A 66,361-nucleotide genomic window follows, 5' to 3' on the forward strand; every position below is an offset into this window, starting at 1 on the left:
CTGCAGGCCCCCAGCAGGGCAGCTCCAGTCCAGTAGGGCAAAGGGCAGTGGTTTAGCAACTGCTCCATCACAATACATAAAAAGCAGCCAAGGCTATAATGAAATGCCACAGCTTAAACACTCAACAGACAAAGCAGCCTGAACTGTGAATCATGCTTAACAGTTTGTGTCTCACTAACACTTTGTATTTGCTAAAAATACATTTTCATCCTGCTACTCTGTCTTGATTTTACAAAGCAGAGTTACCCATAAATTTTAGGAATTGACTGTAACTGTGCTATTCTTAAAATCAGGAGGAAGTAGCCCCCTTTGGGTCCATTTTGGACAAATTATTTCTATTTACAAACTCAGATATGTATGTTTTTAGCAGCAAAGACTAAGTGAATTAACATGCTTCTGCTTTTGGGAGAGCTGAAATTAGCAAACATGCATTTAGCTCTGTGGAATCACAGAGATTGGTACATGCACTTGTTCCAGACTGGTTATGTAAAACAATCAGAAGTTTTAGGTTTTTCCAGGTAGGAAACTGTAGTAAGAATAAAAAAAAAATCAGGAAGAAAACCTCAAAACAAACAACTAAGCCAACATCTATGACTTCAGATCAAGACTCCTTGCCTTTTCAGAGAATATTCTTCATCAGACATATTATTTCTCATGGTTTTTGAGAAAACAAATTCCTGGCCTGGACCAAGAAGGGAATGGATGAAGTGAACCAATAGTCTCTTCTAGTCTTGAAGTGCCTTAGGGCATGAAATTAATATCTATAATTTAAGAAGTATATATAATAGCTTTTTTCTAAATTACATATTAAATATATGCCTGCATGCATATATACATATGCACACACAAAGAAATCGCTCATGGCTATATTAGAATATTTTATTTAATATAGATGTCAGAATAGAATATTTGGTTTGAAGAGACCTATGACAATCAGCTAGTCCAACTGTCTGAAGGCTAATTGACCTAAATCTGCTCAGCACATAATACCAGCTTTTCCCTTCTCCAGAAAATATATCACAGTCTGAGCAAAGAACAACGCAGCGAGATAAAGTAAAAGTGTTCGGCCTGCACAGGTGATCTTCCCTGGTAGCACTACTGAGATAACAGCCAAGAAATCCAAGATAATCAGTAGTTCATTTGTTTTATTGCTCAAGCACTTTCTCCATGGCTGCAATAGCTGCATGAGAGGCCACACCAGCAGGTTGGTCAGCCTAAGCAGCACTGGGAAGGCTGTATCCACACTGCCTGCTTATGTCATCACTGGATCATTCTTCCACCTCATTTTGCAAATCCACAAACTCCCAGGAGGCTTCTAAAGTTTAGCTTCAGACAGACTCATGCTCAGAGTCTTTCAGAAAACCAACAAGCCAGCCTGGAAGAGTGATACAAGAATAAAAGACCTCATAACACTACAGGTCTGCATTTGCCTTGCAAACCTGCCACAGATGCTCTGCACAATGAGCCAGAGGGTGAAAAACAGAATCTGTTGAACTTTCAGCTGTCTTTTACTGCCCAGTCCTTTCCTCTGGGACTTCTCAGAATTACTCACAAATGACTGACTTGCTTTGCTCTTTAGAATTTGTTAGCATCGCCAAAATAAACTAAAATTGTAAGAGGATAATTGTTTTAATTTAGATTAGCCTGGAGTTTGGCAGTCTGTCTCTGGAATTAGGTGGAGGTGGTCTCCACTTTCTAAAATACAGGAATTTACAATATTAAGTTATCCAAGAGGGCTTATTTTCCATGTCTCTTACAACTGCTCCAACCCTGGGCTGCTTCATAGCTATATTCTGCCTTGCCTATGCCTCTTAAAGCACAATACTGCTGCCAAGAGGGCTGAAGCCTGAAAGCAGCTTCACACTCTGCAGTTGGGTACCAGGCAATGATGCAGACCCAGCACCTCCACTTCATAAAGTTCCTAATCACCACTAGCCAAGGAACTGGGAAACTCAACCCCAGGTCTCCCACCCAGTGTCACATCATACAGTTACTTCAGCCATGGAGACATTATTTCTACTGTGGCTGCACCTCAACAATTCTGGCCACTCTCCACTGCTCTCCTTTCCAGCTCCCTGAACCTGACTCAGTGGAACCCTCACAGCAGCACTCACTGCCTCAGGACAGCAGCAGGGGTGTGAATAAGGCAAACCAAACCACAGGACTTTACCAGAGAGGCAAGTCCTGCATGCAGAAGGAAGACAAGGGCTCTGCTTTCTCTCTGTGGTCAATGCATTGACTGTTGAACTCAGGCCTCAAAAGAGAGAGCCATTTCTCACTAGCAAAGACATGGCAAGACTCATTAAATTCTAGCATTTTCATGCTTTTCCATTAAGAAAATGTACTTTTCAAGGCCCCTCACAATTCTATTCATCAGCAGCTCAAAAGAATGAAGTAGGAGGACCTACCCTGAAAATCCTTTTTCTGTTGGTTTTTAATCTTGTCAAAGGGGCTTCCAAAGCCCCCATTTGTTGGACTTTCATCCAGTCTCACATTTAGATGCCTTTCTATGCAGCACAGCATTGTATTTCCATATAAGATTGTTTGCTAATGCTAAAATTCTTAGGAATTTAAGTAATGGAGCATGATCTGAATAACTGTGACATGAGCTAGGCTGCTGTAGACACCACACGACACACTGTGAAAAGGCAAAAGGAGGCTCTGCAAAAATTATGGTGGAAAAAATACAACCAAAGTACATGAGCCTTACTTTCTCCTAAGTTTGGAATAAACTGCATCCTCACTAGCCCTACACACAGTCCCAAAGTAGGCTAATTCAGAAGGACATTTATGAAATGTGGATGTAAACTAGAACCATTCCTGGAGTTCCAGGGGATAAAAGCTTCTGCAGAGCCAAGAAGTGGCTTTACAATAATTGACGGCTTTAAAGCAAACCGAGGGAGAGTTATTGCAGTTGACACAGCATTGATTTTCCTTCCAGAGGCAGCAGACGGGCTGTCACAGACAAACATTTGGGAAGGGCAGTTCTGTTGAAGTTCTCGCTGTGGGCACGTTCCGCGCTCCCGGGCTCGGAGCGGCCCCTGCGGGAGCGCGGCCGCACCGCACCCGGCCCGCGGAGCGCCGGCACCGGGACAGGGCTCCCCGAGCCCAGACACCCGCTCTTCCTCCAGCACAGCACCGGGACAGGGCTCCCCGAGCCCAGACACCCGCTCTTCCTCCAGCACAGCACCGGGACAGGGCTCCCCGAGCCCAGACACCCGCTCTTCCTCCAGCACAGCACCGGGACAGGGCTCCCCGAGCCCAGACACCCGCTCTTCCTCCAGCACAGCACCGGGACAGGGCTCCCCGAGCCCCAAACAGCCGCTCCTGCTCCAGCACGGCCCCACGAGAGCCCCCTGCACCAAAGGCAGCACACAAAACAGCTGCGTCCCTCGGAGTCCTCCTTACGCTGTAAGACACAGAAGGCTTGAAGGATTTTGCTCTCTTTGGGCCAGTTATTTTGGGGTAGTCCAAAGCTATTTAAAAAGATAAAGAGTATTTAAACATCAAAAGGAAAGCACATTTTGTTGGGAATAAGTGTGAAAATTCTTTTATGGAATCAATTCTTTAAAGAGAGGGAGAACTGCTGAATCACGTTCCACAACTCCCATATACACTCTGCCATATGTACACCCCATTCTCATTTAGGGGATGCTTTTCCCCTGAGTTTGTCTCTCCTTCCTCATGTCCCTCAGGCATTTCATTTTAGCCACCATCCGTTCAAGCCAAATGAGGAAAGTCATCCAAAGCCACACAGCCTTCAGCCAGGACAGGCTGGGAAATGACTGAGCCAGGTTCAAGGAATTTCCTCACTGTAGGAGGTAAGTCCCCCACAGCAACTGCTGCCAGTCTGAAGAGCAAATATTGTCTTTATAGCAGCACAGTGTGCTGCCAGTAGACCTCTGGCCACGTCTCTGCACTATCTCCACCACGCACTATGGGTATTCCAGCCTATTATCTCTATTTTTTCCAGACTTGTTAAAGTCTTTGTTCTTTAAACTGATACCACCTGAGTGTAATTTTAACAGGTCACCTTGGTGCAATTCTCTGGTATAATTCAACAGCTGAAACTGTTTATTTAACTCTAAAATTTTCTGTAAAAAGTATTTCTTTTTAGATCTTGGAATATGACTAGATTCCCCTCTTGGAGAATGGGAAATTATGCAGACCTTGCTTCTGTGGATAAAAGGTATGGCACAATTGTGGCATCACAGTGGAAGTGTAGCCTGAAATATCTTGCTGTGCTTGAGAACACAGGAGTTAGAGTGGGAAACCTTGCTAATTAAGAGGGATAACTGCTGCACACTCACACCCCTAAACACATAACTTTGGGAGAGAAACCAAGGAGGATGGGCAGTGCTACCCAGTCTCACATTAACAGTGCAAACACAGAACTACCAGCCAGTAACTCCACAGGATAACCCAAAATGTGAGAATAGCCACAGCGAAAGAGCAAGGGAAATGGCAAATGAGTAGCTAAGTAGCCACATGGTTCATCTTCACAGAAATTATTTCTCTGTTTCACCCTTGGGAAGCCAGCATTGGCCTCACCTCCCCTTTGCCATCCCACCTGAACATCACTCAGCACTCACTGTTGGAGGGACAGCAACACAAAGTTACACTTTGAATCCAAAAATTATTCTTCTCGACCAGACAGCTGTTACAGCTGCTACTGGTCTTAGGCTGACACCAAAACTTCAGGCATCATGGAAATATTAACAAAGTGTTGACAGTACAAAATAAATATGCAAGCAGCTCAAAACTCTGAGATGAACTAACCTGTCATTAGAGGTCTTCCTTCTATTATTTACAGGGGGGACGGGGAGAGATCACCAGAAGAGGAATAATCATAAGCAAGGTAACAGATAAATTATTACTAGAAACAGAACTACTGAATTCCATTCGAGCAGCTGAGCATGTTTCACACAACTATGGAGACTTATCAGAATATAAAATCAATTCAAGACATAGAGCATGCTCCTGGCTCTTTACTGCAGCAGATGTCTGTCAATAAACAGAAATTTAACTGTGCCTCGATGGCATTTCATTATCTGGAGCTCAAGAATACTACTAAATACTTCACATTTATATAGATTAATCTATTCTCACTTACTGTCTAATATCCATCACAGTCTAATCTATGTTGGCAAGACCTCTCCATTTCCCTCACGGGATAGGTGTGTACCATCACCATGAACAGGTTTTTTCTGTATCACTGATGGCTACTCATAAAAACACTTCCAGTTTACTAAAATACAAGATGATGATATTATTACCATTATTAAAAACAAACAAACAAACAAACAAAAACCATTGATCTGGAGTTAAACACAACAGCAGTGCCTTGTGGATAAAGGAGGAATGTTCTTTTCTGTCTATTTGCAAGGCACTCTAAAGCAGCTCAGCATTCATGCTGAGTTTGGGGAAGGGAGGGTTAAAATGAAGGCCTCTCCTCTCCCCTCAGAGCACTTTAGAACAGTAGACACTCATTTCGACATAAATGTGGTACATAAAATTCTGATGTGCACGTGCTTAGTAGTGCTTTTGTAGCTTTTACATTTGAAGGAGCATTATGATAATTTAACCTGATCTCCTCAAATGTCCCCTCAAATTCAACCACTGATTACTACATTGATCAGTCACTTTTACCCTTGATTTAAGGGCTATAAACAACAGAAAATTTACCACATTCAATGACTGTCTTCTTAAGTAGTTCATTTTCCACAACATCATGAATGACAGCTTATTTTTCATCCAACATGAAGGATATGAGGAAACCACAGGACATGACTGGCTTCCAAATCATGCTGTTTAGGAACTATGTGCAAACATACAAACCCTGCTAGCTGAGTGTCTCTCCAAAGCCCTGTATCAGACCTCCAGAGCCCAGGAATTGTGCTGTTTATCCATGTGCACAAGAATTTCATATCCAGTATAGAATATGCTTTCAACAAATTTGTCCATAACACTTCTTACTCTTCAAAATTATTGACTGCAGATGTGTTTTTGAAAACATGCTTCAGGTTAGTTCATTCATGGAAACTTTGTTTCATAATATTCACTAACTCAGACTAGCTCTGGTGCTCCAAGCAGAAGCTAGAACTACTTGGTCTTCCTAGAAACAAAGTATTTAAGAAGGTTAAATTCACATTTTCAGAAGTTAAATTAGAATAAATTAAATAACACAACTATTTTTTAAGTGCTTCCATCATACTATTGTGTTCATCTTTTCAGGACATGTATGTGGTCTGGACATGTTAAGTCCCAGTAAGACCCAGAGCCAGTGAAATGATTCCTCATTAGAGGAAGAAGGAAAAAGCTCTTGTTTTCCTCAACTTGCAGTGTTACATGTGATCAAGAGATAGTGGAATGCAGAACTTTAAAACAGACAGACTATCAATTATTCCATAGTAACACATGTTCATTTCACCAGTTACATCATTCGCCCACAGAGAAATCTGCATCTAACCTGTCCAAGGCTTCTGACAGAAAGCAACACAATGAATGAGAAATAATACATACAAGTTCATTTATACTTCCTTTTTCTTAGAATTATTTGTGAAGGCAGCAGTGTTTTCTTTCCAAAGTTTTTATACCACATTTACTCTAAAACACAACAAAAACTGTTTTCATTAAGTGCATTATAGCCAAGCAACAGAGACAGACAAGGAATTTCCTGAAGAGCTGAGGAAAAATACAAATACAGCATATTGGCACGGGTCTTCTCAGTCTAAATATTTTCAATCAAAGCAGCGCTGTATGCAATTAAAAAATAAAATCAGAATAAATCTAAATATTTTAATGTCAGGCAACTTCCGTTCTAAATTTAAAAAAAAAACTGTTTAAAAATTATATGTTCTTAAAAGTCAACTGAATGGTAATAGCAAGCCATGAAGAAAAAATCACTGGAATTCAGACAATGGGATTGTTGTTCTCAGGATACACAGTTTTTGTAACTAAATGTCTTCTATCTCTTTACCAAGAAGATGTTCAAGGGTATTAAGTAATAATACCAACACTTTGTACATCAGGACACATTATAAACCTGAACTAATGAACCCATGGGACACTTCTGAGGAGTAAGCTGAGGAGTTTGTTGTGGAGTTGGGGGGTCAGAGCTGGCACAGGAAGAGGCAGCAGGTCCAGAATGTCACCTTCTCTGAAGAACTGCAGAGCAACCACAGGCATCTGCTAATCCCTCCCCCTTGCAGGATTAGTAGGGCCAATAACAGGCAAGGCAGGCTGTACTCATAATTATGGAGCTTCCTAATTTTGGTGTAATTATGGGCTGGTAGTGGTTCACTCTTAGTGCCAGCCCAAAAGCCAGCAGCACCAAAGTCTTACTGGGGTCCTGACTGCCTTTGGAGGAGGTGTAGGAACAACAGAACACAGCCTCCCTTTCAGAAAGACAAGACCAGAGTATTCAACATACAGCATTATTGATAGAAATGACACAATTATTTATTGCACTTGTGTCCAGAAAACACAACAGGAACTTGTACACCTGCAGCAGTATGTGCTACCCTATCACATAAGACATCCCCAAATGGATAAGTCAATCAGCCCAGCGTGCAACTGTGCAGCCCAAAGTAGCAATTAGCTTTTTCTTTATTCCAGTAAAACTTCAGCACTTGCTGTACCAAAGCTCTGCCCAGTGGCATTGGATTAGACCACCATGTCACAGGGCATCCTTTGCATTGCTTTAATGAAGCAGAACAAGCTCCATGCTCAACTGTGCATGCTAAAACCCCTGACCTTTTATCTCAAAGTTCCTTAAACACGTTTATTCTCCCCTCAGGTACTTTTAAACTCAGCCACAAACTTTGTGCTCAACCATGTTATGACAGCCTGCTTGATTTAAGTTATCCAAGGATATTCAGAGGTCTTAACATCCAATTCAGCTTACTCATGCAAAGACAGAACATTTACTTTGGGACAGAGTACAGGAAAAAGAAATCTCAAAAAAAAAAAACCAAACCAAAACCCAAAGAACTCTCCAATGTTTCCATTCTTCCATCATTAAACTACTTTCTTCCATGACATTATCTCCATGGGAGATGTGCCCTAGGTCTGTGTTAAAGCAAGCAACTTTGCTTTCATGGATAAGCATTGTAGTTGCCAGTTTTAGCTACAGAGAAACAGATCTAAACCAGCTTGAGAACCGACCCAGCCTCACCAAATAAACCATGAACAGATTTTAGAATGCTGCAACTCTAGACTTCTGCTTGTCCATGCAAAGCTAAACAACCACCACATCACTTACTGTAATACAGGTAGCATTACAAGTCCCTTACAGTGATCTTCTTTGGAAAAAAGGAGGAGAGAAAGACAAAGCTCTGCAAGACAGGTAATGATTGTCTTACCTGAAAAATTGTCTACACAAAAGTTCTCCAATGATATGTGGAAAAGAGCAGTAAAAAGCACAAGCAGAATATAAAACTGGAGAGACTGCCTTTCATTCTGAAAATATTCAAGTGATATTTCTGCATAGGATGGAGTCACAGATTGGCCCTGTTACAATCTACCCTTTTCACTTGCTTCCTGCCTGGTTGGTAACTTGGCCCTGAAGAGATGCAGAGGAGACTTCCTGAAAGGACTACTCAGGAAAATCGGTTATATTTGCAGACATTTGTAAAAACAATTACAAATACATCTTCAAACTTGCAAGACTTTAAGCCTGATATCTTGGGAAACTAAAAGTGGTAACTGGGAGAGTTGATAGAGTTACTGAGGAAGACTTCAGCTAGAAGGAAGTGCTGGCCTGGCACTTAGGAAAGGAAGTCCTTTGACACGAGGGACAGCAGCTCTGAAACACAACTGCCAGTGAAGCATTAACACCTCCAGCAGCCAACTTTAATGCATTAATGGTTACACTAACCCTGCCAACCTCTGAGCAGCGTTCTAAGTGATACCTCAGGGTAAAGTAAGTGGATAAAAATGATCTCAAGGAAGTTATAAATAGAAAGCATTCTTATGGAAAATGTAAATGCTGAGGAGTGATAAGTGCTCAGAAATAAATCCTGTGCCATACCATCTTGTTTGAGAGCGAAGCTCTAGAATCTGGGGCAAGGCATAAAACAACAAAGAGGCAAAATGAGATTATTAGTAACCTTTCATGGGTTTTGGCTTCCTCCCTTGTCTCTTATTTTCAAAACTTGAACATACATGATAACATTGAGAAAATCAGTTCTCTAAGGCATTCTTGCCCTATGGCCACAACTGGCAACCCAACAAGCACAGAGAGCGGTTTCAGAGATTTTATTCCATATCTCATGGCCTAAACTGTGTCTTAGTTTGCTTGTAGGATTTACTACTGCAATGGAATACAGTTTTAAAAAAAAAGGGCAAACACTGCTATTTACATAGAAAACACATCTCTATGCCCACTGAAGCACAAGCTCTTAAGAAAAGTTTTTATTGAAATTTAAGTATAATAAAAGCAGTGGTTCAGTAAATTTCAGATATTCATGGCAGCACATTTTCTTTCAGAGGTTCTTGGGTTTGCTTTATCATTTCTGACATTTCTTATAGCACATTATAAGCTTTTGCAGGGGAACAGCATTTTTACTAGAGCAGCAAATTGCACAGGCGGGAGAGGTTGATGCTAAACATTATTAAAAGATCTTCCTTCACAAAACAAGAAATGAATGCAAAAGCATAAAATCATCTGGGAGCGCAAATTCTTTAGAAAAGAATTAGAAATAAATAAGGGATAGCCTGTTTTTTAATAAGAAAGTCACCTGTGCATCTGTCTGTTAACTCTGCCTACTATACACATCTTCAATGGTCAGATGAAACACTGCACTGTGATTTAACAAGACAGTACAGGTAGTTTAGAATACTTTCCAGACTTCTGTCATTTATACGTCAAAAGACTCCAGCTGACATGGCTACAGCACAATTTTCCAAGACCATTTCCAAGGAGTTCTAAGGCCCCATAACAAAATCAAAATCAGATTTTATTTAAAATACAGACATTAATATTCACTTTTGCAACAACACTGAGATTACCACTACTCATAAATTCTGATAATGGCAGTTTCTGGAAAAGATTTGTTGCTTTGCCTCTCCAGCCCATTTGGTGACTGCTTTGATATATAAATTGTTTGCAGATCTATACACTCTGAAATTCTTCAGAGAAATATCCATCCTTCTTGTTTAAGTCTGTAACTGTCACAGGCATCTCCCAAATATCAATACATTTTCAACTTGATTTACATTGGGGTAAATTTCCACAAGGCCTGTTTTATTTTGTGTTTGTGGAGATTTTTCTGTTTCTTTTTCTGTTGTTGTCTCCCCATCTACTGCCACTTTTCAGTTTCCACAACAGTGCTGGAAACACTGTGTTTATTTCTAAGTTCTTTCATGGATCGGATGATCCATTTTAATGGCACACATCCTTTTGAATTACTGTCCTCTGCTCAATTAACACATTTGATGTTCACTTTCACTTTCCACCAAAATGCCTAGGGTATGTGAACCTCCTTCACTCTGCATGTTTTGTTTGCAGACAGCAATGAAGCTAGAAGTTTCCTCAAAATTTCAAGTTAATAAATCCCTGAGTAATCAGTTGACGTAAAGTGTCTACACTATGCCATTGGACTACCAAGGCAAGGACTGGCACTGCACAATTCAGCCTTCCAAAAAACCCAGATCCTTAGTCTTGGAAAGTCTTGTGTTTACCTAAGGCCTCTTGATAAAGCAGCCTGATCCTCTTCCTGCTGAAATCAGTGATGGAATTGCCAGTGACCTCAATAAGAACAAGGTTCCAACACCACTACCCCAAGGCTTTATTATTTCCAATTGTCTCGGTACACATCACAGGCATTAAGAAATGTGTCTCCACCTCAAAAGTAAATCCTTTGGGTGTGCAGCAGTAGATAAAACCACTTTGCACTGAGATAGCACTTTCCGTTTCAACACATTTTACAACTGATTATGCCTTTCAATCCCTCCAGTAAGATAACCACTTCATACTACAGACTAGAAAACGAGCACAGAGTTACTGTCATTTGCCCAGTGAAGCACGAGTGAAATTCCAACACCCAGCCCCTTTGGGTCCATGCCCCTCTGCTGCTGGGAAGGAAGCTCACAAGCCTCTGTAACTAATCACCATTTCTCTTTATGAGAACTGAGCTACAGCTTCATAATCCTTTGTTAATATCCACATCTGTGATCTGATTCCACAGAAGAAAAAGAGGTTATTTTACTGTTCAAGGCCCAATCTCAGTTTTTTGGACCTGCCTCACATATCAGTGTCCAAAAGCTTCTCCAAGTCAGCTGGGTAGATCTTAGGCAGTGTTTCTAATCCCACAGCACATTTCCAGACTCAAACCTTCTTTGAAATAAAGAATGAAAAGCTTGGGCAAAGCACCTGTAATCAGCATCTGAAATGTCCCTGTTACACACATACATTTCCTCAGAGCTTCTCCTGCCTTTTTGATGGCCACAAACTTTGGCTACAGTCAGCAGAAAAGCAGAATGTTTATTCTTCGGGCACAAATAGCAGCACGTCTCTGAAAACTGCCAAGTTATAGCAAGCCTGTTTCCTAGCATTCACTCCTTTTTTTGCAAGATGCATTGTTTCCACCCTTCCTGCCCTTTTCCTCTAGAAAAATATTTATTTTTTAACCTGTATTCCAAAACTTATAATAGATCTCTGCTTTGGGCTTCACTGCAAGTGTCTAGGCTGGTCCCTATGTCAGATCAACCTTATCTATGAGTACCTGTGCAGAAGAGACACTGCTGTCAAACAGCAGGAATATATGGTCTTGCTTTAAATTACCCAGTATCCTCACCTTCAGTATTTGAAAATGCAGTGTGGTTCAGGGAAGATTATATTAGCATTAACTGAGCTCACACACCTGAATTTTGCTAGTGTCCTTACAATACAGCCTCACCTGTCATATTAATAGCATTAGAATGGCTTCAGTGATAGCACCTTAAAAAGCAGAAACTGGTTTGAGCAAAGCTGACAGATGTTAACACTACAGAAGGAAAGGTAGAAGAAAACTTCCTCCAGTTGCTAATAAGAAATAATCATTGCGTGCTTTCCACTCCCCCCTCAATTCTAGCTACCAAGTTCTTGCTCTCATTAGGTACCTCAGCTGAGTCACACTTAGTGAGTTGGTTGGAAATGCCTTATCTACTCTTGCTTGTTCATTCTCAACTCCTCTTTATTTCTTGAAATGGTATTAAAATAATTGGTCCATCTGCATACTTACTCTTCTACTATTGTGGTGTACTTAAAACTCCAAATAATGACAAAAATATTACTTAAGTATCCTCCTGACATACGGAGGGAGTTCTGGAGGGTGCATTTTTGTGGTAAGAAAAGTTTGTTTTCCTTAGCTGGAAACACATGAGTTATACATTACAGTGAGGAAGATCATATTTACAATTGAATGTGCCTATTAAGATTTTCATACCCCTGGACACACAGCAGAGCCGGGGCTGCATCTGCCAAGGCAGTCAGCAGACATTGATGAAGCACACAGAACTCTGCTGCTGTCCAGAGGAAAGCTGATAGGAAACCAACAGACACAGTCACATGGGTTTGTTATATAATTTTGGTCTTTACTAAAATAGCCAAAATGCCTGGCCGTACTGAGAGAATCTCTGTGAAGGAGTTTGTGTTTACAGTGGGCTCCCAACCTGGGAACTACTGACTGTAAGACACTCCAGTTTTAGAGTTGACAAAAAACAGCGAAGAGACCATAGACCTTATCTGGTGATTAGGAAAGGCACAGGCAGACTCTAATTTCCCTTAAACAGGGTACATTTTCTCCCCAGAGCAGCAATTTGCACCTCTCCCCAGCTGTGCCCATTGCCCAGTCCTGCTCCTGCTGGCATCCCAGCTGCCAGAGCACACACCCAGCGCTGCGCTCAAGGACAGCTCTGCCCTTGCCCTGGTGCAGCCCCTGGTGTCTACCACTGCAGGAGGGCTGGAGGTGAATTGTGAAGGTTACAGGCAAGATAATATCAAAATAAATAATCTATTGGTAGCTGATTTCTAACAGCTCCCTTGTATTGCAGGCCTGAGGTAATCAACAGCTGGGCAAGGGGCCAGGCAAGACTGAGTCTCTGGAACCAAACACAGCTGAAGTTGTTGAAAGACAATATAAAGGTGGTTTTGTCTCAGCTATCTGAGACAGCCCCAGAACTCCACTGAGACTGCAGAAGGAGCCTCAAGAGTCATGGACATGTCTTATTATTTAAGGAAGTCACATCAGCTGAGGCCCTTAAACTCAGTTGGACGCTGTACTAACACACTGAGCAAATACCTCGGTGCATTGCTAGAGACTTTCAGCATTTATTTATTTTTCATATTAAGATACAGAGTGAAAACATTCTTCAGAGGCCATACTAACCATAAATTATTAAGAATTTGTTTTAATACTGACAGCTTAAAAACTGCATGGGCTGGGTCATGGAGCTTTAGAGCTGGAAGAAATCCAGCTCCTTCAAACACAGGAGCTGGAATGAACTCGGATAACATCAACAGAGACATAAAATTTAGTACACTGAACAAGTTGTTCTTTTTTCTTTTCCTTATTCCATGTAAGACTCCTGAAATTATTCTTATTATACAATGTGAAACAGAAACTATTAAAAAGAGATGGTGAATGTGAATAAATATAAATATTGGCGTGTTAATAAATTACAAAACTGTCAACAAAAATAGAGAAATCACAGTTCTTATGACAGCTGTCTATATGGATACTATCACCACAAAAGGCTTGGTTTTAGATGAAATAACATTTTATTTAAAGGGATGTTCAAAACAAAATATACTTTAATTCAAGAAAAAGATTAACATTGAGAAACAGAAGATTCTGATTACCAAAGAAAGTTTCAATATGAGGAAGAAATAAACATATACAAAAATGTTTAGGTTATGGGAAATTCTCCTGAATGCTGTGCTCAAAACCACTTTTTTATTACGTGCTTGACATTTGTCTGAATTTAATATCTGTATGTGTACCATGAAGAAAACATTTGCAGTGTGTGGTGGATGGGTATTATAAATAACTTTTCCACATCTAGCTTCTACTCATAGTAGGATCTGCAGTGGGATGAAATAAACAGAGCATAGCTTAAACTCCGCATAAACCAAAACAAAAGGCATCACAATATTTCATACAGATCATATACATATATATCAGCTTTCTGACAGCAAGCTGATCTTTATGATGTTTTACAGTGAGGTACTGAACACGTACTAGAGGCTGCATAAAGATGACTGGGGATTTATCGCCCTCTTGTGAATAGGGGAAAAGTTACAAGCTTCCTGAAGTGAACGTGCTACTGCTAAAGAATCCTGTAGTAAAAACACATATGTACAATTAATAAACAGAAATTCAGATTACTAAAAAGGTAGGTCTTCTGGTTACTTTAATAATCTATAGTAACTTTTTCATAAAAGGATAAATTTCAAAATTAAAAATAATTCTAATTCAAATCAGAACAAGCAAGGTATTTTTCTATGTAAGCAGGAAGACAGTAATCTAAATTTCACAAAATCACTGCCTAAAGCACTGACGTCAAATGCACAGACAAGCTCAAAGGTGTGTTAATCCCTGACTGCAGCCTCAAAACATCCTTCAATTTCAAACAGAGCAGGAGGATGAAAACACCTCTTTTTGCCACGCAGAAGATGAGGCCTTTTAACTGCAAAGAACAATTGTGGGTGTAAATCCAAATTTGTTTGCAGATGCCAGTGAAGTCTGCAGACAGAAGCAGGTGTGTCTTGGTCCAGCACTCCACAGCAGCTCCAGAGGAAACAGGCTAGCTCAACACTGGGAAGCCATCACACTTGTACTGAGTTATTTTTACAGAGCTTCCTCTTTGTGGTACTCCTTTTTCCCTGCTGCTCTGCACCCACTCAGGATGCCACTGCTCCTTTCCTTCTCCATCTCTGTCTACTGTCCCTCTCCTTTACCAAGAGACCACTGAAATCAGGGCAAAAGCCATAAAATGTTCAGGCAAAGTCACCACCCCTCATCTGACAAAACTCCAAGGCCGAGGAGCTGTTGGACACCAGGGCTTTCATCTCACACCTTGCCCTAGGGATGAGCAGCTACATCATCCCTTCCCTTCTTCATGCACCCCTCACTAACTAAATGCTCTAAAGGGAACCCTTCCAACCTAAACAACCCTGCAACTGCTCACTGCCACACACTTCCCTATGTCCCTCAGCAGACAGAGTGCCCACCAGTTTCCTCTCAGGCTCAGCCGAGCATGTCTCCACAGGCTTTCCTGGGCAGCCATGGGCCCTTCCTGGGTGCATGCACAGCACACCCTGTGTGTTAATATGAATTCCTTCTGGTCTTCTGTCACCACACCTACTAACAAGATGGCTCTCTCCTGTACATTTGCAACAAAGAAACCTTACCAAAACTTTCTCCTGAGATTATTATCAAGGTATGACATCAAGAAGCCAAGTGTCATTTGATCACGAGTAACAGAGGACCCTCGCCCTGAGAAGCAATAATAACACTGCCTTAGAGGAATCTGAGAGCTTCTGTTTGTTTGTGCTGCCTTCTCAAATTTAAAATAAATAAAGCCTAAATCCTATCTAAATGAAGGCATCACCGAGCCCTACTAGCACAAGTAATAACCATTTCCCTAAAAAACTATGTATTAATACCACTTAGCATAATAAATATTTAAAACGATACTGCAGTAAAGAATATAAATTCACTGATGTCTTTCCTCTTCTTAGTAGTGACTGTTAATAAACAGCTTTATAGCTACTATATTTAAATGCAATTAGTTCCATACATTTCCAGCTTAATAAGAAATAATACATATTCATTTCTGCTCATTAACAGTCCGTATATAACTCTTAGCTAATGAACATTCAATTATGTTCTCTGAATACATTGTGGGATTAATTCTCTTTTTGTTGCTCATATCAGTTCACTTCAATTCAGTTGCTGCTAATTAAAATTCTTTTGCCCCATGTAGACAAACCTGGGTTTTTTGGAGTCCCTGGAGACTTTTTTAGGAGTTCTGTTTTATCTTTATGTACAGTCAGCTCCCTAATTAATGCTTTAAATAGGGTAAACTTTTCTGAGGCTCCTGGGTTCAGTTCAAAGGAAAAAAACTCCAACCGGTAATTTTTTATCTCATTCTCACACAAATCACTGGAGTCTCTCTTTTTCTTGCAAATCTATTTTTTTCCTTTTGTTTTCAGGTGAATTCAGTAATCAGGAAAGGTGCCAGTTTGAGAGCACTGGGAGTTGGAGATGCCCCATCATCAGTTGAGAGCTTTCCTTACCCAGAGGAACAGAAGAGAAATTCTTGTCAAGGTGTCTAGTTCTGCAGCCAGCTCAGGTGAGGAAAGAGGAATCTCCAAGGGTACATACCCAATGGAATCCCTGAGATAATACCACCTCTATTTTCACTCAGCATCAGCGAGAGTCAATGCTATTTTTCCCTAAATTGTTTTCAGAGCTGGCTCAGCAATCTCTGCCTGTCTACGACCAAAAAGCCAACCAAGTCCTACCCACTCCACTGAGACTAACACCACACAAGCTGAGCATCTACTGAAGTGTCTCCCTTTGCAGAGGTCATTATCAGGTATGACTTGCTAAAGGAAGAGATTAGGTTCTTGCCTCTGATTTATTTTCCTTATGTCCATTAAGCATTGCAAAGAGAAGGGAATTCAACAGAAGAAGCCTCAGGGAATTTTCAGCATGAAGTTTTCTTCTTTGGTGCAGCATGCTAGGACTCTCTTACGTGCACTTATGGGCTGGCATGGGTAACATACTGGGGACAGCAACCTCCCTGTGACAAAAACAGCTAGGAAAAACTCTCAAATTGAACGAAGCATTTGAAAACTTACCAAGCAAACACTGTGAACCTTATGTGTATCAATATAAGGAATATAACACAAATGCAGAAAGTCTAACATTTAGGGAAGAAGGGACAGAGGCAGAGAAACAAATGTCTGTAAGAGAAAACCTCTAGGAATACCCAAGAGAAAGATTATCTTAAGGACTGTTTCAATTCTATTAAACATTAAATGAAAACTCCAAGATACATCTATCTCAGCACCTGCCTTAGAAGAAAATAAAAGGTATGTCTGGGTTTGTGTATACATGCACACCCCTGTGTGTGCCTGCTTGGATGGGTGCCTGCATGCAAGTCAGCACCTCATCCAGAGCACTGTGACATGAACAGTCCCAAACTGCTTTCCTTGCTTGAAGTTTCACTAAATCAGTGAATTCTACTGAGGGACGTGCAGCACTGGATTCCCAGGAGACTGACACTGATTGACAGAGCCCTACAGGCTTGCACACCCTATGTCATCCAGCATGCCACAGTGCCATTTAGGTGGCATGGGACTGCATGGTGCACAGGCAGGGCATAAAGACCTTTGAGAATACACAGCTTACCAGGACAACATTGGAAGACTGTCCCAGGTGGAGAAAGACAAATTTCATGTGACTTGTGTCACACTTTTTGGCTGCCCTGATTGCTGCAGAGAACATGCTCTCAGCTGGGCACAGCTGGGCACATAGAAGGTGTTAGCAGGCATTCTTCCAGGAGGAGGGCACAAACTCAACCAGCATTAGGGGACCATGGCCTAGACAGCAAGCAAGAAAGCAAGAAAGAAAGCAAGAGACAAAGAAAGCCAGAAAGCAAGACAGAAAGCAAAAAACAAGAAAAAAAGCAAGAAAGCAAGAAATTGTTGAATTGAGAACAGAAACACATGGCAGTCTACTGCTGTCCTCATACACATTTCTCACAAGTAGCTCACATTTAGTACCACTGAATGAAATTGGAAAATCAGAATGGCACTTTGCATGAAGAAGTTTTCTAGCTAGTCCTTGAGCGGAGATGTTTTTCCTACAAGCAGTGAGCAGATGCTCCCCAACTGCTGTGTGCAGCAGTGTTACACGGCCGGGCCAGGAGATGGCAGATTTTTGTCAGACAAATGGAGCAGCAGGGAGCAGGTAAAATACGAGAAGGTTTTCAAGTTCTGTATCAAAAATGTCTTTGTAAATATGTTTTTATAAAGGTAAAACAACAGCCTTGATCAAAAGAATTAAACAGACAAATGTTAAAAAGGGAGCCTCCTTTTAGCCTCTGGTTAAAAAAAATGTTTGCAAATATTTAATATTCTGTAGTATATGCTTTTGCCTACCACAAATTTTATTATAAGAAAATAAGTTAAATATATTTTTACAAAAATGAGGAAGAGAGTAAACTGTCCCAAAGGCAGCTACAATAAGGCAGATATCTTAGTCCATTTTAGACTGTATATATACAATTTATATTAAACAGTATAAAGCTGAATACACTTTGAAAAAAAAAAAGCTCTGTCTATTTATGAGAGAGAAAAATTCCTGTCTTACACTAGGGAAATGTGTACTGGGTTTTCATGTATCACTAATATGATTCATTAGGATTGTATACAGAAGGTACACCTGCTCCAGAGCCACTCTTCTACAGTTTCTAGGCAGAATCAAGGTATAGGGTAAACTTCTCAGGAAAAACATATGCTGTCCTAGTGACCTGCAGAACTAAAGCTGTAGTTTCAACCAAGAAAAATAATTAGTAGCAAGCTAATGCTACTTAGTCCCTTGATATCCACCCTTAGCACCACATAAACCTTTTGGTAAAAGATTCCAGATATCAGCTTTGCAAGAGCTTGGTAGTGTTTTATGTTAGCAGTCCAATTGATCAAGATTCAATTTACCACAGATTCACAGAAAAAAAAGGAATTATTATTCAAAAGAGATGCTGACCCTAATTTAGCCAAAGAATTAAATATGATCGCACTTTCTCATGTCTTCTGAATGTTAAAGGTTTTTTTGCACTGTGCTTGTATTTTGCTACTTGTGATGTTAAGCCTTTCAAATGGTGCTATAGCTAATCAGCCTTAGAAGAGTAGAAAGTTTATAATCAATATTATTGTTTTTAATAAAAGTACAGGTCACCAGAAGCACTAATCTACATATGGAAAGCATCATGTCTGCAAAGCCACAGTGCAAGTCACACGATCAGGCTAGTGGCAAAAAAAAAAAAGAGAGAAAAAAAAAAAACCAACAAAAACCAGACACTATTATATAGTGATATAATAACATAATTTGTCAGACATAAATTATCCTTCCTGCCCACCCAGTTGCACTGGTCAGGCCTCCTAGCAGTAGTATTTCCTGTTTGGGTACCTCAAGAAAGATGTGGACTCACTGGAGAAAAGCCAGAGGAAGGCTTTAAGAATGCTCAGATATGTAGAAACTAGCACCTGGGAGGGAAAATCTGGAAACATTAGTCTGGTGAAAGCATAAGGGAATCATAACACTACACAAGTGTACAAAAACTAGCTGCAGAGAGGAAAGGGACCAGTTCTTGTATCCATCTGAGGGTAGATATCACCTGCAATGAGAGAGATTCTTCTCAGATACAGAAAAAAAAATCATTTCAAGACATTACCAGAGAAGTGCTGGAATGGATCAACTAGGGAAGTCATGGGCTTTGAAAAAGAGCTTGTAAAATTATCTGTCAAGAATGACGGAGGTAGAATTGATCTTTCTCCTCTGGAGTTCCCCCCAGCCTTACTTTCTGCGACAATTGTGCTGATCCAGTTCATTCACAGTTCTCAGCTTTTTCAGAGGATGATGCTGGTTTCAAGGACTGGCAACCGCTGGGAAATCCTGGAAACCAGCCAAGGGAAATCCTACACTCATCAAGCTTCCATTATAGGCAGGCTTCAGTTAGCCCAAATATATCATTATGACTACTCCTTAAGCACCTGCAGTTGCAAAACACAAATTATTATTTTATAATAATTAAGTTTTGTGAATGCTGATGGTATCTTTGTGGAAGCAGAGACGTCAAAGTGGGAACTGAAGCATGAGATGTTTATAATTAGTTTCATTACAGCAACGTGAACAGTCTGGCAACATACTGTTGTGCCAGGAAGTACCAATATTTTCACGTAAAGAAGAAACTGGAAAAGCACCATAGCAAAACGAAGTGTTTGAACCAATGTCACGCAGGAGGCCAGCAGCCTGAGCCCAGCGCTCCCTGCACAGACAGACTGGCGGCTCAGCCCCACCACTGGACCGGATCCTGTGAGAAACCAAAAGCCTGCTTCCTAAATGTGGTCAGCGTGGAACTTCCTCTGGGGTGAAACCAGGAGCAGGCAGGCAGGCCGGCAGAAGGTGCCGGAGGACGGTGTTGTACCGCACCGCCGGCCCCGCACGGCGCTCCTGGCGCACCCCTCAGGGCAGACCTGCGGGAAGGGATCCCGCGGGCATCCGGCACGCACAGGAAGGCTGCAGCGGATCTGCAGACCTCACGTGCTCAAGAACCAGAATCACTGTGCCAGCCTTAGCAGCGCTGGAAATGCACCACTGCCCTAGAAACGACCTCTGCCGCGTGCCACGACCGCGCCTGCCCCTCTCCTTCCCAGATAACGGCCCGCGTTGCTCCCAGTGCTTACGAACATCGCCCTGTGACCGCACCCGGCGAACGCGGCTCAGCTGCGGAGCCTGCAGCGCGCACGGCGCGGGGCAAGGCACGGGCGGGGCTGCGGGACACGGACCCGGCGCGGGGCAGCGCGGACAAGGAACGGGCGGGGCTGCGGGACACGGACCCGGCGCCGCCACCGCCCACCTTGGCCGCGGGCCTGCGCCGGCCGCCCGCCCTCACCTGCCCGAGGCGGGGCTCCCGCGGTGGGCAGGGCCGGCCGGAGGCGCTGGCCCCGGGCTCCGCCGCCGGCTCATGCGCAGCCGCCGGGGATGGCGGTGGCGATGGCGCCGCGGGTGTTGCCGCTGCCCAGGCAGCAGTCCTTCAACCCGCCCACCGTCCTCAACCCCTTCGTGCACCCGGGCCGCCTAAGCGCCGGCGACAAGCTGCGGGTAAGGCTGGGGAGTGGGCGGGAGAGGCCGCCGGGGCCGGGCCGCGCTGCCCCGGGCTGGGATGCGCACGGGAGCGGGGCGGGCACGGCACCCCCGGGCACGGCTCAGCCCAGGCACGGCTCTGAGCCGGCGCTCCGTGCCGCGCCCCGGGCCTCCGCGGGGCTGTCAGCGGTGAGGGCTCGGGGCCACTGATCGCTTTCGAGCCCCCTTGCCAGGGCAGAGCGCGGTGTGAGCGATCGAGGTTTAAAAGTGCCGCCGGCAGCCGGGGCTGCGGGGCCCGGCCTGCCCCGCGCCGCCCGTGCCCAGCGCCGCGCCCGCAGGGGAGCGGAGCAGCCCCGGCTCTGGTTCACTTCTACAGCTCCTGGCTTCGCCGGGAACAGGCTGCTAGTGACAATATTTCCTTCCCTTACGGCATGGTTTGCTTCCTGATCTAACCTAGAGAGCAGACTCATGGGGAAGTTGTGTAAGCGGTCAAAGACGCAAAGGGTGATCAGCATTAAAAAGTCACTGTTTTTGAAATTAAGTTCTTCAACCTTTCAGAGTCCTCAAGCTGCATGCTTGCTCAGTGCATACATAGAGGCTTACTGACTTAAAACTTGTAAGACAAGATTCAAAACAAGCTTTTAGAACTATTTTTGCAATCACTGCTGATAACACATCACTCCTAGAGAAAACAGCGGTCCTCTTTCAGTAATTAAGTACTACCCATCAGTCAGTCATGTCAGATGCCTCAGCTCTAGAGTTAAGATGTCAATTTCTCTCTGACAGGAAAAGCTAAAACAGAAGATAACTTTTTCAGTCATGCTGTTTCAGATGCTTAACTGGCTTTAGGTTGATTTTAAGCTTGGTTTGGGAAGGGGGGAGTGAATCTCTTGGCTCCATATTGCAAGGTGTACAACAAAAAATGGTACCCCATATTCCACTGGGTCACTGACTGGTGTCACTGGGTGAATTGAATCAGGCCTCTGAGCTGAGTGCTGTCCCAGTATGACTTGTGTACAAGCACACACAAGACTTACAGGATACTTATACAACTAATAAGCTTTGCTTCTTAAAAACATTCTTTAAAAATCAGCCGATGAACCAAACATGAATATACGATTGAGGACAATGAGGACATCAGTGTGTAGGTGAAATTACATTATTTTCTGCTGATGCTTATAAATATCTGAAGCTGATGTGCAACTAAATATTTTATGTTTCATATAGATCTTCATCTCATTATTAACAATGTTTGCCCTGAAGATAGCTGGGTAGAGGAAATGTGAGAAAGCTGGAAAACAATTTCAAGTCCTTTTATCCCCTGTGTTTTACTAGCAGCCTAGAACACATTTCAAGTGTATCTGGATCAGTAGCTTTAGCTTTCATGAACCCTGAAGAAACCAGTTTCTTAATGAGGTTCCAGAAATGGACAGCTTTCTGTGCTGCCTGTCCTTTCTGGAGGATGCACAGACTACTTTCAATAGCTTGCATTTTTAAGTTATTCCATAAAGCATCTGGAAGGAAAAGCACGCTTCTGGGTTAGGGCCTGGTGCTAGTGAGCTGAGGAGCACAACAGTCACAGAATTGTAAAGCAGACAAACACGCAAGAGAGAACCTTTTTTCTATTGTGGTTTGCTCCCTTCTGTTCTTTTCCCCCTATGGTCATAAGGACTGGGATACTTCCTACTGATGGCTTTGTCCTGTAAACCTCTGTTCCTCTCTTGCTCAGCACTGCCAGTCAGACCTGCTGGGAATCAAGGCCTTACCAGACAGTGTTATTATAAACTTCAGAAAAGGGAAGTCTCCCTTCTCCTTCCGTTCACATGAAGTGTAGTGTTTCTGCATTCTTGCATGTTAAGGATAGTCTTGTTATGTCTCCCTATTCTCTACTATTCCTTTAACATACACCAATACAAACATACTATTTCAAAACCCTCTTTGGGAGTCCACAGCAAGATTTCCATATGTTGGTGACCTTACATGTAAAGGCTGCTGTGTGCCTGATGAATGGAGCTTGAGACAGGCTAGCTGTTTGCATTTCATTCAGCTTCAAATATAAAAACAGCCAGACTGAATAGTAAATGAGAAGATTTTGCAATTTCTTGCCAGTCCTTGTTAATAGTTTACAAGCCACCCTTTATTTGTCATTCTTTAGAATGTGCAAAGCAAGGATCAATTGGGTTGTGCTAAACATCTTCATGTGCCAAACGATTTTAAAACAGTTGTCAAATACTTCAGGTTTCCATCCTCTGACTGAAGTGGACTGCAGTTCATTGTTGAGATTTTTTCCTGGGTTTTAGTTCTTTTGTTCCTGATTGCTCACTTGCTGTCCTAACTTCTGAACTGCAAATGCAAAGCACAAATTCTAGTTAAGTCATTACTGGATCCCAATTTATTCAGAAAAGATGCTCAGTGGACTTCTGCAGTGGTAAACTATGTAATACCACAACCAGCATGCTAAAAGCAGTATTTTTGGAAGCAAGCAGCTGGACTGCCTGGCAGAGCTGTGACATCCTCTGGATGCTCATGGAACACTGTCTTGCCCTGTGTGTACTGCTGGGGGACAGTCCATCTGATCACAGCTGCAGATGTCAAAGTATTTCAGTGGGAGCTGGTCTTCATTCTGGTCCCCAGCCTGTTCTGCTGCTGCTTCTGGGATAACTTGACAGCAGCTACAGTTGAACAAAATTTTATATGGAATTCTGTGGCTTTCTGATAGACCTGCTTTTCCACTTTTAAGGTTCCTACTATCAGTGGAGGTATAATCCCATGTATTGATCAAAGATCAATCAGCTATGGGAGCAGGACCAGGACTGCCAGGACTGCTGCAGTGGCAGGATATGCAGTTGCTGCAGACACAGTAAACAGAAAGTACATGGGTGATTCAGTATGTGAGAAAAGGTTCTTTGGATGACTCAGAATAATTCTATCTTGGTGATTACTGCACAGAAGCTGGAGTGGCTCTGATCCTACTAGTCATAACTACACTTTGTATTTTTCTCTGTACGTTTTTCCTCCTATGCTTTCCCTTTTCTGGTCTACCTTGACCTTCCTCTTTTCTGTCCTTTTCTTACCCTACTCTGCAGCTGATGGAGCAGAAACCAACTCTGCCTCATTACACAGTGACCTAACCTAGAAAGCCAATAGCTTTCATCAGCAAATCAGTACCACCTGTGCATCTGCCTAAGATAGATTAACGAATTTATTAAAGTTTTTGAAGAGGGGATTGTTTTGCTTTTGCATCCTTTATCTTTCATTTTAGGTCAATACATATATATTCTTCTTTTCATGAAGGAAAACATTATTTTATGCTTATTTATGCTTTATGATTTATGCTTATGTTGCCCATTTTGGATAACTGAATGCAGCTGAAATGTTAAACTGGACTATAGACCATAGTAAAAGAGGATGCATATAGAGAAAAAAAAAAAACCAAATCTAATTTTGGGAGACAAGCAAGGAGTCTTTGTTGGTTTATCTTCCTAGCTGACTTTTTCAGATTTGCCACAACTGGCACCAGAGTGAGTAGTAGCAATAGATCTCTAGGGTCAAACCTGTCATGCTCATTTCTGTGATCTGGAACAGTCCTTTACCTGTTGTCCATAAAGTTATGGTTAAAATTCCATAGCTAAATACACAGAACTGTTAAATAAAAGAAAGAAATAATCCGACCTAAATGTTCAGATCTCTCCTGGAAACACACTGCATGGCAGTGCTTACAGAACATAAACATCAACACTGCTTATCGTGCTTATCTTAATGTACTCTGTGTATTCACTGTCATGTTTGGTCTGTTGCCACTGTGCCTGTGGTAACACAGAAGCGAGCCCTGAAGGCCCCAAATTCATCTTAATCCTCATCAGTGTCAGAGGGTTTAGAGCCAGATGGCAGAGCCTCTCCTGAATATTGACAAGGGGAGGATAAGAGGACATCACATGAAGATGGAGGGGATTTGGTGGGAGGGAAAGCACTGTGTTGGTGGAAGGAAAATAAGAAGCAAGTGACTGTATCAAAAAAATCGGATGAAATATACACTAAGGTGCTTATATTCAAATATACTACACTTGTTCCTTTTAAAAGAAAAGACGTAAATTCAAATCCACTGTGATGTTAGTAATCACAGCTCTAGGATGTTGCAAACTATTTTGTAAAGCTGACTTACAAAAGGCCTTGCTTTTCCTGTACAATAAGAAGCCATTGTTAAACAGCTGACTAGAAAGGTTGATTTTGTGAGAGGAACACTGCTGTTCAGTTGTAGATTTTCTTAAAAATCAGTAGAGCGTAAAACATAGGAAGCTCACAAGAGTAAGTTAAACTATCTTAACTCTCCTTCAGTAACTTCTCCCATATACTTGAACTGGTGGAGCTGTCAGTCTGTGACACACTCTCAGATAAGTTTTGGGGGACTTGAAGAAACAGCCCAAATACATTTTTAAAAATCACTATTACAGTTCTTTTGGGTGTGTTTTGTTTTGTGTGTAGATTTGCGCACAAACTGGTCCTCATCAGTGAGTGGCAGCAGAGCTGGATTAGTGCCAAAGGGAGTTGAACCCCTTACTTGTTTCCCAGGAGTGCTGGGTTCTGACCTGCTCACACAGCTCACCTGCCTCCCGGGCCCAGGCTTGCTCCATCTGCACAGTGGTTGTTGTACCATAAAGCCAACCTTCAGGATACAGTTTCTAACCTAATGTGCTGGGGTAAAACAATTAAGAATTTCTTCCTGCCCTGCCCTGTACCAGAGCTGCCTGTGGTACAACATGGTGCCAATACAACTGTTTCCTGGAGCTATGCATGAAAATACACAAGTTAAAGATTCCTTTGGGCAGGCTGGGGATGATGTTTGAGGATTATTTGCAATCAGGGCAACTAAAACCTTGGTTTTGTTGAAGTCCCAACTGGGGGAAATGATATTGTGTTGTGTGTGCACAGTCCCTGGAGCAGTAGCAAGGACCAGTTGCAGCAATATTGTGACTCAACACAAGATTTGTCATTTCAAAAGGCAAGAGTACAATTAGTCATCTTAAGGATCCCACTTGACTTCTACATAGGCAGCTAGTGATAGAAAGCTCTGGAGTGGAGATAATGTGTCAGCTGTGCAAACTCATCTGAGCTGGTTGTGTGCTGCAGATCAGGACCAAATATAAACTGGAGCCAGCAAACTTACTTTACTCTCTGTGCCTAGCTACATCCAAGCCAAAAACGGAAATACTCAGATATTCCAGTTCTTCCTGAAATGGGAACTCAGAAGTGAAAGTGAAATACCATTAATTACTTCCCATAAGAGCACTGGAATCATTAAAGCTTTCCTTACTAAATCACAAAGCAATAATGGTAGTACTTTAAAACCACTGTAAAGTAACTACACAGATAGCAGAGTCATTTCTGTTGATACCATTTCTTAAGATTTTTCACCTCTTTTTTTCCAGACTGTTCTCCAGGGGATTATTTTGCTTCCCCTCCGTGCCATATGCATCACATTCATTTTACTGCTAGCTTGGCTGTCTGCGTCAATTGCAACTTTCTCTCAGCCTGGAAGAGGATTTCTGCCACTGGAAGGATGGAGAAGGTGAAAAAGTGTTCAATATTTGTGAAAGCTAAGCTTTTTTTTTTCCCTAATATCACAAAGCCAGGATCTAAAGCTTTTTTTCCCTTTCACTCCTTTTGATTAATGATGATTCCTCAATTTTACCCATTCATATGAAGCAAATTTTTAATACATGTATTTTACTAGAATACTGGACCTTTTTAAATAGGTAAATTTTCAGTTGTCTTGAGGCAAAAAAAAAAAATTGTATAAAAACATTTATAGACTATTTCTAATCCAGGACTTATTTCAGTAATAATCCTAACAGGAATATCTGAGAAAAGAAATTCATTAAGCAAGTATTTTGTAACGTGACATAGGCTGAGCCTATGTAGCCTTTGTCATTTCTGCTATGCTATGATTCTGTGACAAAATTAGCTTTGACAGCTCCTCTCAGCTGCATTGCCCTTGAAGTGGTATTTCACAGCTGCTTCTGTGGGTTCTGGGTTTCAGTCACTCACTTCTGACCTCAAAGTACTGAAGTTCCCTTCTAGCCACGATGCACTGCAGCTGCAGGAGGAGGAGGAGGAGACACAGGAGGTGAATTCTAGCAAGACCTAAAGGTTAGGGAGAGTCCCATGAAAGGAATGTGTCCTCTCCTGTGGGAACATGTTCCAGTAAGGAAACATTGTTGTTTAATCTTACTTAAAACTGACTGTAAAAAACCAGTATCATTTACATCGATTCTTATGGAAAGGACACTAAATCTGCTAATCACTCCCTTCACAATAGTGTTATGGTACAATGCCATGAAATGTGCCATGAGAAATAGTGTACCTGGGAAGAGGCTTACACAAGGTGCTGTACACTACCTTATCTTCCATCAGGAAAATATGATCCCCTTCCCCTTTAGCCCTACATTCTGCTGGTGAGTAGCGTTGCCACCCTGTGTGGGGCCCCATTGCTGGTTAGGACTAGGAAATCTGTTAGGGGGCTTTTCTTTTGAAGTACAGAATAAAAACTGACTGTAAGCTGGACGAGATCTCTGTGTTTCTGTTTACAAGGAGGATGATCCAGACAACCCTCTCCAGCCTGACTCGTACGGCGTACTTCGTGATGGGATTCCAGGTTAAAGTGAAAGGGAAGGTAGCAAGTCTGTCAGAAGCACCAATCTTTGTTGCAGCTCCTCATTCAAGCTTTTTTGATGCCATTATTTGTGCCCTCACTGGAATGCCATCAATAGTGTCTAGAGCAGAGAATTTATCAACTCCAATATTTGGCAGTAAGTATTTATGAAAAAAAACCTAAAAGTTACAAGTCAACAACTTGGCATTGGGCCAAAAATTTTATCTCCTAAAGTGATGTAAGGGCAGACTTTTAAGGTCTATCTTCCAAAGATACTGACAAATTATTTCCAGTGAAATTCCTATGACACATTATCTTTTTGCATTGGTAAAAATGCCAAAATTATATACGATGTCATTTTGAACTTCTTTTATAGTGAAAGCATGTTTTGCAGATGCTCAGGTTGGAAACTTTCTCTTTCATTCTCCCAGTAGTAGCTCGAAAAATCTGTTCCACAGCTGTCTTTTGATAGTGTAGCCCACAAATGTGACTGGAGGTTATTTCAAAACAGACCCAAACTACAGTAGTCTGGAAAATACCATATTTATAAGATTAAACTTGCAGGCACTGTTATGGATTTTTTTAATGGGAGCAAGACCAGGAAAGAATAAAAGAGGAGTTACTCAAAAAGGAAATGCAGGGAAGGGAAAAGATCAGATGAGTCATGCTTCTATTATTTTCTCCTCCTTCTGGCACAAAAAGAATCCCCATTTGCATTATTGCTAGAATCAGCTGTAGACTTTCTGCTGGCTATACAGTAACCCAGAACTAAACACAGTAGGCAACATAGCAAAGTGTTTTTGTAGAAAAGAAATGGGCAGAGAATATATTGATTTTAGCTTAAAAGCACAGGATTGGAACAGAGAAGATAATTCTTCTCCAGGTTTCTCATCACAAAGGTCCACACATTCTAATGTAGATTTCTGATTAAATGAGGTGTTTTTTTGTGTAATTTACATTGAAACTGTGCATGCTTTGTAACAGAAAAGGGAAGGCTAAAACTACATTTTGGGTGCAGTCTGCCTAAGTTTGGCTTAAGCATGGCGCATGAGCACACCCAGTCAGGTCACTCTTTTGAATTGTGTGGAAATGCTTAGTGAAAAATAACAGCAATATTATTAGAATGTGGGTGAATCTTGCATGTTTATATCTACTGTAAAGCTCCTCAGCTGGCAGGCTGGGTATGTCTTCTGTGTCTTATTTCCCATTTTGCAGAAAGAGAATAACAATACTCTTATCAATTTAGTCTGGAAGTTGTTTGTGTGGAGTCTGTCTCCTAGTATATGAATAACATGTTTTTGCTATAAGGAAGCCTTGAACCCATGTGTCTTCTAAGCTCTAGCATAAGGCAATTTTTTTTAATCTGTTTCACAGCAATTTTAAGATCCCTTCAGCCTGTAGCAGTTTCTCGTCAAGACCCTGACTCACGGAAGAACACGGTTGCTGAGATAACTAGGCGAGCATTATCGAGAGGCCAGTGGCCACAGGTAATAAATACACCACTAACTTCTCTTCTACCATGTATTCCTATTCCCTATTCTTTGTGCATCACAATGTCACAAGTGGCCAGCTGGATAGGATTCTTAAAATGTACAGGAATGAAGTCTGCTCTCAGGTATATTATTGGGTTAAAAAGGGAAAAATCTGGTGTCCAGAAGGAGTTTTGTTGTGACAAATGGATCAGTTAAATCCAACCAGTACCAATTGCTGTTGCAAATGCAGATGCTCTTGAGTTTCTGTTTTCCCTTTTCAAGTCTTAACATGCTGCCTGCAGTGTAGCAGGTGAATTTTATTGGTATGTGTGGATCAGTATTCTGAAGTTAGATCACAGAGCTGTGCTCACACCAGGTGGAGGATGAGCAGTTGATAAGATGGGTAATCCAGACTGTCCAAGATCGGTACAAACAGTTCTTTAGCCCAAAACTTCAGTTTCTCACATAGAATATAGATAAGGTAGAGCTCAGTTCACTCTTCAAGTTACCCAAGATTTTTAATTGATCTGAACTGTGGAAGGATTTTGGCATGAAAGCAATAGTTATTGCTTCTGCAGTGTTTCCCATGGTCATTCCAAGCTGTTCTGCTTCCAGGTCCTGGATGGCTTTCCATCCAGAAAGATGGATGGATCAATTTAGAGCCTCCACTATTTTTTGAAATTTGTCAGTTAAACATGCACATGCCATTTTTTTTTTAGTACTGGGCTTACAGACTACCCAGGTGCTTATGATTTGCTAAACTGTTTTAGGTGAATGCCCTGGTAGACCTGATCTCTGCTGAAAGCAGCATGGGGAGGAAAGGGAAATGGGCTCCTGCACCAGTCCTGCACTCAGGATGAAACCTGGATATGTATCATGGCATAAATAGATTATGAGTCAAGTAATCTGGGAATCTCCAAGACTGAGTCAGCAGTACAACTGAGGGTGTCACTGGGTGATTCCTAGTCCTCTGCCCTGGCCACACTTTCTGATTACAGGATGTGTCCTGGAGGACTGGCTGTAACGTGCTGCGTGCAGTTCCCTCTGTCATACCCTTGAACAGTGTGACCCTTGGGTGTGACCTGCTGAGGCTTCTCTCACAGCTAGCCTTGACTTGTTCATTCAGACTGAAGTAGGAGCACACCTTGATCCAAACCATTGTGTGCTGGGGTGTTTTTAGAACGCTGCTTAGGATCCTGTAGTTTTATGAGAAACACAAAGCTTGTGTTCCCTAGGGGCCAGATTCAGTGTGTCACACTGCAGTTCACAGTGCACTTCATGTACTGTCTCAGACACTGATTCAGAAACTTTCTGGGTGCTGGTGTGTCTGAGTCACTGGGGTTCAGAGGCTGCTGTGGTGTGTAATGCCTTCAGAGCTCTGCCTCACAGCACATGCCTTCTCTGCCTTTTGCTCTGCTGCTCAAGCTGTGTTCTCATCACAGCTGGCATCTCACTGATAGCATCTCCACCTGTAAATGCCCAAATACCTCGTGCACTTCCTTTCAGCCCAAACTTCTATATTTACACACCCAGCAGCTCAATAAGGAACTGCTGTCAGAGGAAGAATTCTATTATTACCAACAACACTAAAATGACAAGTGAAACACTTAAAGCCTTTTGTACCATATTTCTGAACTGATAAAGGCCTTTCCCCAGAACTCCTTTCTTGGAAAGCATTGGTTTCCAAATCAAGATGGACCAGGTTAATAATATTGTGAGCATCCTTCATTAACATGTTTGTTTCCTTTGGAAACAGTAATGATATTCTTGTAATACAGTGCAACGGGTCACAGAGCTTGCATAAGGTCAGCCTGTGCATAACAGGTATGAAGGTATAATCCTTTTATGAAATATATGTGTGTGTATATATTTTTCTCTCTCTTTAAATCCAAGATACTGATTTTCCCAGAAGGCACCTGCACAAACCGATCCTGCCTGATCACATTCAAACAAGGTGAGAGATTTTGTCCTGTTGTTGGGGAAAACTATGTGCTGGTAATTTGATAGTTGTAGTAAGGACTGAACTTATGAAGATACATCATCCACAACAGCAGTGTTGTAATCCCTTACTTTAAAAGTTTCGGTGGCACTAAACCCACTCTTTTATACTAGTCAGCTTACCTCTCTGGTTTGTGGTGTTGTGTAGGATGCAAAATATCTGTGACGTATATGAGTAGTCCGTTGGGGGATTTTTCTGGGTACAGTTTTCATCTACTTTATTTACTCGGAAACTCAACTGTGATTGTTATGAGATAAATTTATGAATTTATGAATTTACATGATATTCTTTTATCTCAGCTAACAGTTGGGCTGTCTTAGATTCCTGTAAATTTTGCCATGCAAGACTTAGCAGCCAAGTTAAGTGTCTTTGCATAGCACTTAGCAAGCCAGGAGAACAAATAATTTTTGACAGAGAAACATACTTCATTGCACCACTGATCATTAGATTGTTGTGCTACCCTTCAGTAAAGAAAGGAGAGCAACATGACTGTCTTACAGTATCTTGGGTAGAAGTGTTAAAAACCATTACTCCGTGGCCAGATCCGTATCACTTGTGATGCTGAGAACACAGAGTGATTCAGGAAATGCTCAAAAGCCTTGTGAGCATCTCATCCTTTGAAATTAATGCCCGTCAATGGGGAAATAATGCACAGAAAATGAGTTTAAACAGTCCATGGATCTTAGGCAGCTTTTTCCTTGAGATGGAGCTGAACCCTTTTCTGTCACGACATCTTGCTGATTGTGCTCCTAATTCAAAAACAAATAAAAAACCAAAAACCCAACCTACAATGTACATAAACCCCAAATCAAACAACAAACAAAAACCTGAAGTAGAACACATCTCATTTTCCTTGTGTTTTTAAAAATGTCTCCTTCCAGGTACTGTTGTCTGAAATAAATCACTTATAGCTCCCAATTGCTGTATCAAGCTTAGTTGTAACAATTAGTTCTAATTTGTGGCTGCAGGTGCCTTTGTTCCACGAGTCCCTGTCCAACCTGTGTTACTCCGATACCCCAACAAGCTGGTGAGCAGAACACTCTTCTCTTACTAACTAATAATACAGAAGGCAAAAGTCTGACTTAAGTGGTACCTACAATAAATACTTTGCATTGTCACTGAAGATTATATTGTCCTGAGCTTTAGCATTGAAGAGCTCCTGGAAGCAGCCAGGCTTCCCAAGTGTCACCATGGTGTAGTTGCTATTCTGACTGTGAAAAATTACTGCTGGGTTCTTAGCTAAAGGGGGAGACAGGAAAGTGTTGCGGAGGAAGTTGGAAACTTCCTGCAGTGCCACAGAGCCTGTACTTTGAAGTCTAAAATGGACACAACTTCCCTATTAGTCATCGTTTTTTGGTTAACCTCAAGATAGCCTTACTGCAAAAGGACTTGTAAAGTTTCTGAACGGAAGCAAAGCTGAGCCATGCAGTACATCCAGCACCCCTCCTCAGGAGAGCAGCTTTGCAGATGTTCTTTTCATGCAGCATTTCTTCTGCAGCTCCACTTTACTCTGTCTGTAAGGCTGGGACCTTTTCAACTTTTTTAAAATTACCTGGTCATCCAGCAAATCCAGAAAAGACCAAACTTTCCCTTCCTAATGTTTTGTGAAGATGAAACATATGGTTGTTATTGTTATTTGCAAAGACTCCTTTGTGTAACTGTTATACAAATGAATGTCAAGTGAACCGCTCAAGGGGATTGGTATCGAATTTCACTGAGAAGATTTAAGGATCTGCCAGTACACACTGTAAAAATAATGTATAACAATAATAAACACAGAGACAGGAAAAAAAAAAGAAAAAAACAAATTATCAAAGAAAAAGCATGATAAATTATGCAGAAATGAGACATATTTATGAGAATGCCTCTCTAAAGGCTCTGGTAAGGCCCACTGACAAAGTCTTACCCATTTTTCTTTTCCCTGCTTCTGTTGTTTAGATCAGAGAGAATGATTTACAATATCTAACTAACTATAAATGTTATTCCCAATTGTTTATAGAAGTCTGCTGTGCTTATTTCCATATTTTTAAGGCAAGGAATCCTATTCGCCTTAACACCTTTATTTATTTTCACTAAAGGCCTATAAAAACATCATTCACTTTTACTAAACTTGTGCCTGTTTTAAATTGTAACTTATCTGCTTGCTAGCTTTCATCTGGTTTTGTCATACATTTCTGTGTTTTATTATTTCCTTAGGATACTGTGACCTGGACATGGCAGGGCTATTCATTGTAAGTTTCTTAATCCTACTGAAAATTATATACAGAAATTTTTCCCCTGTTGCTAAACAGTCTGCCAAACAGATTCCACTATGCCAAGACACATGTTCTTCAAGATCTGTTTTTATGGGGGGGAGATAGCTGGGGATAATGCTGTCATGCAGTAGATTTCATATCTGAATGGCTAGAGAAAGGGTTAGCAAAAGAAAGTATTATTTCCATTTCCACCACTCCTTTTATTTTCATTTTCTCCTGTTTTGCACATTACATTAGAACAAAGGAAAGTATTAAACAACTGCACTGAAAATATGTCTGGAAAATACTTTTCACTTTTCAAATATTCATTAAAATGTGCATTTTCAGAATCCATATACCACATTTTCATGTGGAATATGTAGTGTATCTAAGCACAGTAGTCCTGATTTTCTAACATTTGTAAGGCAGTTAATTTTGAAACACATCTGGACTAGCGGAGCAGATCCTAAGCACCTTTTAAGCCATCTTAAATATTTATATATATGTATTTATAATATATATAACATATATATATTATAATATATAGAAATATATATTTTTTATATATATATACTTTTTATATATATAATCCTAACATCTTCACACTTAGACAATGGACATGATGAAATGTCCATTTTGGTTTCCCAAGATTTTTTTCCTGTTTCTACTACTGCTGATACATTTATCAGCTTACTGAGATTAATGAACATTGCAAATTCAGTACATGCTACAGATTTCCTCCATGGAGGATTTATGCTGAAATATTAAAATAGAGCTGTATCTTCTGTTATGATAGATGGAGTAGGAATAGGCAAAGAAAGAAATTAAATCAGAGGTATTCCCATGGGAGGGAGGGGGCTGCCCATTCAGTCAGAATGGAGAAATGCTCTGAGCCTGGTGGCTGGATGGGGAAGGCTCAAATCAAAACCTATGAGCAGGTGAAAGGAACTGCTTAGCAAAATCATGAGGAGAGAATGGATGGGTGGAGAAGAATCCATAGATTCTTAATAAAACTAACTGGAACCAGGAGAAGAATATTCCCTGCACAAACATGGACATCACAAAATGCAAAACTGTCTCTTTGTAAAACTTCCTGGATATTGTGGCCAGTACCAAGACAGGACAGTATCAGTCTCCTCAGAAACCTCCTGACATAGTTCCTGCTTTCACTTACTACTTATCTCTTACTTTGGTGCTTTACTGGGAGGAATACTGTTAGAAAATCAACCATTAAGAGTGGACTTGTGTAGGAGATAGACAGGATCCCATAGGTTCTCTCGCCTTTTCCCTTTTCTTTTTTGTCCAAAACAAGAACAGAGAAAGACTGCTTGAAAGTTTTCTGTTATAACATTCCTGTTGTAAAGATCAAATGTGCATTTCTGCTTAAAAATCGTTGTGAAAAGAGCAAGTCTGAAGTGACTGTGCTTATCCGCTTTAGCACTTCCTTCCTCCCCCGAGCTTATCCGTTGATCCTAAAATTTGTGACTTTTTAAAAAAGCACTGATGGTCCTGACCCTACTGGCCCTTCATTAACACGTCTGTGTAAATTTTACTGTAATTTGAAAAATGACTAGTAAATACTAACAAATCCAGTTCTGCTTAAGAAAGTTACTGGTCCTATTTTGCAGCTGAGAGAATAAAAGATGAAGTAAAGCTTCTTCTCAGAATCAAAGCTCTTAAAGTTTAAAATCCAGTATCCATGGACTTCCTTAAAGAGAGGGAGACATTTTACTGGCCAAAGAGCTGTGCAGAATTGTTAATGTGCATGGGAGCAGACAACAAGTTGCCTGCCCTGTGAGCAAGCAGCAGCTATATGCAGAAGCCCTGTTGGAAAAAATGTGAAAAGTAACTTTTTGGGAAACTTCACTGCAAGGTACTTAAAAACCTTGCCTAATACTGGCTTTGGGTTTTTGTGTTTTAAAATGTTTAATCTACTGACATGCGAATTCTTCTGTTTTAAATAAGTAAAATTAATTTTTGTCCCTCTTTGCCTGCAGTAAAGAGCTGTGCATAATGACACTGTGTCAGATCTTCACAAGATTAGAAGTTGAGGTAAGAATTGGAAATATTTTTGTATTAAGATTTAGCAACCAGGGAATTTCTGCTTTAATATATTCACAATATAATGCATTATTCACATTATTAGTTATTTTTAGTGAACGATAAACAAATGTCTCAGAAACAAGAACAAGCATCATAGTAAGTAATAGATTTAATTTGTTGTCCATATGTATGTATCATTCTGATGAGTTTCTAAGACAGCTGCTGGAAATGTCTTTATTTTTAGAGCATTATAAAATCACTGTTAATTATCACCACATGAATTCTACAGATGTTAAAACTAAGAATTAACATACATTCTGTCAAAGGTAACAACTTCTTTTTCCCACCTCACCATTTCTCTGATCTCTTCGAAGTAAAATTCTCTTCCTCACTGGAAGACTGGATTGTCATAGATTTCTACAACTAAGAGCCCATTCAGTGTTCCTGTATAGTGCATGCATTAGACACATATTTGTAGAGGGTGTAATCAAGAGATAATTCTCCTAATAATTTTGTTCAGTAGGGCATAGCTATGTGATTTATATACATGGGAGCAAGAAACACTTAATGTAGTCCTTCCCATTGAAGGAAGAGCAGCATTTTCCATACTTCAGAAGAGACGACAAACTTGTTTTTTAGAAAATAAATTTCATGTTCCAAGAGATGAAACTGAAACATGAAAAAATTTTCAGCTTTCACAGCAGCATGTGTCCCCAAAATGAAACTAACTTCTTAGAATCAGTGCAAAAGCCTTTCAGTTTCTAAAAAGAGAAGGAACACATTTTCCTGTGGAAGCAGGGGATCCAACTATTCCTTTTAGAAGTGGACATTTCTGTTGCTGTCCCATGCTGTGTGCAAGTAGCCTCTCCACTCCCACCAGTCTTGCAGTGCCTCTACCTGCTGTGCAGGAGCAGTGATGAGCTCCAGGGCTAACACACTGGGATATTGAACATGAAACTGAGCCTGGCAGTGAGTTTTAGGGCTGCAAAAAATACAGCAATTGGCAGATTCTGTAAGAAGAGAGACTAGGTCACAAACAGATCAGAGAAATATTTTTGCTATTGAAAGAGGTGTGAAGAATCTTCTTACAGGACTGAATTTGACTGGGAAGATGTACTTGCCATGCTCCAGCAGATAAGCAGCTGAGGTGTGAGATCATACAGCCACTGCAGGAGGTCAAGAAACCAAATTCTTGCTGCTCAGCTGTTGTTTCTGGCAAACAGGTTTTATGAATAATTGTAGGGGTTTTTTTTGGAAGGAGATGAAGGTGGTGTTTAGGCTGCCAGGAATTTACGTTGCACTGTGAGCAAGACCTCAGCCTCAAGTGAAGTAATGACCACTTTCAAAACCATGACCATGTTTGCGTAGATAAACCCGGAGTTATGACTTCTTCTCACCCAGGGACGTCAGAGATTTCGGTGTACTGTGTGCCTGGGCTTTCTCAGTTTAAGAGTTATGTGACTTCTGAAGGGGAGCTGTAATAACCAGGAACCTATTTCAGACCTTGAACAAAGCTGGCAACTGCTTGCAGAAGGAATGAAATCTCAAATATTCCTGTCAACAGCTGGACTTCTCCTCTCCTTACAGGAGACACAACTTTTAATTACAAACAGAAAATTTTTATGGTTATTTGACAGATAACCAATTCCATAAACTCATTTATTTTAATTATAAAGAGAAAGCATTCCTTAAAAACAAACTTTAAATGGCTGTTCAGGACAAACTGTGTTTATATGGGACAGTTAGCACTATAATAATGCATCCCCAGCAACTGCAGTATAACTAAAGCAACACACTTAACAAAGCACATAATTAACAACTTTCTTCCAATGAACCATGAGCAACACCTTATTTTGGAATCTTTGTATTCTAGGAATTAAGGGCAGGGTGCAGAGCAGCAGAACTCAGATAAATTATAACCATAGCTGGGGGAAGGCACAGTAAACAGAGCTGTGAGCAAATTCTGAAGAAGAAAGAGGAAAGCACTCCTCCACACACACTATTTTGCAAACAGGTGCTGGTTCATGCTACAATAGATAATAGTTCATCTAGAGGCTATTTTGGTGACAAGGTACTTCCAAGTTCTTACATAATAATGCTGAATCCTCAATAGTAAATAAGTTTCCATTTAGATAACTGGGGTGTTTCCTAGGTGTGGTAGGAGAGGGTGTGGTTGGAGTTCCAAAATTGTATCCAGTTAGTGTGCTACTTACAACTCAGAACTATGATTCCTTAATGTTGTTGTCGGGGGGGGGTGGAATGTACAGGAAACTTATCAGTCACATGCTGACAGATACAACTAACAGGTACAAAGTGGGACTGCAGTGTGTATTTAAAAACATTAAAACTCTCACATACACTAGTCTAATATGTAACATCACTTTAAAAGGATCTTTGAAAAGAAGTGTGCAGTATTTCTTACCAGTACAGCATTTAATCTTCTAACTAAGTACATATTTATTATACTTTCCTTCTCTGGGGAGTTGATTTTACATATTAAAGAAGCTTCTACCAATCCTTGAGAGTTTTGCAGTAAATCTCATTTGTGTGGGGAGGGCAGAGGAGCCTGAGCAGTTTCTGAGGTGGCTGAGACCTCTAGCGCCCAGTCCTTTCATTGCATGGCTGATGGTTTTCTCCTGTTCTCCCACACTCAAACAAAAATAAGAAATTGCTCATGTTCCTAATGAAGTGGTAACTATTGAATTGATTGGATAACTCATCCCTTTCAGTTTCTGCCTGTTCATGTTCCTACTGAGGAAGAAAAGAATGATCCAATTCTTTTTGCCAACAGAGTCCGACAAACCATGGCAAAGTAAGTATTTGATCATCAATAAAACCTCTGAGAACTGTTCTTTTATATCCAGCAATTCCACATATAGCCTAGCCATAAAGTACAATTTAGTCAAGTCCCAGGTACTGTACATAGGAATTGCTCTCGATTTTCACTAAGAGGTGTCAAAAATCCTGTACTAGATTACCCTGATTGTTTTTACATGGAGCATAAAAAAGGTTGTCTTACATTGGAACATGGTATGTTAAATTCACAGAAATCTGGAATAAAAGGATCTCTCCTTGCTTGGCAAGGATGAGTGGGTGGTGGTTTGTTCTCCAGCATTACTGGGCTGCATTTACAAGATTGTAAATCTTAAAACCTCATGGTGCTGCTACTCATAACGTAGTTTCATGGTGTGGTTTCACAGTTTCATGAAATGGTGTATATTGCTTTGTGCTACCTGCAGCAGTGCAAGAATAAATTACCATTTGTTTCACGTATCAGAGAAGGGAAACCGCCTACAAAAAGCTATTTTCATATATACAAAATTGATTTTGCTTTTCCTTAATTTTATTTCAGTGCTTTGAATGTGCCAATCACTGATCACACTTTTGAAGACTGCAGACTGATGATTTCAGCAGGGCAGTTGACGTTACCCATGGAAGCTGGGCTGGTGGAGTTCACCAAAATTAGCAAGAAACTCAAGTAAGGGAAGTTTTATTGCTTGGTCACATAATTACTAAAGTGCTGCAGGTGTTGATGGCCGTCTGTCAAAGGTTAAATAACCAAAAAACAGACTTGGCCATGTGTAATACAGTGTATTTCTGCATACGTCTTACATAAATTACAAGGAAATCAGAGATGAGGAACATCCCAGTAAGGACTAATCCTGAGTAATTTTTGTCACCACTGTTGCAGGAGAAAAGATTATTCTCACCAAAGGGTGAGAAAAGTAGAGCACTTGATGGTAATCTTGGTGGAAATTTAAATTGCTTTAGTGGTGAGGCACTGGCAGCTTGTAGCAGGAAGTAAAAAGCCTTTTTTGGCCTTGAAGTTTCCAGCCTGAAACTTCAGCTTACTGTTCTTAGTTTTACTGTGCAGCCATGTGTCACTAGTGATGTCAGTTTTTTCTGTCTGGATACAGTAGAATTTAAGGACTGAGCCATGTACTCCAGCGTAGCTGTGGTGAAATCTGAATGTGTCCAATAAATCTTGCCTTATTATTAAGTGCTGTATATCCATTTATAGAATTCCATTGGGAATAGTTACCTGGCAATCCTAATTATTCTTACCGAGGTGCAGTGGTGTATTTTGCAGAGATCTGACTGTTCTGAGGCTCTAGCAATACTGGTGTTTGGGTAGAGAGCTTGCTAATTGAGCTGAGACTTGCTCCCTCTGTCAAGGAAATACCCTAGAGCATGATGCAGCAAAATACTGCTACACCTGAATTTATGGTAATTAAAAGCTCTCTGCTGGAGCAGCCTAGTAATTGGACAGACAATTCTAGGTTTGAGAAATTATTCTATGGAAGTCTGACATAGCCAAGCGTAGAACTGCCTGCTTTTAATATTAATAACCAGAGAGGAGCAGTCCTTAATTACTGATTTAAAGTAAAATATCTGGTCTGAATTGCCCTGTTTGGCAATTTTTCATCTTTGAACACTGTAATAACGCCTACTGAAATTCCATCTGTCCAAGAACTTCTGTATAGAAATATCTCCTCTCCCTCATGTTTGCATAGCCTAAAATGGAATCATGTCAGAGAGCAGTTGGATACTTTTGCTGCTATTGCAAGTGCTTCCAAAGGGGGAAGAATTGGAATTGAGGAGTTTGCTGAGTACTTGAAGCTGCCTATTTCAGATGTCCTCAAAGAGCTGTTTCTGCTTTTTGACAGGGTGAGTAATTGGTTAAGTGACTAGATGACAATATTTTGTTAGAAATCACGTACCGAAAGGATATTTATTGTATTTCATTATGTCCAGCTCAGTAAATGCTTCTTGATTAACAGTTTCTGTAAGCAAGGTAGGTGACTTAAAGTTTTGTTCATAAGTTTCAGTGGAGAAAACATTCTTTAGTTTCTGCCTTGTGAGATGGCAGCCATCCCGTGGACCAAGTTACTCCACCAGGATCACACAATAATCTTCATGCTGGTAATAGCTGAATATTTTCTTCTGCTGACTGCAGATTTTGATCTTAAGTACATTTTGATAACTTAGTTAGCTGTTGTAATTAATTAGATAATTTAAGGCAGAGTGAACACTGCAGTGCTCCTGCTGTGCTTGTAAAGGGTGCTCTTAGACTTTACAGGGACTCCTCTTGCTTCTCTCTGGCCATAAAGGGGGCTGTGTGTTAAGATGATCATTAAGGCTTTACCCCTAGTCAGTGCTAATCTGTCCAATTCTCTCCTCTCTGAGGATGACAAAAATGGCTGCATTTCTCTCTGTACCAGAAGCATCAAAGACTAGAGCAGAGGTAGAATTACTCTTACTTCTAGGCCTCCACATGTGCTGCAGTGCACACAGCCTGTTGTCCTGCAAGAGCCTGTGGACTGGAGGTTTTCTCTTACCATAAGAGCTTTCCCAACTCACCATCACTCTTCCTGACCAGTTAGCCTTAGCAGTACACCTGTCCTTGGGATGCCATGGTATATGCTGATTAAAACTGTTTCAGGATTTTTCCACATAAAAAGTTTTTACAAACTCTAAAATAGGAAAGAGTCAAACATATGTCCTGATCTGCTGAATGCCTTGAAGCTCTAGCAGAGCTAGGTACTCATCCTTTTGTCATTCCTGCCTCCCCATCTTGGACTATTGGCTCCTGAGGCATGTACTCTCAGTCCTGAAGCACAGTACCTACATCAGAAATGTGCAGTGGCAGCCAGAATAATTAAGGGCAATCATACTCCTTTCACTTTCTTTATATGGTGCAACATCAATGACTAGAACTAGCAAAGTAATGCTCAATTCACTAAAATTTTGAGGGAATAAAAGATTGTAAAAACAAAGTGCAAGGCTGCATTCACCTTTAAGGAGATCAGCACAACTGAGGAACAGTCACACTCATTTAATAGAGCTGTTTTCAAATTGCTTCAGGTATGAGCACAAGCATTCTGAGACTTCTGCTTTGTGGGTTTCAACCTCATTATTTTTTTTCTCTAAAATGGTTCCTCAAATCACATAAACAAACAATGCAAAGAAGAAAAGAAATAGGGGCGTATCAACACCCGACAGAAACTAGTGAGACATAACTGGCAGCCAGAAACATGCACAGACACGACGAAGCCTAAGCATGCAGATAAGCTGTGTTTTGCCCACACCCAAGTCAGACACAAAACAGCTTCAGAGAGCTACAGAACACTGGATCTCCGAGTGTCTCACTTCAGAAAATCTTTGCAATGTTCCTTGCTAAAGCTTTGCTGAGTGGAGGAAGTGGTAGTAGTCGTGGAGGAAGCCTTGCACGTGGCCTTGGAGGGCTGCTAACAGGAGGTGGAGGTGCAGGGAATATTGGAGGACTACTTGTTGGAGGTCTCGTCAACCTTATAAGTGAAGCAGCAGCTCAGTATAATCCAGAGCCACCTCCACCTCCTCGCAATCATTTTACAAATGTGGAGGCTCAGGAGAGTGATGAGATCAGACAATTTCGTCGCCTGTTTGCCCAGCTGGCTGGAGATGATATGGAAGTGTGTGCCACCGAGCTAAGGGACATCCTGAACAAAGTCCTTTCCAGACACCAAGACTTGAAGGCAGATGGCTTCAGCTTGGACACCTGCCGTAGCATGGTCGCCGTTATGGACAGCGATGCAAGCGGCAAACTGGGATTTGAGGAGTTCAAGTATCTGTGGAACAACGTCAAGAAGTGGCAATGTGTGTACAAGCAGTACGATGCTGGTCAGTCAGGCGCTGTTGGGAGAGCCCAGCTGCCAAACGCCTTGAAAGCTGCGGGGTTCCAGCTGAACGAGCAGCTGTGCCAGCTGATCGTGCGCAGGTACGCCGCCGAGGATGGCAGCATGGATTTCAACAGCTTCATCAGCTGCCTGGTGCGCCTGGACAGCATGTTCCGGGCCTTCAAGGCCCTGGACCAAGATGGAAGTGGGCGCATCAGAGTGACCATTGAAGACTGGCTGCAGCTGACCATGTATTCGTGAAGGTGTGGCAAAGAAGTGGCTTTGTGTGGAAGATACAGCTGGAGGACTACACTCCTCTGCTACACAACTGTAGTCTTTGCCTTTTGTCTTTCTAAGGCAGGTGTAGCTATTGGTAGATGGCTCAGCTTCAAGTGATTCCTCTTGTGCATGCACTAGTCTGCTTTTCTGAGGGGTCTGTGTAGGTTGTTGATTGGGCAGTTGCGTAAGTTCAGAAACTTCTAGATTCTAAGGTTAGGGAATATATTTGGAAAGATCCAATATATTGGAAAGATCAAAGCTTAGTTACTTTTTCATGTAACGTGGCTTGTATAACTATTATATAAAAAAGCTCCTGTTTGGTGTTGATATTGCTGTTCTGATTTGCCAGCAGTCACTAAGCTGGAATAAAGGCTGTTTGCCTGAAGGCAGTCACTGGTAGAGTCTTGTGCAGTTATTTCTAACAAGGGGAACATTAGAGTTGCAGTAACTGTAATGATCAGTGAACTTACATAATCATTCAATTTCCTTTCTACTTCTGCTTTTTCATGCTTAGCTGCTGAAGCAAAACCTCAGTTTTACTGTCAGTTCTATTTGGTGGCCAGGACAAAATTGAAGACTTACATGAGACTACTTCTGCAATGATCTCCTTTCTACAGTTCCATGAACTAGTCTTTTCTCTCTTTCCTTCAAGCCTAAAGCAAACAACTTAGAATACTACATTTATATTTAGCGAAACTTGAAATAATTATGCAGTCACATAGCAGACAGAGAGCCAAAGTCAACCTTTGGCCATCTGAGTGAAATTTACACAGAGTGCAGCATCCCACTCAAGGTAGTTATGCAGTTCTGGCTAAGATGTCAACTTCTGAGTAAAAAAATAAAAGGAATAACATGAACTGTCAAAAGTGCATTTCTTTGAATTAAGGATTACATTGTTGATCAAAACAGGTCTTGCACAAGGCAGATTTCTTGGCAAGGCTCTGCTGCTTTAAATGAAAATTGTCTCGTGTGTGTGTGAGCTGGATGGAATGTGAAAAGATGAGTTAAATCGACAGCCTGGCACTAGAGACAGTCTCCAGATGTGAGAGTCCTCATGCCCCTGCCCTTCCCCAGGGACACAGCAGTGAGTCATTGAGAAATACCACTCAATACCTGCAGGCCATCTGCATGTTAATGGGGTACTGTGGGTTGGTTTGGTTTGTAAATTTCCATGGCTTTGTTTTCTAAGTCTTGCACTTACACTTGGCAAATATTATTTTTCAAATTGATGAGATATCCTCCCTGGTATACTTGCAGAAACCTTTTACTTGAAACTGACTTAAAATTTGTGCCCAAACCTTTCTCCTCCAGTGCTTTGTTTAAGAGCAAACAGAAAAATATTCATACTATCCCAGAGGAAAGAGGCTAATTCCTTCCTAACAGCATTCAGCCTCCTCCCAGTTCTTCAGTGGAAAAGCACTCAGTTATCCATTGTGCCACGTAGTGCCATTTGGGCTCTGAGTAATAGAAAAGTGAGCAGGAGGTAAAGTGTGATATCCTTCTCAAAAGTATTGATGCAGTAGTACTTTAAGCTTTATACTGCATCTGGCTTGCAGTCCCTGTGCAAATCTAAATGGAGAATGCTTGTAACAGTGCAACTTTCTTGTTTTCCAAAGTCTGAGATTTACTGTTCTATATAAAAAACTAACAACAAAACCCCCGTTACCACAGCACAGTATAGGGAAAATAGTAGCAGAACGCTGGCTTCCTTAAAGAAAACAAGAGTTGTTAAGGTTACATTATGTTTTGATTGTTTTGTGTAGCGTAACTACAAATACCCAAATTCTGATGTTCTACTTTACCATGTAGAGAACTGGAGCTTAGCTCCCACGTTGCTTCCTAAAAATATTCTTGGGTACATAGGCTGCAAACACAGTTAGATATGCATAGAAAGAAAATTACAAGTGCTTTTTGCTGTGGTGTTACACTTAAAGTTTTCCCGTATTTTCAGTTTAACTTCCATTTCTTTTCCCAGGCAGCAACCCCATCATTTCTCCTTAACCAGAATGCCAGAGCATTTGGAAGTTAGCCAGCATCCTAGAGTTTAGTAGAACTAGTCACAACATGATCTTGTAAGCATAGTGGCTTTATTTCCTACTAAAATGGCTGGAGTTCTGTCTGACTGCACTCAGTTTTGATTCCTGAGTTTTCACACTTTAATGAAAGTAATATGACCTTTATTTTGTCTTTTTTTTGGTCATGTTTCCATGTGCAGCGACAGCTGTGTTAACTTCTTTCAGAAGTTGTTTTTAATTAAATTATTTTAAAGTTTATTTCCCAATTCTTTTACTGTGATACATATTCTTGACTTTGAAAATAAATTTTTAAAATATTCTAATCACATCAAACAATCCTTTGCTAAGAATACAGCCTGCAAGACTGTCCAAAAATAATATTCTATGGAACTTTGAACAATTATCTGCACTCATGCTTCGGTTGTTTTAAGACTTTATATTTGTAATGTTACACTTTAAAGTTAAGTCTGTTACCTCTGAGAACTACAATGCAGACAAAATACTGAAAGTCAAACTCTGCACCACAATGAGAGCTCAGACTTGTAAATAAAACAAATTGTAAAAATGTATATGGGACAACATTGTCCTTTTCTAATGATTAAAAACTGTCAAAAGTTATAACCCTTAAACACCCATGAAAGTAACTTAAAAGTTCATAGCTTATATCTGTGCTCAAAAGTTTACCTGAAATTCACAGGTTTCTGAAGTACAAGATGTTCAAAGTCAATCAAAAGGTCAATCAAAAAGATTGGTTAGACCATCAATATAAAGAGAATGGCAGTTGTCTATGCAAAAGAGTTCTGCATTGGTTTTGGAGGCTAAATAAAATTATATCTTAGAAGTTTTAAATATTGTGAATAGCTTGATGATGACAGGTTAGTAATACTGATTTCATTATATTATTACGCATATTTTGTTAATCAAGAACTATCTGAAAATCTAAATTCAATTACTGAAATCCCTGTTTCATAGCATCCAAAATTTTCAAAGTGCTCTACAGAGCAGCCTTAATATTCTCCCCTGGCATATTGCACTGTTCAGCAGCAGAAAACCAAGAGCAGTAAGGTTAAGGTTGGTATGCTCAAGTGGGCATTAGAAGTTGGTAGGAGAGCCAGAAATAGAATCCTAGTCTGGCTCTTTGCTGCAGATTTACACAGCTGACCACCCCTCTCTCACTTGGCTGGAAAAGTTTTGTGTTGTTCTCATATGTAGGGACTCCACTTTCTAAGAAAATGTTTTTCTTGTTGAAATGCAAAACATATTATCCACAAAGGGAGCTCTGCTTTACACTTCAGTTTGCTTTTAAAACATTTTTGATGTATGCGCTTATTGTGAATATTCAAAACAATGAACTGCTTGTCATCTCTATTATCTGTCATTACCTGCTCTGTCTCCCACCATATAAGATTTGCAGGTGGCTTTTGCCTAGAGAGATGTTCCCCAAAACACTCAAGAAACTTCCAGTGTGGTGACAGAAACACTACTGATCCTGTCTGCAAATATAATGCAGCTTACACAGAATTAATCACAAATCCCATCAAAGCAGGCTTCAAATGTTTTGTTGATGTAGCTTTGTAGTTAATGCATTGAAATGTTTATTCAGATCAAAACTGCAATTATTACAGAGGCTGTTCCAATGAATTCCTTGCCTTTCTGGCTTAAAAGGTAGAGGAGTGCATTGGCTTCCAAAGAGCATGCAGGGCAGTGCATAGGCTTCAGAGGAAAGCTTAAGATAAACCAGGTAGATTTGGTTGTCCTTTCACTGACATATATTTTATTGCTGAAGGTTCAAACTCAAAGCAACAAGCCTCACTCTTGGCCTGTTGTTTCTGCATTGTGTTGTATTGGTCTCTGAACTTCAGCAAGTGCCAGTGCTGCATGCGCTGCTACAGTTATCTCAAACACATGAATTCCAGTTACTCTTAGAGCCTTCCTGAAAGTCACGTACTAAAGAAAAACTTGAAGTTGTTTTAAATCTTTTTGTTTGTGTTTTGTTTGTTCATAAAATAGGAATTTATACCCAGTTTGTAGCTATTGAAAACACGTATTATTGCTACTCCAGCAATTGTATTACGGATTTAGTGAGCTCTTAGGTTTTTTTCCCAGGAAGAACAAAAATCTCAAGTTTTGTAAACTGTCTTAGTGCATGTGTTGTGTTTGATTTACAGAAAAGCTTTTAAAGTGATTTGCAGTATTAACTATAACTACTGCCATGCATGTTTGGGTTACAGAATGGAGATGGCACCATCGACTTCAGAGAGTATGTAATTGGTTTGTCTATTCTTTGTAACTCAGCCAACACAGAGGAGACTATTCGGATGGCATTTAAGGTAAGTTCAATTTAGTGTAAATCTACAAACCTGACAAATCAAGACTGACTGTAAGTCTGTTAGCTTTCAAATCATAAGTTTATAGCTTCAATCTGTTATGCAAATGTGAGTAATTCTCTTAAACCAATTGACATTTAGAGTGTGAAAGGGAGGGGAAGAATTGCAGGCATCATAGAGAAGGGTTTCAAAAGCCATCAGAAGGCACTAATGAATATGTAACTTGGCAGGCTAACTCAAAAAATTATTCAGCACCACTTGTAGTTTTTTTTTGCCTGAGGTTTTTTTCTGCTGTGATTCTTCAAGGTCACAATAGATGGAATAATATCCTCTTGTGGGTTAAGCCTCACTAGAGTCATTGTTCTTAACAAAGAGGAGGGAGAAAAAACATAAAGGGCTGTTCAGGACTGGCACATTGAAAACTGGACTGCATCTAAGAGCTGCTGGTTTTTCCTGTGGTGCCCTGATAGTACAAGCAGTCAAGGAGCAGTAGCTCCTTTCACATTCAGGTACATGCAGACAATACATGACCAGGCGTGCCCATGTTGTGAATCCTTGGCTCTTTTTTCAGTAGCTCTTTGACACAGATCCAGTTGTTTTACCCATTAGTCTGGTCTTACGAACTCTATTGAACAACAGATTGAGATACCACTCATGTTCATTATAAACTGGGTGCTTCCTAGTACTGATGCATACTTGGGAAGTACCAGAGGCTTTGTGGCAATCCATTATATCCACTAGCTTCTTTTCAGATAAGCACTAGAGCTGTTCAAGGTGATTTGTTCATTTTTAGGGATCTTTCATCAGTACAGATTCCTATGAAGAAGCAAGCCTAGCAGCTATTGCTGTTCCATTGTGTTGTTTCCTAGACTATACTGTTCACAAGCATGCTGATTATAAAATCAGTAATTTGTTTTAATCTCCAGTTTCAGCACAAAACAACTGGTTTAGCCGGTAAAAGCCTGTTTCAGTCCAAAATGGAACTGTGGGTTCCTTTTGCTACTTGTTTTCAGTGCCAATAAATGTCTTTTCCTTCACAATGGCAAAGTTTGCCTGTAGCAAGTATTTAAGAATTACAGCCATCCATCCCTTGTATTTCTCCAGGAGTGATTCATAGCAGATGGTTACTGTCACTGCACTGGGCAGGATGGGATGATCAGTGTACATCAACTGACTGCATTCCAGGAACCAAAATTCCTTGTTAATTATAATTAGTTCCTTAGTGAGTGATCAATCACATACACTAAAATTTAGGTATGTCAGAGCATAAACTGTGATAGCAAGTTTAATCTGATAGCAGATGTGCTATAACCTAACAAAAATGGAAACTAAAACCTAAGATGTTCCAGTATAGACTGGCTGAATCCAGTAGACTCTTAGAATAGCTCATGGTGACAGTAAGCATACATCTTTGTTTATGTTTTATCAGTTTTATATTATTTTATCAGTGAACTATGAGGTTTATTTGTTTGTTCTGGTAGAATGTTCTCTTCCCAGCTGTAGTATGGACATTGCTCTGCAAAGCGTCTGCTTAGTCTTATCCCAGGCTCTTCAAATCCCAGGCATTGTTCACAGATCTCCTGAGTGCTGGAAAGCCACGATGAGTGGCTAATGTGCACAGAGGGTTCATAGGCAAAGTGATGCCAAAGTACTTCTACACGTTCTGTCTCTTCCAGCTCTTTGACATGGATGAGGATGGCACTATAACAGAAAATGAGTTTGCTTCTATCATTCAGTCAGCACTGGGGCTGCCTGAGCTTGATGTTTCTGTGCTCTTTAAAGAAATAGATGCAGATGAAACCGGGAAGCTCTCCTATGGTAAGCTACGTCCTTTTGTAAGAAAGAATACTCTGGCTGTCATATTGACAAGGGGTTTCCTTTTTTAATTCCCTCAAGAGAACCTGATGGTTCTCATATGTTGTTTCTGGGGATAACTGTTGAAGCACAGACCTAGATATTTTGTGTGATACTCCTGGGTTTCCTTAGAGGGAACTAACTGGAGATCAGCTTCAGTGAAAGAAGCAGGCACTGAAATTTTCTTTGATTCTGTTGCTGCATATAGTATCTGTGTTTTTTAATGTTTTTCAGAGGAGTTCAAGAACTTTGCACTCAAGCATCCAGAATATGCCTCATTGTTTACTACATACATAGATCTACAGAGACACCAGTTAGGTATGTTTGAGGATCATGACACTGAGCCACTCAAAGGCAAACACAGCCCAGTTAGAAGCACAGCCCTGGTCTCAGAAACAACACCATTTGCAAGAAATAAAGTCTGTCCTGAAGGCAGTGAAGAAGATAGCTCAAGTACCTCTGACAAAAAGGATGACTGAGAAGAGTTAAATAATTCAGTTAAGAATTTTTTCCCCAGCTGTTTATAAGCACAACTGATGTAAAGTAGAGATGGAAGTTAAAACTTAAAAAAAAAAAAGTGGGTGTTTTTTTTTTTTGTTTTGTTTTGGTTTGGGTTTTCTTTTTGGTTTTTTGTTTTTTTTTTTTTTTTTTTTACTTTCATATCAGGAGGAGTTATTCCTGTTTGATTGTAAGGGGAAAACCACTGTCAATCCTTAATGTCAGTATCACAGTACTGGGAGTGTTGTTCAGTGTCTTCCAAGATCATGCTTCCACAAAAGTAACAGGTGTGCTAAGAGGGGTACGAGGCTCCAGCAGTGACCTCTCAGAATGGAGACTGAGGAGGCCACTTGTCTAAAAACAAGTGGTATTTTTGGTGCTGCTCAATTCTTCTACATCCCTGACACGACTTAAGGGAAAAAAATTATGCTGGAGTGTTTTAATTTGCAATATCACTTAGATATTCTCAACTTTCTGAGACACACAAATGAGTTACAGGAAGCTGAGAGTTGAAGATTATGTTTTTTGGCTGTCCTTAGATTGCCCTTAACTACTTATGAACCAGAAAGCCTAAGCTTCTGAACAAGACATGCTGGTTCACTGATGTTAACAAAAACCATTTTAGGCCTAAAGGCTGGTGACAGATGGAAATGGCTGCACTTCTAACAACAAAAAATAAATTGGAATTCCAAGATAGCAGCTTACAGTCTAGAGGAAAATGCAGGTAGTAAGACCTAAGAATTAATGGACTATTTCAAAATAAATACCATGTTTACAGTAACAACTGTTCAGGATCACATTGGGAGGAGCATTTCAAACTTCAGCGTATTTTTTTATTCTCGCAATTATCAACAGAGGAATGTGACCTTGTTCTACAAAGCTTGAAAGGCAAATATGCTGTCAAACCATAGTTCTAGTATCTATCTAAAGCTGTCTCCTAGAAACCATATTTGCATTATTGTGCCATTACTCAGTGTTCTTGGGGCTTGGTTCAAAACTAAGCTCTTCCTAGTCAATTATTTGAATATGTTTTGCCTCGGTCCTCTCTAGTGCACTGGAAATTGGGCCTTTACCTTTTTCCATCCTTTATCTGAATGCACTTTATGCACTATTTAAAATACTATACACTATTTAGGCAAATACTTCTCAATAAAAACTTGGAAGGGATGAAATGAGAAGATATTTTCAAATTAAAACTGAGATGAGCAAAGCCTAGACTGTCTAGTACCAATAATAACCAACTTTCAGCAGGTTTTCATATGTGAAATGGTAACCTCTGCCTCTAAGTTATTGCTTGCAGTCTGGCCACAAGTTCATTGCTATGTTTTACTTTCTCTGTTTATAATTGTGCCTCTCCTGATGTTTCATGTGCTTAAAATAAATCTATATTTTTTAAAAGACTTTACTTGAACAGCTGAGTCTTTTTATTTTTAGTATAGTGGGAAGGGTACTTTGTCTACCATAAGGGGCTGGGGGGGTTTCCAGGAAATCGTGCTTAAGATGTCTTACCTTGGTAAACTCAGTGCAGCCTGAAGTTGGCATTTTCAGTTCTCTGCATGGTGGCACTTTGCTTTATGGTAGAACTGGAAGAGCAGGACAGGACCAATACCCTTCCAAAGATTTACTTCTGGTGGCTACCTCAACAAGAGGGATTATGATATAAAGGTCTGCAAATCTGTGGAGAGAGCACCATTTTTTGATGGAAAATAAGGTGTCACCATTTACATGTAAAATGAGTGACCTCATCCACAGTTGAGATGTAACAATCATGGCTTTGAGTATTGTGAACATTAGGAGAGTATTTTGTCCCAATTAGAGAAGGAGAAACAGGAATACAGTTAACTGGAATACATGTTAATTCTTAGCAAGGATGTTTTTACCTAGCATGTTAACCAAAGTCTCAGCTTTTCAACCAGCAGTAATCTCTTCAAAGACTACTTCTATTCCAACCAGTAAGAAAAAGATGGGTGGGCAAAGATGGCAAAGGAAAGCACTTCAGGGTCTTGGGATGCAAAGGCTGCCCTACACACACTCCTGCTGAATCCAGCCACATTCAGCACCAGGAGCTGTGCTGTCCAATAGCACAGCATGTTTAGTGATTTTATAAAAATCTGCAAGTCACACAAGCCCTTGGCACTTACAGCTAAAAATATTGTGCATATAAATCTACCTCCCTGTAGTTAGAGGAAAGGCCACAAATGGGTTTGGTATGTAGCAGTGATTCAACCATGCTCTGAAGAGAAATTAGCTAAACACTAGAGACACTAACTCAATATACACACATCTGCTGGGTGTGCAGGAAGGGAATACATTAATTTCTAGGCATCATCGTGCCTCAGGGAGCTTTTAAAAGGACCAAACTAAAAGCAGTCTGCAATAAACAGGCATTACATTAAGTGGTAGAGCAGGAACTAAACAGAAGGAGAAGGCTAAAAATGCTGAACATAAAATGGCTCTCAATCAGGCATTGAGGGATGACACCTTTCTGCCTCAGACTTCCTGAGGTGTAAGTTTGTAACTCTACGGGCTGCTTTAGGATCATTGTGAGTCCTGCACAGCAGAAAGGATATTTGGCCCCATGTCACCATAGAAAACATCATTTATTGAATCAGGACTTCTCTGTCTTGCTTTGACATGGATTTGATGATAAATCCTTCATGGATACAAAAACAAGACACTTCAAAGTATGCAGAAACTCCAGCAATCTTAACACAGGCAAGAATCAAACAAGGACAAGTCTATTACAAGAGGGAAACACAACTTATTCACAAGAATACAGGCTCATGGGATGCTGTTATCATGAGGTTTGATAACTATATACACTATGAATAAATCTCATTTACATTTTTTAATCTAGGCTCTTGTTTCTGGACACATGAAAGGCAATGCTGGGTCACCTAGAAAAGTGAACCTTCTTTGTACACCTGGAACAACAAAGACACAAATACTGTAAGTTTAAGGAAGGTGAATTAACAGAGTCACCACTGGCCACACCAGAGTTTGATTTCTGAGGCAAAGACCTTTCAATCCAAGAAAACTAAAACTATTTGTACTTCCTTTGCTGAATCAGTGTTACTGCCTATATAAGTGGAAACAGAGATGACACATCCAGGCTTCCTGTCAGGTTATACCTCTATAAGATCTGGCACTAAACTGCCAAAATCACATAATTCCTGGCTGGTTGCTGTCCATCAGAACTATGAGGAGTAGTAACACTTTGATGGAAAGCATCTGAAAATGGCTCTCCTCACAGTCAATAACTGGGCAGCACCAATCAGAAGGCACCAAACCATCAGTGACTGCTGTTCCTGAAGTCTTGTGCTCATCTGCATCAGAATAAGTGAGGTGCCAAATTATATTCCACAATATTCCACATCCTCTTCCTCATCAGCTTGCTCCATGGCGTGGGAGTGCAGGGGAGGCAAAGTTTTGTGATTCCTGAATGGTTTACAAGGGAAACTCTGCACAACAGCTGTGGATTCTGCCCATTCTCCCCTTCTCAACACCCCAGCAGGACTAAGAGGAGTCCAGCCAAGGGTTGTATTGTGTGATAGCTCTATTGACCATTCCTAGAAGAGCTGCACAGGGTAAGGGCTGCTTGGCCATATCTGCCATCTCCCTTGCAATTCCCATCTAAAACAAAGTATTCCCTGGGTATCAGAAGTCTGAGAAACATTTGTCAAGACCTTGCTTCTATGGTAGTCAGCCCATCAGGGCCCTATTCCTGGGTAATTCCTCAGGCACCATGCCAGTGCAAATAAATACACCATTCTACCTGAGCAGGCTCCTCTTGCGTAGGTGCCAAGAGCTACTCAGAACCTGTGGATGTGAAAAATCAGGGCCTGAAGGTTACAAACTAAATGTGAAAAATGTCCCTACATATACAAACACACCCACGCTGGACAGTGCTGTGAACTGTTTGACCACAGCCTTCAGCAAGGAATGCAGCCTGAGCTTTCATGCTCAGAATTACACAGCTCTCACTTTGAGAATGCCACAGGAGAAATGCTAAGGAGGGGCTTGGGAGGTTGGCAGCTACACTCTGTGTGATTTGCTGGAAGATAGGACTCTGGTCAGTGCCCTTTGGCTTACCTTTTTCCCTTTTGTTTTGCATCTCTTGAAACAACCTACCTTTCTCTCCACTTTCTCCCTCCACACTTCCACCTAAAGCATAGCTACCACCATAAAAAGTTATATTCCACAATTATTAAAGTTAAATTTTAATATTAAAACATAAAAATTACCAAATCTGGTGGGATTCAGGGGCACATGCAGTATTCAGGTAACTACTTTTGCTGGCCTGCAGTAAGAGCAAACTTGTCAAAGGTTGCAAGGGATTTTAATGACACTGAATTAATTAATTTTAAATCTTTACTCAATGAAATAACATTTATTAGACTGACTAGCAGCAGGGAGACGTTTGTCAGCAGTGCTTAAGTTTGCAGACTCTCTGTTACTATACATAGCCAGAGAGGCAGAAAGTAAACATCTTATAGGATTAGCAGCTATGTTCATAGCTGAGATGAAATTTGAACATTTCATTAGTATAAGATTAATTCTGACATTTCATAAAGCCAAAATGCAAACAATAAAATGTGTCTGATATAAATACAGTATGCAGCACCTACTCAGATAAAGTTCAAGAAGCACAGCAGGTTTAGTGCCATGACAAAGGAAATACAGGAGGGTCATTTAAGGACCCAACTTCTGCTAAGCACTTCAGTGAATGCTTAATCCTGTAGGTATCAACCAGATGCTTTGTACTTATTAAAAGTAGAAAACAATACTAATAATCAGAAAACAGGAAAAATATCCATGACTAGTTATTGTAAGGATGCTGAGAATTGCATCACTAGCATCAAGGAACACAATACCACAACTGATTAAATTTTATTTATTATGCCATCCTCTTACTTTGTGATATTCTATAACAACTACAGCTTGACTGATGAGACTTCAGAGAAACATGACAAGGTTATAATAGAAAATATTTCATTACCTTGGCTAAGCACTACTTTTAAAGCCTCTTCCTGCTACAACAGATTGAAAGTAAATATATACCCCTCCTCTATTCCCACTTCATGATTATTCTTGGTTTTCATGCTATTGCATGCTTTACCGTGCTGATAATAAATCAATATTAGCTTTTTTCATCTGTTAAATTTTATTACAAGTTTTATTCCAGGAAATAGTCCGTTGAAATTCTTCCTTTCAAGATTGAAAATTATTTGTTAAAAAGAGGTTCAAGCAAGGTTCACCTCTAAAGCTGCAGCTGCATGTGCATTGCTTTGTTCTATACTGGGCATCTATACTCTATAAGAGCAATCATTTGAAGGAGTGAGCATTCACTAGATTAAACCTGCCATTAAAGGCCTCCACAAAGGAACATTGCACAGCCTTGCCCATCTAATCCATTGCTCAATAATTTCTGCTATTAGAAAAGTTTTTCTACTGGTCTAGCCTGAATACTTTTGAAGCTGAAGTGTTGTGTTCACCTTGCTCAAGGAGACTTGATTAATTTCTATTTTTCTGCTGGGTAACTATTTATAACTGCACATACCTATATCTAGATCTTATCATCATGTCTGTTTCTCTCTTGCCTCTCCCAGCCTGCTTTTCTTAAGTCAAAAAGCAAAATCTCTTTCTTTTTTCCTTCGCAGGTTGCACTTTCTAAACTACTGATTATTTTCATTTAGGTTCTCCAGAGAGAGAAGCTCTCAGCTTCAGCTCCAGACCTACCATTCCTCAGTAGACAAGAAGACTTTCTGTAGTTTGTAGTCAATGCTCCTGTTCATACACACCCAGTGCAAAGCTTGGCTTTTTAAAAACAACACAGCATTGCCCACTATAGAGCTATCTCTGATCTAATGAACTGGTCCCCCCTTTCTCTCTTCCTACGGCTGCTCATTCCTGCCTACTGCAGTATTTTAGTTTTATCCTTATGGAATTTAAAAGACCAGTGTATCAATAACATTTTGATCAGTTCAAATTAGTGTTAAAAAGAGCTTTCTTATTTTAAAAAGCCCCTTTATTTCCCTTTTGTTAAGGACATAATCTTCCTAAAACTTCACTAAGCATCTGACAGTGCACTAGAAGCAAAGCTTCTACAGATTAGAGAGACATGATGAAAGCTTAGAGGCTATAATTGTTCAAAAAGAATAATTTCCTTTTCAAAGGTAAACATCAGCCTTGCAGACAAAGATAAGGCCAAGTGCACAATTAGATACGCAAGTCTGTGTTTCTGCTCATATCTCCTGATATCAAAGATTGCAGGAAAATTCAAAGTGTTTTCTTAAAACATAAGAAAGAAATGAACAGGAAAAAGTGTAGGAGACTAGAAGGAGTCATACCAGAACTGCCAGCAGCTTTTAGAAAAGCTGTTTTCCTCAGTGCCGGAAGTCTTTGAAACAGGAGATAACCAGCCATGAGCTACAGCAGCCATTCAAAGCAGAAATCATTTCAAATGTTTACACTTTGCCCACTGGCCTTTCGAATGAAAGCATGCCAAATTCCATCACGTTATTTAATCACATCCTTAACAGCCCATCTCTTGTAAGCAGAAAACTGTATTGTCAATATACACAGTGGGGATAGAAACAGTGCCATTGTCACCTATATGGTTTAAGTTCAGGTTTGAACTATTATTAACTCAAAGCTGCACTGAACCTAAAACAACCTTTGAAATAAACACAGGCAGAAGCCCTTCTTTCAACCTTTGGTATTACCAAATTTAAGGCAAAAGTCTATGCTTTCTATAATGCAAACTTCTCTTTTGGTAGAAAAGATATTTAGTGGACCAAAGAGAACCAGGCCTTTGGGCAACAAGTACTAGGAGACACCTTTGACAATAATCTCCATTATTATTTATTTTATTAAAATGGACTTTGCAGCTTAAGCAGAAGAAACAGCCATTGAAATATTGTATAAAACACATAAGAACAGTTTCCTGGCTATTTAACAGTTTATAAATAGACAAAGCAAAAATAAAGCAACTACCATGCCAAAAGTTGCACAGGAAAGCACTGGTTTAGCAAACATAGAAACACAAGAGCTCTGACTCATGAATTACCTATGGGCGCTCATGGTGTTCCAAACCCTGTAGTCCAATTTGACATTTTTTAACACTCCCACTGATTATTTTTTTCAGATGCAAGAAGGTGAATTCAGCATCAAGACAATGAAAAGCACAGATTAAACAAATTTGATAGTTATGGTAATATGATGCATTTAGACTCTTTTAGCATCTTTTTCCCTATTAAAATACTTGTACCTAACCTACAGCTATCTCTGACTTGCTTGCTGTCTCTAGGCATTTTTGTGATACCAAGCCTGATTCTTCCCACCAAGACTCAGGGCACGCCAAGGTGCAAGGGAAAGAGATCTCAGCTCTCTCTACAGTTACAGGGGTACATCAGCAAGCTCTAGCCCAGCAGCCAGGTCAGTGTCTGACCTTCTGGTGGAGTCTGTCTGTCTCCTTTTACTCGTCTTCCAGCCTAATGTGAACAATTTCACAGCAGACAAAAAACCCCTCCCCTCCACCTAATCTCTTATTATTTTCCCTAGTGGAGTCCATCTAGCTTACATCAAAGAACTGGTCTCGTTAAGCCATTGTTTTATAAATCTGCTAGTATTTTTCCTATCCATAATACAGAGGACACTGCTGATAGAAATATGTCAACAGGAAGACAAACAGGCAGCATTTGACATGCTATTAGTCTAAGTCTGGGTGGATAAATAAATCATGGATCACATATTCACAAGGGGGAAAACACTGTTTATTTCCACTGGATTTATTACGCACACATCTCCCATACAGCACAGTGACAAAACACATCCCACAAAAAAGGATGTCACAATGTACCCGAGAAAGGACTGTTGATGCAACCAGGACAAAGTATTCTCTCCTTAGGAAGGGCTTCAGTCTCTTGGGAATATATCACACTGGTCACACAAAATGAAGACAGCTGGAAGTGTCCTTTAGCTATATCACTGTGTATGGCAGGCTAATTAATCAAGACTGAATCATTCCTAAACACTGGATGTTTCTCTGGAAGTAATTTGTTCTATAAATATTAGGTATTTCACCCCTTTCTTTAAAATATTGCAAATTCCCACGCAATTCTTAGATGAAAAATATATGCTAATCCTGTCTGATTCTGAATCAGGCCTACCCATCAGTATATCCCACCATCTCCTAAATGAGAAAATACAAAATAACTTCATGATGTTGTTCGCCATCTACCTACATTTCAGCTCAGCATGCTCTCCATAATAAATTATACTGATACTGCAAAACTGAACCCGATTTATTTTGGTGACACTTCCTAATTAAGAACAGCAGTAAAGAAACCACCTTGGCAATTGTTTCAGATACAATCTTAACTACAAAAAAAAAAACCCAGGATTATAAGGTTAGCATTTTATCTCTCTTAAAAAGGGCACTTTGCAATCAGGTCACCCAAAATCTAAGGAATAAAACACATACAGATGTGGAGTCTTCAGTTAAAAGAACTTCATAACTGGAGTCTTTACTGGTGTAATAGACCATCAAAAGAAAATATTTACTTTGGCTTAGAAGTTTGTCATTACACAGGTGCCTGTAACCCACTGCTGCCATCCACTTTCAGACAGTGGAGAATGATTTTTAAAAATCAAGAGCTCGTCTTTATTTTTTCAGAAGCAGTTACTTCAGAGGAAGTGTCTCAGGTAAAAATTTACCTTGATCTCTTGATAAATGCTGTATGGAAGTATTCAGAGACAGAAGGTCATTTTGTTTAAAGGGCAAGGTGCCCCTGTGCCTAATATACCATGTTCCAAAAGCTACCTACAGCTCAGAGGACCAAGTATCAATAAAAAACATTTTCAGTCTGTTTCTTCAGAAAACACAGCCCAGGGCACAAAGATGGTGTGATAAAAGAGAAGAAAACCCCTATTAAATCCATTTTAATTGGGAAAAAAAGCTCTCTGGAGGACCTAAGCACAGGACTGGTAAGAAAGCACAAACTCTCTTCCTCCACTGCTTTCTTAGGGCAAACAAAGACTGATGAGAAACCAGGCATCCTTCACAGTCCTGGCTGAAGAACAACTTTCATCCCAGTAATCAGGCAGCCAGAGGCACAGCAGAGCAGCACGACACAGACTTGTTGGCTCATAGGAATCAGCCAGGTAATTTCCAGAGCCCTGCAGTGGGGGTAATGGAAGGGGCTCGCACCCAGTGCCACCAACCCTGAGCTCCTTCTGTGCTGAGAGCCTCACCTATGCTTGAGGAAGCTCATCTCGTTTGTATGGCACAGCCCCACACTGAGCTGGTTTTTGCTGCTGAGGGTTGGGGCTGGCTCACGAGGCAGCTCTGTGTGTGTGTGTTGGCTCTTTTCCAACAATGGCAACTTCTGTCCAATCCTTTCCTTATTCAGGCCTGGGTGAGGGAGCACTGCCACGGTGCCATATTCTGCTGTGATCTCCTCTTGCTTCTACTCTAACTAGTCAATGTTCATTGTGAGTTTGTTGGCCCCAAGTTGGGCAACTCCCTGGGGCTCCCCTGGCAGGGGAGACCCTCCCGGAGCAGTTCTGTGTCAGGAACGAGAGATGCATGGAACTTTTTCGGTCTTCAGCTTTTGTTTATTGTTATCTTATCAAAACTTCAGCACACTGTCTGCACCAGACTCTGCGTGCAGGAAAAACAGCACAAAAATGGCTAACAATCTCATGTTACAAGGTCTTTTAAGTCTAATCAAAAACTAAGCTACCCAATTAAGAAGTGACACCTAAATTAATTTCCTTTCTAACCCAATAACTGACCCCTAAAGACCCACAATGTGGATTTTTCTACCCAATTACAAGATACCACCTAAACCCAATAAGAAAGAGGAAGAAGAAGAAAGAAGAAGGCAACTCAAGACAACACCCTATATCCTCCATTTTGAACCCATCTATAACATACTAAAAATCCTAAAACCTAAATTTCTCACCCATGTGACATACTACACTACTCTACAATCTCTACAATCTATTTCACACTTTTGCAGTTTCTAGTTTACCTTGAGGCTTTGGAAGTTTCTCCATGAATGAGAGTCAAAGTCAGTGCTCCCCTGGGGGTCAGGACAACCCAGAGCAGGCAGAGAAATATTCCCAGTGCCCTGGGTTTCCACAGTTCATCACCATATTCATCTTTGGGTTCTCATTAATTGATAAATGGTTCAAAAGCCAGGGCTGCTGATCCCTGAACCCACTTATCACGAGAGAACATCTAATGAAGAACTTTAATGGAACACATTCAGCCCTGGGTTACACCACAGCTCGAGCCTTACTTACCAGTCTTGCCACATAGCTGCAATCACATATTGTTTCCTCTACTCTTTGACTGAATAAAAATATTTTTAAAGATCCCACACCATCAAAAAAAAAAAAAAAAAAAAAAAAAGAGGAAATACAAATCACTAACCTTCCAGGAAATATTAATGCTCTTCCAGCAATATTAATTCTAAAATCATGGTACCTTTAGTTGCATAATTATTTCACTCAATGTCTGACCAGCAGAAATCTGAGGCTTTCTCAGGAGCAAATGAAATGAGATCTCCTCACTACAGGAAAAGGTATCCTTCATTTGTTTGTTTTAGATATCATTAAACAACCCTGAAACTCAACTGCATCCCTCTAGGGAAAAAGTTAAAGGTGATTTTCTACACATATTACAGGCAAATGCTCACCATTACAAACAAATGTGTGGATTTTTCCTAAGAAACTCTAAATAAAATCATATATTAATTATATTATCAGGATTGTTCCCTTACTGCAATTCAGTATAGCAAATTTTAACAAATTCAGCAAACTTCAAGGAAGATTCAAAGAATGGTTGTTTCATTCCTGCAAAAGGAACCAATTAAAAACCCAGCACTAAAAGGAATTTTGAATGTATTGCTCTTGAATGAAACAATGTTTGAAGAAGGAAATGAATTTGTTTATGAGACACATAGTTGGCTTTGCTGAGTTTTACTACCACAGTTTTCCTCCAAGAGGAAATACATTATTAAACAAGAAAGAAGAAAGCCCCTATCAACCCCAGTAAACCAGCCTAGTGCTAATGTCAGCAAAGTCATGGCAAGGCTTCTACCAGAGTTTCATTTGGTATTCTCAATTATAAATCCTCCAGAGCTTCCAAGATCCAATTTACATCCAAATTCCTTCCAAAAGGTTGGGATTTTGATGTGAGCTTATTACATGTTCGTATCTGATTATTTTTTTAAACTTGAATTCTTTAGGGTTTGGACTGGCCTTTATTTGAGCATTTTACAGAGCCTATAACAACAGGGGCCAAACCCCACCAAAATACAAATAATAATTTATTCAGCACAGAAACCTGACCTTTTCATGTGCATTTTTGGAAGCTGCATTATCAGGTAGATCTGCCAAGAAGCAGAACCCATCAAATAGGTCCTACAAACTGTATACCAGAACCAGAAAATTACATTTTATGATAATGAACTAGCACAGTTAAGGAAGCATCAGTACTGCTTTAGTGGTTCCTAAAAGTAAAAAAACTGAATTACTGTGCCATCAGAGCTGTGCTGTTATACCACAGAAACAAATCTTCCAGCACTTCTCTGTTCCTGGCCTCAGACTCGTTCCAGTAAGAAGACTGTGCCCTGCTGCTGCCTCTGTAGCTCTGACCCATTTTCTCCTTCTCCCTGTAGGGTCTGGAACAAAGTTGCTGAGATCAACGCAGAAGAGGGAAGAAAGAATGAGGATAAGAGAAAATAGGGAAAAGTATAAGATAAATAATATGAGACTCATCGGTGGTCAATGTTAATTATTAATTGATTGAGAAAGAGAATACTGAAGTGCTGCCACTGCATTAAACTCTGTTTGTGCCTCCTTACAGACACACAGATCAAGAGCTGCAGGGATGAAGCCCACAGGAAAGGGGAATGTTGAAGACAACTGCAGCAATTCTGTACCAAAAAAAAAAAGCAGACAACCTAGTAACTGACCTAGATGTTGTAAAATATTGATAGTTTTGCTTTCAGTTGCCCTCTTCCTGATGAAGTTATTGACCACACCAACTTCATTTGGTTCTATCTTATTTTTTCTCTTCTAGTCTTGCTAAATCAGCATATACTGGCATAATAACTATGTAAACAATATTCCTTCAATGTAGAGTTTTCCTTCCAATTTTGACCTAGGGTCTCCTAGAGCACAGCTCTGATGAAGGAAAAAAAAATATGTAGAAAAAAGCTTCCCATTCTCAAACAACTCATCCTCCCATCCTCAAACTCCACTCAATAACTTGTTAAGTTATTGAAAGGGCTCCTGTGCTAACTAGCAAATAGGTATTCCTTCTTCCAGCCTAAATAAACAAGCCAGCTCTTAGCTGCCTAACCAAGAAGTACCTACCCCATCTTCTTTCTTTCTTTTTTTTTGCTCTCTGATAAAGAAAAACAAGACAAGAGAGCAGGAGAAGCCATGTTTCTGAACTTCCTCTGAAGGTTTTGGGTCTAGCTCTGCTCACTTGCATCAGACTGCCTCAGCTCAGAGCTCTTCCTTCTGCAGTGTGTGTGGAAGCTGAAGGCTGATCCTTGCCCAAACTAATATTTAACAACAGCCTGCCATTAATCAAAAAGCTTCTTTGAAGAATTAGGAATGAGGATGTGCAACTTACTGTTCTGTGATAATTTTGGACCTTGACCACAAGGAGTTATACTCTTGGACACCAAGAGATTGCAGCATGAAAATCTTCAGGAAGTGAGAGATATTTTTCTATGCTGAGGATACATCTGAATGTTCCATTTTTCCTCCAGAATATAATGTCTCACAAAGAATGTCTCATGGTGATTAATCTTCTGGTATCACTACTATTTCAGAACATAAACTTAAGGTTTAGCTGGCCAAAGTAACATCATATTTTTAATTACATAATTTTATGTTTAGACATTTCTATGGTTCTGTTTGCTGAGATGCAAGAAAAATACTTTGATTAAGAGCAGCTTGAAAACTAAATAATCACAGCAAGGAAGGATGACTGCATGTTTACCTGCTGGTTACATCTCAGCTCATTTATTTGAAAGGAAGTAAGAAACAACTGATTCTTCTAATCTATGTCTAGCTTCAAAATCAACATTTTCATTCCCTTTTCTTTTGCATCAAAGATTCCTCCCTGTGGAGGACAAGACACAACCAGACAAAAATTCCTATTAGCTTCAGCAGATCTGAATGGAATAACAGGTCACAAAATTTTAGTTCTTGGAAGTGGCAGAGACAGAGGATGTCTGGTGTGCAAGAGGGTGGCTGCCAGAAAAAATGTCAGGCAGAGGCATGTTCCAGTATCAGTTCTTCTATACATTTGTGCCACAGCAAAATCTTAACGAAAACATTATCTTAACAACATTTCCTAAACTTTGATTGCTTGACTTTGCATCCAGAACTGACCTTTAGCATTGCTATTCACAGCTCTCAGGTATATGCTTTAAATCACCATATTTGCCGCACCAGTAAGGAAGTTTGGGTCTCCCTCATTTTCAAGGCAAGTGTCTTTAATTTCTGCGGGAAGCTGCTGAGCTCAGCCCCTCCGGAGCTCTGCAGCGATGCCTGGGAGCAGAGCCCAGCCGCACGCCCGGCCCCGCAGCAGCCGCGGCCCGGGGCGCGGCGCTCCCCGCCGGGCTCAGGGAGGCGCATCCAGCAGGTGGAGCTTCAGGGCAGCCCAAAGGCCGCTCTCCGCTGCCGCGGGTCGGAGCTGCTCTCACCTGCATCCCCGCAGGAGCCTGCCACCAGCGCAGAGCGCTCGGAGCCGAGCACGGGAGCGATTTTCCCTTTAAGCAGCCCGGCAAGGCCGGTCTGGACAAACGCGAGCCCTGCCCGGGGCGCCCGGTGCTGCTGCTCTGCGGGACGCGCGGAACACCCCCGGCTGCGGCGGCCCCGCCGGGGCCGAGCTGCCTCTGCCGCCTCGGGGGGCCCTCGCTCGGCTCCAGGAGCCGTGCGAGCACACGTCCGATTTAATATATGCGCACCCAAAGCACCAGTCATGCAAGTTTGAGTTCACTTTGCTAGAGGTGCCCTAAAGCCATAATGCAAATGTGTTTTTTAATATATCTTTTTTCATTCTTTGCAAAACAAGGTAAATTCCTAATGAAACTATTTGTGCTGAGTCCAGAAATGGAGAAATTGAATTAGGAGTTAAGTGAGTAATAACGGGGAGATCCTGTCTCCTACTACCCTGCAGTATTTCCAGTTACATTAAATACATATACAAGTTTATTTGAAGTTGCTTGCACCTTGTAAAGCTTTCTTCTGGCTTTTAAAAAATCACTTTTAACTAGAAAAGTACCTTGTTCTTCATTTTACAGCCTCTTCCTCCAGTACCTCTGCATTTGCTAAAGTTCAGGCACTGGGTGTCTCCAGAAGGAATTTACTGTCTCCTACATTACTGGCCAACATTTTGGGCTTGCCTGCTTCTTTTAACACACATGCACACTGCACTCCAAAAACCTCATCTGCTTCGTGAAATGTGGTTTTTACAATGCAGCCTTCCCTTTGAATCCTTGAGCTGAACAGCAGAGATAGGTACAGGTACATTTGAGTGAGCCCTGTGGGTCACCTGTGGTTTTCAGTGATAAATGGCTGTAGATGCGCAAATTAACACAGAAGCGACTAATTATAATTTTCTGGTTTTCATATAGAAAATGCAATTCCTCCTTCACGTCCCCCAACACTCCCCAGGGCTCTGCTGATTTGGAAATTCATAGCCACTGTACCTAGAGAAATCGAGTGTCCATGGTCCCTACCATATTTAGGACATAAAAGTTAACTTGTTTTACTTAGAGTTGCTTTTTTCCAAGTCCACCTTCCTTCAATTCAGCTTCTTGCTTCTAACCTTTCAGCTTATCAGCATTGATTTATTTAATATAAAGTAGTGAGGTTACCTTAGATCAATTATACCTTTTTTTCTGTGCAATTTCCAATGCTTAATACATCTGTTACTGCTCAGCCGCAGGGACAACTTGTCCAGCTGGATCCTAAATTATTTCAATCCTTAATTCAATTGTATTTTTGCCACAGCCCAGCCAATGAGCATAATTCTTTTATGGCTAAGAAGCCTCTTTAGAAATAATCCAATAGCCCATATTAAAATATAGGTCATTGTGAAAACTGCCAAGTGCCTGACTTGTCATAACTTTGAGGATAGGCTCTGAGTCTCCTTTGGCATTACTGATTCTTTCAGTGCTTGGAGGCTTAATTTTAAAACAATCAGCTCAACAAAAACAATTTACTTAGAACTGTCCAAACTACTCAATGTTAGCTGGAGAGCTAAATTGCTACTTGGTGCTACACTTGGATAAATGCTACAACTAAGGGCAACTGGAGGTTTCCGAGTATTAATCAGTTCACAACTCGATGTGCCTGTTGCTATAAAACTGCAAAGGTTTTGGACAGTAAAAGCAGGTAAAACCCACTCAAACCTATACATGAGGTGAAGACACCTGTAAGATGAATGTGTAAACTTTCATAAGGCAAAACATACAAAAAGTTCTTAAGCTTTGGGGAGAAACTATTTTTTGCTCTTCAGCTAATATCCATTATGAGACTTGAATCTTTTAAAAAGTTTATATTTTTAGAGATTCACTTTCTTCTTCAGAGAAATAAATAATTGGTCTTTTTCAGTGTTTTTGAGGAGACTATTTTTAGTTAGCTACTGGATTTTTGTCTTTCTGTGTCAAAGATATGGAATCACAGTATCACAATCTTAAGGAAATGAGTTGCACTAACAGCCACAATGATCCTTTCTTTCAAGTAACAGCAATGGAAAGCTCACTACTTCTAGGCAGATTAGATGAATCTAACTTTTTTCTGTCCTTGTGGATGTCCAGCACCTAGCACAACAGAATTCTGATTTGGATATAGCCATAGTGTAAACCTTGGGCAACTGTAGTGTGGACCTCTTCTTGCATGCCTTCTCTTAGTGAAAAAGCAACTTTATTTAGCATCATTTGATTATTTCTGAGTACTCTTAGAAAATGAGAATTCTCAAAAATGAGAAACAGAACTTAGATAAGTGAGGCTTTTACTTCCACATATCATTCTCACTGGCCACAGAGAGTTCTTTTTCTGTACCAAAGGAAGAAATTTCATCCCAAATATTTGGCCCAGGAGAAAGCACCAACCATTAATAATTTAAATGTTTGCACTCTTTGTTTGGACTTTATTGTAATCAGTGAAATCAGATGCTTTGCATATGGAAAAAGAATTCATATTATTGTGCCTTCAGATAAAGGTGCATGATCCCTCTTAAACTGAGAGTAATAAAGATTAGCTTTGAATGTTCACTGATCAGTACAGTACACAATAAACTTAAAATCAGTAGCCTGTATTAAGGTACTTATTTTTAGTTAAGCAAGATATCAAGCTCATTCTCAGTCTTTTTTTTTTTTTTTTTTTTTTTTTTTTTGCAGCCTGCATAATTGGACATATTTTATTTGCTGTACAAGCAGTGATACCAGCAAGAGACTGGCAGCAAAAGAAAGAACAGGTTCTCCCATCAAGTAAGAACAGATTGCTTCTGGCTTTTTGTTTAGTCTTTTCAACAGGATGAAAATAATACCCAGCACCTTGCCATCAGCAGTGCAGTTAAAAATCACCTTAGGATCATATGAAATTCAGCAAATTTTTATATCACTGGATATTTTGAGTCATCTCCCAGTCTAGCTTTGGACATCAAGTGAGATGTCTTGTTCAGGGTCTGCAGATGACAGAAATGATGAAGTATCTTACAAAAACCTTGATTTAAGCAGATGCAAATAATGCTATGACCACATGGAGCTCCCAAGTTAAAACACTTTTCACGAATTCTACCCACAGGTGTATAAGCACAGAAAACTCCTACATGCGAAACCAGCTTCCCAAAGGAAGACAGATTAATCTGGTACATTTTTCTCATAATTGCCTTTTATAAAAGCAAGGAAAATGGGGTAGATATTAATCTATCACGACTTTACAAATTAGCTGTTACAATGACATTTGTAATTGTTAGTCTGAGCAGAAGACATGGAGATAAATAGAATCGTTAAGACAGGAAAGGAACTGACTAAAGAGGATATAATACTACGTTGTGCTGTAAGGGTAATTACAGGCTTGGAGTGAGATTACCCATCTTGAAAGATCTGTTAGTGGGAATGATTTTATTAAATATTTGCATTAATAATATGCACCCAAAAGTTTGTGTTTGCTAATGAAATTTAGAGATGATGAAGTTGGCAGGCAACATTTAATCAGTGAAGAATGGGACTCACACAGGGAAAAAAAAGGAAACCTAACATAACAGAGATGGGACGGAAGCAAACAGAATTAAGTGGTAAACCTGGTCTTGAAGAATTAGAGAAGTGACAGAGAAGAATGACTTGGGTGCTGATAGCCTGTCTGTGGACAGACATTTAGTACAGATGTGAAAAAGGCAAGTGAGATCCCCTTCTCATTAAAATCTTGGATGATAA

The 66,361-nt window shown here is 40.5% G+C and overlaps 2 protein-coding genes across 2 annotated transcripts; both read left to right on the forward strand.

Moving 5' to 3' along the window:
• The first annotated feature begins 20,707 nt into the window (after window positions 1-20,707).
• On the forward strand, window positions 20,708-50,285 carry LPCAT2 (lysophosphatidylcholine acyltransferase 2). Its single transcript, XM_053952890.1, has 14 exons — window positions 20,708-20,876; window positions 26,285-26,424; window positions 27,447-27,664; window positions 28,882-28,994; window positions 30,873-30,933; window positions 31,947-32,005; window positions 33,175-33,209; window positions 35,210-35,264; window positions 37,985-38,067; window positions 38,608-38,733; window positions 39,770-39,923; window positions 46,437-46,535; window positions 48,209-48,350; window positions 48,621-50,285. The coding sequence occupies exons 1-14, from the start codon at window positions 20,757-20,759 to the stop codon at window positions 48,863-48,865; spliced, it is 1,650 nt and encodes a 549-aa protein (XP_053808865.1). The 5' UTR covers window positions 20,708-20,756; the 3' UTR covers window positions 48,866-50,285.
• CAPNS2 (calpain small subunit 2) lies at window positions 41,353-42,583 on the forward strand. Its single transcript, XM_053952891.1, has one exon. It carries the CDS (start codon window positions 41,423-41,425, stop codon window positions 42,170-42,172), a length of 750 nt encoding a protein of 249 aa, XP_053808866.1. The 5' UTR covers window positions 41,353-41,422; the 3' UTR covers window positions 42,173-42,583.
• Window positions 50,286-66,361: the final 16,076 nt, after the last annotated feature.

Source organism: Vidua chalybeata, chromosome 11 (genome assembly GCF_026979565.1).
Source record: "Vidua chalybeata isolate OUT-0048 chromosome 11, bVidCha1 merged haplotype, whole genome shotgun sequence".
Classification (NCBI taxonomy): domain Eukaryota; kingdom Metazoa; phylum Chordata; class Aves; order Passeriformes; family Viduidae; genus Vidua; species Vidua chalybeata.

Bases quoted from the DNA above. Each gene is read 5' to 3' on its own strand.
- CAPNS2 (XM_053952891.1), top strand. From the start codon at position 41,423: ATGTTCCTTGCTAAAGCTTTGCTGAGTGGAGGAAGTGGTAGTAGTCGT.
- LPCAT2 (XM_053952890.1), top strand. From the start codon at position 20,757: ATGGCGGTGGCGATGGCGCCGCGGGTGTTGCCGCTGCCCAGGCAGCAG. The intron at 28,995-30,872 runs GTAATAAATACA...TTTAAATCCAAG, and splicing joins CGAGAGGCCAGTGGCCACAG to ATACTGATTTTCCCAGAAGG. The intron at 39,924-46,436 runs GTGAGTAATTGG...TTTGGGTTACAG, and splicing joins TGTTTCTGCTTTTTGACAGG to AATGGAGATGGCACCATCGA.